The sequence below is a fragment of the Amblyomma maculatum genome, chromosome 7 (genome assembly GCF_055883805.1).
Source record: "Amblyomma maculatum isolate TAMU_Amacu chromosome 7, ASM5588380v1, whole genome shotgun sequence".
Classification (NCBI taxonomy): domain Eukaryota; kingdom Metazoa; phylum Arthropoda; class Arachnida; order Ixodida; family Ixodidae; genus Amblyomma; species Amblyomma maculatum.
In genome coordinates this window covers 137462961-137525866 of record NC_139350.1, presented here as the reverse complement: position 1 = coordinate 137525866, position 62906 = coordinate 137462961, and the positions used below count along the sequence as shown (strand labels likewise).

At 46.3% G+C, this 62906-nt stretch overlaps 1 pseudogene; it reads right to left on the bottom strand.

Annotated features, from left to right (window-relative positions):
* Nucleotides 1-24994: 24994 nt before the first annotated feature.
* On the bottom strand, nucleotides 24995-31475 carry LOC146184836 (uncharacterized; annotated as a pseudogene).
* Between the last annotated feature and the right edge of the window lie 31431 nt (nucleotides 31476-62906).

Sequence of the window (62906 nt, the reverse complement as noted above, 5' to 3'; positions counted from 1 at the left end):
ATGCATTTTTCGAAGTACGTGAAGCTAAGAAATTGGACAGTAAGCGATTGGCAGCTAAAGTATTTAAATACTGATACCTAGAAAGCGTTGGCTCACAATGGAGGAAAAGAACTAAGAACCTAACCTGCCAGTATGCTGGTCACAAGGACGAAGAATACAGAGCGTTAAGCAATAGGTGAAAAACAAAGAAGGTAAAATTTGGATAAATTCGATGGAAAAGAAACAGCGTGTGAAACTATACCGAAAGTGGAAAAGGCAGATAAGGAAGGAAGCTTTCTTTGATAACTCAAGACGCAGTGCCCAACACGCAGCTACAAAAACAAATTTAACAATGAAGATGACGCATGTGCAGTATATGGTAAATCCACAGAAATAATTAAACATATTATACTCGGATGTAATGGTATCCATCCGGAAGTCGATACGGGCGCAGTCACTCTTCCTGAAGCGCTGGGGTTTAGAGATACCAGTGGCCGGGTGAATGAACCTGCGGTGGAAGCTAGCAAAAAACGATTGGACGATTGGCAGCCTAAACGCAGAAAAGTCACATCATGTTAGTATTTTAGAAACAAATATTTAATAAATAGAAGGATGGTATAGTTAACCCATCTAAAACAATAATTGTGATATAGGGGGAAAAATGAGCATATAGCAACTACTACCACCCCGTTTCAAAGGGGACGCTCTTATATTCCATCCATCTATCCATCCACTCCGCCGCCTGAGGCCCTATTCTCGACAATTCGCCATTTTGGTCAAATTGTGACGTACGCGTGACGTGTGCAGTAGGACGGTGCCAGGTTACGTAAGCACACAGTCAGGTTACGCATCTGACGAAAAAGAGAAATAAAGTGACAGAAAAAGCGATTGTCGTCTCCTACTATATAATGACGTTAATTATGAAAAACGACGATGCATTCCGCGATTTGGAAGCCTCGGGTTGCAGTGAGGCGAGTGAAGTATGCTGTGGCGTTGCGGTATCAGTGTGTCAAGACATACTTGCGGTCGAACATTCGGCATCAGCTACGCACGGAAAGGCTGCGCGAGTTTCTGCTGAAGAGCAAGAACGGCAACGGAATATTCGCAGTAATGCAGAATGAGAGTGGAACGTAGCATTGCTGTTCGTAAGCGCCTATGACCTCTCTCGTTTACTTATCAGCGGCTTTTAAATGCAGGAACTAAAACGTTTAAGGACTTAGTCGTAAACAGAAGGAATCGACATATTTCCAGAGTAGCTCCAGCACTGACGAAGAGGCGCCGGCGCAGCAGGCATTGTCCATTCCTGTGGACAACGCTCGCAGTCTCAGGGTATCAATTACTGTTAGGTACTGGCTGTGCTATCCACCTTTTTTCTCTTCTTTTCTTTGTCTCTGTGTTAAAGAGAGCCCACGAAACCATCATGAACAACGGCGGCGCGGATCGACGGTTTCTCTATGAGGGCAAAGCATTCGCAACGGGAGTTGAGGTACGACCCTCGTGCGGCTGTAAATCTGCGTCTTCATTAATAGTCCTCTAAAAGATGACTCAGCTGAAAAGTTCTCTTGTAACGTCGTTTCAATGCTTTATGCAATTACAACAAGATGTGTCAGCTTACTTCACCACCCACAAAACTTTCTACCAAACTGCGGTGAGCTAACAGCCGCCTTCACTGCACGTCAAATTCGCCATGTTTTTCTCGTGGCCGCCGCAAGGTATTAGTATAGAGCCTAGCAGGTTTTCTTCCTAGCATAGAGTTTCTTGTATACTCTTACCTAGAGGAAAGCTGTGCTGCCGTCTATGGGCGTTTACATGGAGTTTCCAGACGGCCAGTTCAGCCACCATGGGCGCTCAAAGCATCATGGGCCGGTGAGCTACCGAGTGCAGAACTACAACTTTTGGCCAAAACTAATGCAAGGATAAACGTTGTTCTACCGTAAATAATGTCCTAAGATTGAATTTGTGACTATAAATTGCAAAAAGAGAGAGAAGCAGAATGCCAGTGTGAGATTTATCCAATATAAGCGATGGCCCTTTCTCCTATTGCCTTAGTTTTGAGCAGCACAAATACCAATATTTCGCACTTAATAGGCAAACTTTGAAATAAAAAAATGTTATGAAAATATTTATCTTTCTGCCATCACTTAAGGAAGTTTTTAGTGGCATTTCGGGAAACAGAAACCATTTATTGGCGACGTCTGCTTTTGCGCCTTCGCTACTATAGCTTTCGCGGTCTATGTACGTACCTTCAGATGATTATGATAACGAAAAAAAAACATTGCAGTAACGCCACTCCACGTACTCGAGAAAAACCGACTGTCCCGCAACAAGTAGCACACCGGCCCATGATTCTTAGCGCGCCCATGGTGGCTGAAGTGCAGCGCCCTCAGCTTTTCTTCTAGTTAGTGTAAGGAACTCTATGCTTCCTAGTGTGTCGTTCCCGAGCGCCCGAGAGGCTCACCACGCAATGAATGACGACGGCTGCCGCATGGGGCGCTGCCGTGCGAGAGGGTAGCCACTTTTTGATGCGAGCCTTCCGCGCTTTCTTCTTTCGCAGCGGTAATAACTACTGCGCTTTCTTATTTTGTTTCTGCCTGTGCTTTCGTCGTCCATCGGGAAGTGCCCTAAAGAACAGAAATTTGTTGCGGCATGCTACACTGTTTTCGGATAAAAAGAGCACCTCTAGCACTACTCGCGTGCTTTCTCTCACATACTTGGGGTGGTAGATCCCAGTTGTCAGCCGCGGAACTTACTGAATGGAATTTTTTTTCGACGAAGCAGTGTGAAGCTTGACCGGCAACAGCTTATCTAAAATCTGCAACAATAAAATTCCTTTCGAGTGATATCGGCGCCTTTAAGGCTTTATAGACATGACAATATTTGCGGCTTGCTTGCAAACGCAGTAATAATGCATTGTATAAAATGAAAAATCAACACAGATGGCAAAACAAGAAAGAAAAATTTATTTTTCACATACACAGATCCGGAATCGGACAAATTTCGAAAGCAGCAGTTCAACTCTGCGAAGCGGCTAGTCACTGGCAGGGGCATAATTTTAGCAATTTTTGCCTCTACCTCTGAGCATCCCTTTCTTTGTTTGTGCCTTTCACAAAAAACCGAAATCTAAGCAGTACATAAAACTTCACAACTCGGGATAATGTGGCTCTTTCATGCTCTGTGCAACCAAGCTGTGGTAGCGTCAATTAATGCTTCAAGGTGCTCTGCAAAGTCAGCCAAGCTTCCTGCATGTAATTTATGTTTACTGAAGAAGGAAGTAAAATCATTTTCCATGAGTTTCACAGGTAGGGGCAGCGCTTGGCTCGGATATATAAGGCCACCGTTGTCAAAGTAGGCTGTTAAGCACGAGTTAGCATCTGCCTCTGCTTCCCTCCTAGACACACACAGGCGCTTTGCACAATCTAGACAAGCACTTTTAGCAATAACTTTTCGTGCCACATATCCTGCTGTGTAATATATATATCAAAGTACTCTTGCTCTTTTTCTCGATGTAGCCGACATGATCCTCATTTCAGCAAGGAGCCTGAATAATTACTTCCAGCTCGCTAAGCTTCCCTTGGTCCAAGAAATCATCTACAGTGTCCAAAAGGCATTTTGGGGGTTTTTGAGACTGTGCTGGCCGGTTAAGCAATGCATTTATCACTTCTGGCGAGCAATTTCCTCCCTTTGGTGGCTTAGCAAGATTATACATAGTCAATAAGTTTACTGTGATTAAAAACTGAGTGACTGTAGGATGATCGTGGCAACCAGATGACTGTCTGATTATACCAAATAAATTCCCTAGTTTATCTTGGCACAGACGGGATGTTAAAAGGTATGAGAACCCTACAACTGAAGTCAAATATTGCATTAGATCTAGGGTGCTCTTGACAGTCACTCTAAAACCAGCAGCAGTGCTCTTCGACAAAAAACCACCGCCTGCTGGCTTTGCATGTACCTCCCACTTCTCCAGGTAGGCTATGAAGTCTTCTAGAAATTGTGCGTCTGCACTACCAGGCCTCAGTGCTTTCGCGCTTATTCTAGATGTCATCACACGAATGAATCTGCTGATTTTCTTTATGAAATCTTCCGTTGGTTGCACTACCTTATAACAACATTCAATGCGCTTCCTGTGAACAAAATGTCCCTTAATCACTTCATCACTGAAGAGTTTGAAGGCAATATTGACCTTCACCTTTTAAAAAAATTTGGTTTGAGGTGAACGTTTGTGATGCTAGGCATGGCTTTGAGCGTGACAGCGTCACGGTCCTCTTGAAATGCTGCTTCAATTATGTCACTGTGGACGTGCCCAGAAGGTGTTAGGAAGCCTTTAGCTATGAATCCATTCCTAAGGTTCTTAAGCAGGTATGGAAAGTCTGAAATGAAAAACAGTTGCCTCTTCCCATCGACTGGGTGCTTGGTACTGTTTCTGATGGCACTTGCTGAACCTGTAAGCGACAAAGTATAATCAAATTATCCATGAAAATAAGCTATAATTTGTGTACACAGCATGGTGTACAAATGCATTTGTATACCTTACCCTGCATTCCAAAAAGCCGCCACATGCTTTGGTTCCAAGTTGCTCCATCACAAGTGATCGAGTCCACATACAGTGCACTTTTCTCAGCGAGAACAGTAGTTGCCACTATTATTTTAGCTAATGTTAATGCTTTGACGTTACCCCTTGACGCGAATACGCCAAGGATCTGCGTCCAGTTGCCTAATAAAAGCAAAGCAGTACCAAATATTATCAGACGTGTGCATGCTCATTACATCTCGGATATAATCAAGTTGACAACTCATCACTGTATGGCTGAAACAAGACAATCATTCCGTGATCTGCCAGGACTCCCTTCTCCTCAGTGGATGTGTAGTCGCCAAGGTCTACACATCCTTCCACATCACCTGAGTTCAATAAACATAATGTGGATACGATCAACTTCATGCATTAGCTGCTTTCCGGTAATGCAAGAAGCACCAACACCACAATTAAGCCGACGGAGGATACAGCACAAAAGAAATGTTTCTGAGAACTTCAGCATTCCTCTCGTGACAGTTGTTGGCAGTTGCAACAACCAACTATTATGAGAACAATGTACACGGCATAGTGCATGCTTAAGGGGAAACTTCGACTCACCCGCCGTTTTCATGTTGAGATGTTCTGATAGCTTTATTTCATCCTAAACAAGGCCCCCATGGCGGCTGAAGACGTCCATAGTTTTTGTCTTCTCGCTCAAGGCAGAAAATATTTTTGGGCTCAGGCCGAAGCCACCCCTGAACCGTTGCAAATATTTCTGGAGGCATGTGCGGCCTGGCAGAACCATGATATTTTCGTTACGGAGGTGCTCATAGAGCTTAGGACTCCGCATTCGCATCATGATACATTCAATGATCCACTCATCGTCATAAGTTATGCCCTTCTGCGATTTTCGACGTGCAGCGAGAAAACTGTTCTTAACGGCCAGCTGCTGCTTTCTAGGCAGCGATTTAATGCTGGACTCAAAAGACTGCTGGTTAAGCGCCTCGTTCATCTATTTCATGTGTGCCACTTGTGCCCGAGCAGTCGCCAGCTTTTTCTGCGTCCTTAAGAGAGTGCGAGATAGGTTCTTGCGCTTCTCTTCGCTACAGGTCGCCCGTCTGTTCCTGCCTCTGCATATTTGATTTTGTGCCAGTATTCGCTGGTACTTGCACCGAGCACAAGATTCACCTGCAGACTCAGTGAATACTTGGCATTTCTCTGCAAAGTACTTGTCTCTATATTTCGTGTACTTTCCACCCGCAGGCTTTATACCACATCCATCGCAAAGAGCTTTTGAGGCGACTTCGTGAATCAACAACTCAGCCTCTTCACCACTTGTAAGCACGTGCTTCGCCTGCTCTCTTCCTCTCACGTAAACAGTGGATATCACTGATCCCCGCTCGGGCAGAGGCTTTCCAAATGCGATAATATTTTGCATAAAGAGGTTTAAAAAGTGTTCTCTTCCGCTTCGCACAGGCGTAGGCCAGCGTGTCAGAAGGATCATGAGGCGCCCGCATCCACGTCACTGGAACGAGTACACCGGAGAACGGATGATGACTCCCATTACAACTTTGACTGTGCTGCGCAGAGGCATTCCTTGGTGATTCAGCAGCACTCTGTCCTTCAGGGTTCCAACCCCTTCTCGCGGACGCATCTCCATTTTGAGAATCACAAGCGTGCTCGTCGTTCTCGGAGCCGACGCCTGTCACAACGAGGTCGAGCTCGGCGGCCACAGACTTGGTCCGCTTGCGCCATTTAACAACAGGCTGATGTTCGCAGATGTCCCTCGTCTTTCTCTTTATAGCCTGTGTGGGGAGAAGGTGCTTTGGATATCCATCAAATATTGTCGGAACAGCGTCGGGCTTCAAGCGCGGTTTGTCACGAGGGAGCTCGTTCACGTCTCCATTCACAGTGATCCTGAAGCAGCGCTCAATACAGTTTTCTTCAAAGTGCTTTTCGCACACTACACAGCCAGGTGTCAGCCTTCTATATTCTCTCTTGATATTCTTCTCCCACACTGCAAGCCGCGCAGTATCCGTTGGTGCAGTGAATAGAGAAACACGGTCCTTGTTTGAACGGTAGCCGCTCCTGCATAACGGCACAAAACATGTTTTTTTTTTTTTTTACATTGGCGCTTCGGCGTAGACATTTTCGATTGCTTCAGTCTTCGTTCAGAACTGTTGTCGAAGCTTCAAGCACATAACACTTCATACACACCACGAAAACACGAAAAGAGGCCCTTAACAACTTGTGCACCACGCATTCACCACCCGCCTCAGCCAGGCCAAGTGCGTTGGGCTGGCACCCTCCCATGCGCTTGCTCCGCCTGGCGCCAGCTACGCGTATTCATCGCCTGTGGTGCCACGCCCTGCCGTTGCGTGGAGCTGGCGCACGGCTCACTAGGAAGAAACCTTCTAGGCACTATAGTATTAGCTCTATGGCCTCAAGTGGTTCGAAATGCGGCCATTTGGTCATTTACAGCCATGGCAGAACATACTTTACGGAGTGAAACGTCATATTGACGTCATTATTATATGTTTATGCATGACGTATTTCCTGTCATAAAACGTCAGCCAATCAGATTTTAGGAGTCAGCTCTTGACAATGGGCAGTTCATTTCAGTCCATTCGTAATAGAACCGTGCTTCCTTTTCTATGATATATACCTCTGTTTTCCCTCCACAATTATATATAAATACCATCCAGACATCATGACTACCGCTACTAAAAATCTGTTTTCACCCTCACATCAGTTTTACGTCACCGCTAAAAGCCATTTCGACATTCCGAAATTTTGCGCCAAACATTTGAAACACGTGACTGTACTGAGAACCAATCAGAGAAACAAAATGGCGCCGAACGGCGAGAATAGGGCCCCTGGTCTGCGTTGCTGCCAGCCTCACTTGGCGTTCTTCAGTCGTGCTTTTATCGTTTCGTGCACCAGCATTGCTCCTTGCTGCACGGCATCAAAGCTTCGCGGTCTTACCGCTTCTCATACGCATTTGGATGTACATGGAATACGCCACAGCAATAACCTGAAAGTTTTTTTTTTATTTTTATCGTATTGCAGACATCTGAGCGACAACTGTGGTTTATCTTTGTCTTCGTTCCGTGTTTTTCAGTCAACTAAATGAAACATGAACTTGTACTCTGCTCCATTAAAAAGTAAAACAAAGGTTCATATCGTTCGGAAGGCTCGATAGCTTTGCATGCGAATTTCTGGCAAAGCACGTATATGCAGCGTGATACACATGTTTCTATACAAGCTGTCTTTGCAGCGCATTACTTTATCAGCTGTTTAAGCTACTATGTTGAACGGTGCATGCGTAAGCGTTACAAGCATGTGATACCATGCAGCGAACGAAATTGAATATTGTAATGCACATTTCAGTTTCTCTTATTTATCAAGTAGGAATATAGCATCTTAGTTTGCGCAGACGAATCGCATAAACATTGTTAGGAGTCGGAATATTCAATTTGCAGTGCCACTGTGCCGATCAACCGGGAAAAATAAGGACACTGACTTCTCCTTCCATGAAATTCCTGCCGAAGCTTCTCAACGTGAGCAGTGGCTAAAACGGATATGCAGAAATTACCTGGTCCCGAACTGCACCTCTAAATATTCTAGGGTGTGTAGTAAACATTTCGCAGACTCTTAGACATCTTAGAGGGAAAACGGCAGCATCTGAGAAAGAGTATTGTGCCCTCTGTGTTCTACAACAACCCGCCGTACATGCGACCCCATACCTTGAAAGAAAGAAATAGCGAAAGCATCAGAAAAGGCACTGCTTTGGAGAGCCAGCACAGCCAAGATGAGCCCACGAAAAAACGGAGGCGGAATGAAAAAGATGCCATTCCGAAAGAATCATTGCCTGATGTCAGTCACGGGTGCTCTCCGATGCCAAGTGAACACTTTTTTGATGTGGCACGAGAGCATACAAGCTGCATTAGTGCAAATCATAATGAAGCACTGAAACTTTATTCTGACAAAACAACTCAAGTTGGCCTCAGATCAGAAGAAACAAATAGAAAGGCTTCGCACCAAAGATAATCATTAAAAAACACAGTTCAAAGGACTTAAAGACGGCTCTGGGTTTGGTGATATTGCATATATTAGGGAACAGGCAAACCGGAAAGACATATTCTTACTAAACCAAATACAAACTAGAGGCGAAGCGTGCCGACGTGGTCAAAACATTTTATACGCCATTGCATTGCGCTTAGACACCTCTCTACCAAGGCTTATGAACCTGTCAGGAAAGAAAGACTTCTGATGCTGCCAAGCAGAAACACGCTTCAAAACTCCATCGGGAATACCTCCAGAGAGACAGGCTGTAATGACTTTGTACAAGGTCGACTAAAGGCTGAGCTAGAGAAGCTTAACTCTCCGCAGTCTAGAGTTTGTTCCCTCATTTCTGACAAAAATGAGGATCAAAGCAATCTTGCAGTACAGTAAGCAACAATGAAGATTGCTTCGTTGGACACGTAGACATGGGTGCAGCCAATAACACTGATAGCAAGCCTGTACTAGCGAATTCTTTGCTTTGTTTCATCATTGATATGCTGTACACTTTATGCAGGTTACCTTTACCATATTTTTTACAAAAGGACTGAACGGCAAGCAACTGTTAAAACTCACGCACTATGTCCTAGAAAAGGTTGAAGAGGCAGGATTCGATGTGGGGCGCCTTGTCTGCAACAATCAAAAGTAAATGTCAGCGCCATGAAAGAACTCTGTGGCGGATTCGTCACCTTCGGAAGACAGCATCCGTATGATCCAGAAAGGCTGCTTTTTTTAAGCTTCGACTACTTTCACATATTGGAGAACATTCGCTCGCAACTTCTTTCTCGGGACCTTGGAATGAACGGAAAATGTCATCTTCTCACTTGAAGAAGTTATAGTAAATGCAAAAGGAGGAAATAGTTAAGTAAGTAACGAGTTTAAGTAGGAAACATGTCCTTTCCCAATAGCATTGCAAAAGCGAATGTCAGGCTAACCATATAGAGGTGCTTTCCCCTGACATTATATCTGCCCTTGAGTTCTTAAAAGAACAAGCCGGACACATTTGCCATCAGTGTTCATGAAAAACATTTATCGTTAGTTCCTACAGCATGACACAAGCAAGCAGCAGCAGCAGCAGCAGCAGCATATTCAGCAAATGTGCTCTGTTGTCAGACTTTTCAATGATGTGCACGGAAGCAAGCTTGAATGGCTTCAAGTGGCGTTCCCATTCTATATCGATGATATGAAGAAAGATGACCCATATGCACGTGGATTTCTGACAGCTGAGACATATGAAGCCCTCATATGGACAACGCACTCGACTGCTGCCTGCATTCGCTACCTATTAGTTGAGCAGAACGTCTAATTTCTTTGGACAAGAAAGTCCAGACGTGCCCCTATTGAGTCTTATTCGGTACTTTGAGGCGTCTTGGGGCCACAGTGATCAAATGAACGTGCGCTCAGAGCAGGCGGGCTTGCAGAAAAATCTTGAAGATTGGTATCACAGCGGCCTCAGAAACAGCAATGTTCTGCATCGTGGAGATGAGGAGCACAGCAAAGCGCTTACGGCTGCAATGCCAAAGGCATCTCAGAATACCGATGAGCTGCCAGCAGCAGCTGTGTAATTATTGGGGCGCCTAGATGTGCAGAGTGCACCGGCAGCTCCCCGTATACCTTGTAGTTGGCTGCTACAGTATGTGTAGGCGGGTATATAGCTAGAGTAGTAAAAGAGCATATAGGCTGTGAGAGTGCTGTGCACTCACTGAAAAGCCACGCGCTAATAAGCAACTTCAACAGTTTACTCGGCTGCAGGACACAGGCGGACTAATATATCCATCGAATCAGCTGCTGCGTAATTTAGAAACACTGGACTGTTTGTGGAAGCAGTTTTGAAAGAGATGCCACACCTTCAGAAACCATTGAAGACCCTGGCAGAGGCAGCAGTGCCAGCTATCTCCAGATCAGACCTCCTGAAGTCTCCCGTAAATGATAGAGGACAACGCGAAACTGGCTGAACTTCTGACCAGCAGGTTCATCAGGCCACTGCTAATGAACCATGGCATTGCAGTAATGAACTGAAATTACGTTTACAAACCATTCAGCCAGAAGCGCCTCTTTCGCGGAAACGCATGAAACTGTAGAGCACCTACTTTTGATTTGAAACCTGCAAATAAATGCTGCTACCTGTGCTCCTTATTTTTTATTTACAGCGTATTATGAGTCTTCATTTATTCTCGACATTTCTGCAGGAACCACAGAACGTTGTTCACGAATCGTGTGGTGTTATATGCTGTATTCTGATTGCCTGAAAAATCGAAAATTTGATATGCCCCGGCAACCAAATGCGCTAACTGGCCGTTATGTGTAGAGGATAAGTTGGCCTTTCAAGCAGAATAGAACAGTATAATGCAGATTTAAAAGCAAATATTCCACATATGGCAAATAGCGGCTCCGCGGTAGCCAGTGCACTCCCGATAGTCGCTCCGGCCGCTGCGGCGAACCCCCATACGGGACAAAATTATTGCTAAGACGTATGAACGGGCTTGTTAGTCATTCATCGTGATAAAACAGCATAGCTATAAGACACGGACGAGTGCAGTGTTTCCTTCCTAGTCCGTGTCTTAGCTGCGCTGTTTTGTCACGATCAATTATTGCCCGTCCACTGGGGAGGATCACGTGACAACAATGGTGACGTATAACCGACGTCACGGCTACAGTGCTGGTTCTCATTACCCGGTAGTCCTTGCCTCACAGCAGGAATTTTATTTAACTTTTCCCCCGCCTGTCTGACGACCAGGTGGCGTGAATGAGGGGGTGCGCATCCTTGCTCTCTCTGTACACTTTTTCCTTAGAACTTTTTTCTCTTGTCTTTCTGAGACCCGGTGGTGTGAATGGGGAAGTGGTTGTCTGGCGTACAGGAGGACGCGCACGCGCACTCATTGTTAAAACGTGTTTTCTACGCTCCCCCTTCCTCTCCCCCCCCCCCCCCCCCTGTTTTTTCGTCGGAGGCGCTGTGCTAGCGCTGAAAAGCTCACTCCCAGTTGTTCGTTGATTGCACATCCATACTTCGCAAGAATCCGTGTTACCGCTAGAGGTCTCATATGCCTACCTGAAATTATGCTAACCATGCTCTACCCCCATTTTCCTCTCCGTGCTACCTTACATTGAATGTCCAAGGTTTTAACGTGCTTTATATATGTAGCGTTTTTTTATTTTTTCTATTCAATAGCACCACCTTTCTAACTAGAGTGCATATTTTGTCAGCGTAAAATTAAAGACAGGACTAAAGGAAAAGTTTGGAAGCATGCGCTCAAGTGATGGAGTTGTACAATTTTTGCATATATTGATGTTACGTCCATTAAACTATCAGCTGAAGTTCAGCGTTTGTCCCTTGTCTTTCTCCTTTAGTCCTGTCTTTAATTTTACGCTGACAAAATATGCACTCTACTTATCGTCTTTCTACATTAACCTTTCTAACTGTTTCCATTAAACGGACTGACCTCTTTGCTCATCCACGAGCTCATCTTGTTTTACATAGCGCAAATCTGAAAGAGTCAGCCTTAATTGTCTGAACAGGGTTGTCCAATATGAAAAGGAACAAAGTTATGGCATTCATACCTAAACAAGGGAATTGCGCTAAAACAGACACGGTCGAGAAGAGGACATGGACGGGCGCACACTCGCGACGGATTTTATTCAAAAATAATATGACTATTTATGATTATTTTGTGATTATAATTATTTATGATTTTTTTGTGCAGTTAGGTCGTGCATCGACGATAATGGTGTCGTAGATTTTCAGAACACCAGCGGCCTAACTCTGTACAATTTCAAGAAGCTACTAGAATTTTATCTTGAGTCCACTTTTGTAACTTTTGACAACCATTTTCATGTTCAACGTCAGGGCATTTGCATCGGGTCCTGTGCGGCACCTGCACTGGCTAACATTTTCTTGACCAGCATTGATCGTGATCTGATGTGCTATTTGGACGGCAAGGTAGTTCTTAAAGTTTTTAAACACGTGGACGATTATTTGATGATTCTTAAAAAGCAACCCGGTTTGACACACACGGTCACCGTGCAAGATACTTTATCTGTCTTCAAACGACACGGGAGGGGTCTAACCTTCACCCACGAGTTACATGAACAAGATAAATCGCAGTTTGTAGATATTACCATTACTTTAACATCAGAACACACGTGTTGGATGTACTCAACACGAGCCCGAAAAGACCTGTTGCCGTTTGAGTCTGCTCATTCTAAGACGGTAAAACGCCATTGTTATTCTGTGCCTGAAAGAAGCCTCGCAGAAATCATGTGTTCACCTGCTAAATGACAGCCTCAACAATCAGGTTGGCAGGTTACTGACAGCTGGTTTCCCTGTTTCAGTCGTGACTGCTGTGGCAGAGAAGCTTCTGCAAAATTTGAAAGCTAGCACACCTCAAGAAGGTGGCGATCAACCGAAGACCAGACCGGCGGCTGTCCCCTATATTCATAGCGTGTCCCACAACCTGAAGAATGTATCCAATCGCTACGGTGTGCCGGTCGTATTTTCTGCCCCGCGGAAGTTGGCCTCCTTGCGCCCCCGATTGTCTCCGGCGAGGAATGCGTGCGAGACTGCACGAAGCGTCACGCTACCCAGTTTGTTAACTGTTCTCTCGGGGCTGTGTATGAAATTCCCCTGACATGTGGAAAAGTTTACATCGGTCAGACGGGCCGTTGTATAAATGAACGACTAAGGGAACATCAGCTTTCCATGAATAACGGAAAATGATCAAATTTGCCCTTAAATTGCGGCGCATGCCCTTTGGCTACGCCTGATAAAGCATGCCAGCCTTAGCTAGAACCACAATCTTAAGGCGCAGTCGTAACCAGATAGCACGTGAACTCGCAGAGGCTTTTTTTCATTGATAAGTCAGGTGATGAATGCGTAAGCGATTCTACTATCAAATTGTATAAGAGAAAACTTTCCTGGCATGTGCGCTTAGGCAATGATTGGATAAGCATCAAGGTATATATATTTGTGTTCTTTCTGAATAAAATCAGTCGCGAGTTGCGCCCGTCCATGTCCTCTTCTTGTCCGTGTCTTTTTTTAGCGCAATTCCCTTGTTTAAGTATGTGCGACCGACTCGCCCAACAACATGCTCTCTTAATTTATGGCATTTACTCCGTCCTTCTATGTGGTAACCATACTTATTTTTCTCTTTTACTGATTAGAATTAATTTTGGCATATATATAAGGCCCAAAAGTAATTTTCGACTTTAAAAGTGAAAAAAAAAAACAATCTTTTTGCGCAAATTGATAGCTCACTTCCACACTGAGAGACCGTGCACAAAGTACCATGCGCGGAGTGCATCGCCAGAAATAGAACAGCGAGCGCAGCTCCAGGAGGTGGGATGCCTACGTGCTTACTTGCTTTTTGTGTTTCCTCTTTTAGTTTACAATGACAGGTCGTCAAGCCGAGTTTCTGAAACGACTGTTATGCACTTTCCTCTTGAGGGATACCGGTAAGCTGCTAACCATAATGTTTCAGTATCTTCCAAGTGAGCTCCATCCCAATCTTATTTTCCTTGTTATTTCCCTTTCGTGGTCCATATCCACGGTAGCTACCGGTCCTAAGTAGACATATTCACCTACCCCTTCCAACGCTTCGCTACCTATTTTCAGCTGCTGTTCCATTCCCAGGCTGTTCAGCATCACCTTAGTATTTTGCATATTAATCTTTAGGCCTACCTTTCTGATTCTCTTGTCTAGATCATTTATCATTAGCTGTAGTTGGTCCCCTGATTAACAAGGCAATGTCATCACCGAATCACAGATTACTGAGAAATTCTACATCCACCTTGGTGATTCCATGCCTTTGGATACAATCTCCAAGCAAGCTGTTAACAGCTCTGGGGAAATCCTGTCTCCTGCCTAACATCTTTTCTAATTGGTATTTTATCGCTTTCTTTGTGCAGAACTACGGTTACTGTGCAGCCACTAAAGATATCTTCTAGTATGACTCACCTACACCCGGATCTCGTAATGTCTGCATGACCGCTGAGGTTTCGACCGAGTCAAATGTTTTCTCGTATACTCAATGAATGCTATGTATAGCGGCTGTCTATATTGCGAGCACTTTTCTACCACCTGGTTTATAGTGTGGATATGATCGATGGTAGAGTACCCTTTCCGAAATTCTGTTTGATCTTTTGGTTGATTAAAGTCTAAGGTTCTCCAGACACTATTAGCGATTGCCTTGATAAATACCTTGTACGTAACAGATAGTAAGCTTATTTGTTTAATTTTTAAAGTTGTCACGTTCCCTTTCCCATGAATAAGGTAATGTTAGCGTTCTTTTATGATTCCGCTACTTTCGATGTCATCAGGAATTGCGAATACAGGGTGGCCTGTTTTTCTAGCACGATATTCCCTCTGTCGTTTATCAAATCTGTAGTTATCTAATCCTCCCCAGTTGCTTTTCTCCTTTTCATAGCTTCTGCGGCTTTCTTAACCTCGTCTTTCGTTACCGGTGGAACGTCTGATTGCTCTTCCTAATCACCAATTTCAATTTTGTCCCTGCCACTTTGGCTTCTGTTGAGGTCCGTATAGAACTCCTCGACTACCTTGATAGTCTTGTCCATATTAGTAATAACACTGCCTGCCTTATCCCTCAGTGCACATCTGATATTTGCCTATGCCTAATTTCCTCTTTACCGCTTTCAGGCTGTGACCGTTGTTTAGAGCATGCTCAATTTTTCCTATGTTATATTTCCTTATGTCGGCCACCTAGCGCCTATTGATTACATTTGATATCTCTGCCAGTTCAATTCAGTCTGTTTGGTTGGAGGCTTTCATATTTTGATTATTAATCAAATATTTCGTCTCCTTAAACAATTTACCGGTGTCCTCTCTAACTATTATACCGCCTCCTTCTACCACGCACTCAGTAGTGATATCTCTGAAATTATTGTTCATTGCTTCTTGGGTGAGGTCGGCTTCCTCGGTTAGCTCTCAGCATCTATTCTGCAGCGAGAGCCTGAACTCTTCTGCCCTCTCCCTCGCCGCTAATTCGTTGATGGACTTCTTTCTTACTAAACTGTTTTGTTCTCTCTTCAGATTTGAACTAAATCGAGACCTTACCATCCTGTGATCTAGGCATCACACCATTCCGAATACCTCTATATCCTGCCTAATGCCGGGGTTAGAACACAGTATGGAATCAATTTCATTTTTTGTCTCCCCGTTAAGGATCTTTTATGCCCACTTCCGATTCTTCCGTTTGCTTAAGAAGGTAGTCACGATTCGTAAGTTATTGTGTTCAGCTAACTCAACTAGTAACTCCCCTCTGCTATTTCGTAATCCAGTGCCATAGTTGCGCATTCCGTGGTCGCCAGCTCGCTTTCTACCTGCGTTGGCATTGAAGTCACCTATCAGTACAGTATAATATGTTCTTACTTTGCCCATTGCCAATTCTACATCTTCATAGAAGATTTATACTGCCTGGTCATCATGACTGGATGTTAGTGCGTATGCTTGTAGAACCTTCATCTTATACCGTTCATTTAGCTTAACTACGATGACGGCTACCCTCTCATTAATGCTATAGAATTCATCTGTATTTCCAGCTATATCGTTATTGACAAGGAAACATACTCCTAGTTGTTGGAGGTGTTTAAGGGCCCTTTAAAGTCTCCACGGTTATTTTTTTTTTTTAATTTCGATGATTTGTAATGCGACACAATGTGGGACTGCATATATCGAATATCGGGCATGGAAGCTATTTTCGCCCAGAAAACTGAGTAATTCGACTTCTTATGGTCGTCCCTCTGCCCCAATCTGAACACTTTCTCTTTGGCAGCCATTAGTATAACTTCGTGTTGTCTTGTTCTTGGGCATCTCTCTTAGCCTGAGTCGCTTTGGGACGTTAAACCCCACGAAGCAAACCTTGTTTTTGAAGGTTTTGTTCCAATACGCGGTCACAAGAGGTGACGAATATTGACGTTTGCAGTGGGTATAGAACATTCAAGGCATGGCGTATAGAGCATTGCTTCTACGTTAGAGTTGTATCGGGAAGCCACCGACGGGAGAAGAGTTCCCAGGAAAGCATTATCTGAAAAAATAAACGGGACAACTTTCATTCCCGACGGGCGAAATGTTGCGAACGAAGAGGGTACGAGCGATTCCAGGGAAGGATTTTCTCTACAGGACAACAGGAAGTTACTTGCACTACACTTTGTATCACGCGTTGTAAGCGGTCGCTGTTCCTTTCGAATCAATTCCATATGCAGCACGTATTTCGGATAGCTGTTTCATTATCAGTATACATCCTCATATTTGTTTATATTTAGCATGCGTGCTGCACTTTGAAGCATTGTGTCTTGAGCGAAAGTCTTCGAACACGGATTTGAAGAAGGACCAGTTCTTGAAGTTTCTTTTAAAATACCAAACATTCTCCAACGACCAGTGGCCACCATTTTTTTTCGAGATGCCCATCAAAGTTGTCCCAACAAGGCGCCCCCCCCCCCCCCCCCCCCTTCAGGCTGTCGCAAGACGATGAAGAGAAGAGCTGAGAAGCATCCGACATCGCTGTTGCGATTTCCTGATACACGCCTTGTTAACGGTATGAAAGAAGTCAGTGTAGCGGTATTTTAAGATGACAGCGTCAAATGCCCCATTTACCAAAAACCCGGGGTCAGCGGCCGTCCGCCGGCGGTGGCGCTATGAGTGAAAAATCACTAGCGTAGAGATTTTTCACTAGCGTAGCAGGCGGTAGCTGGTTGCTAACATGGCCGCGCACTAACTGGACATAACTGGCTCACCTGACATTACGTAGGAACTAACACTTGGGGTCTCCCCTTGCCCATGGGAGGGTGATATCAGAACCAGCTTGCCAGGGTTCGTGCATATACATGTTGCATCTTAGCCACGCAGCCACGTTCGTGCGGTTTAACGGTTTAAGTGGGGCTTTAGCGTATACGCTATCGGGTCACACCCTTAAGGCGGAGATAGTTCTTTTCATAACTTTTTTTAGTGACAGCATTAAAAGAACCTTTACATGCGTCGGAATCGTGGACCCTTAATCATCGGCCCTACTGTACACTTTTTGTAAAATTGCGAGAGGGACACACCTGTTTTGCACTATCTGCTACCGTTCTCTTTCACATCTAGGCAAGCGCGTGTTTTCGCGGTCGGTGCTTAATTGATTCAGAAAATAACTGAACCAGCTGTGGTCAAATATGTCAGTATCCTCATCGATCTTTTGAAACGGATGCAATACAGTATGAGCGACCGATAGTAAATTCCCTCACTTACAGCTGAACCTTAATATACCGAATAAAACGAGGCCGTAGTTTCTGGGAAAACCTTCATTATACTGTGAACTTCGTTTTATCAAGTTTTGTTTATTCCGCTAGCGCAAATGATATCGCATATCTGTGAAACCTTCTGTGCCGCTTTATTTTTTTTTTTTTGCCTTCATGCATTTGTAGGCTAATACAGGTGGTTTTAAAGAAACACAAAGATAAAGAAGCGGCGAAAGTGGCACAATAAAGTAACTTAAAACTGCGTATGTCTACATTTTGCTCCAGTCCAGGTTTTCTCCAGATTGACGGCATGCATTTATTATAACCCTGAAATTTTTTCTGACCATATTGTTACGGGGATGTACTCAATGTAACGGCACTGCGATGGGATGAACTCGACGCTAAGACTTCAGTAGCCGTGCAGTATTCGCTCTGTCAGCGTCGTCCTCTTTCTCAACGCTTCGTCGTGCCCGCGTTCCTCGGTCGTCGTCTTTGTCAGTGAGCACATCACTTTGGCCCCCGTTTCCCGGTAACACTACCCCCCTCGGCAAAAGGCAACGTCCCGGTGCGTATTAGGCGTGCGGTGTGGAGGGGGAGTAGTATGGCTTGAGGCGGGCGACATGTACGATTTCGGAAGTGGTTGTAGCAGTCGGTGACTTTGGGTGGAGCGGTGCAATCTCATAGGTCACGTCGGCCACTGGGCGTAGCACACGGTAAGGACCTGTGTAGTGGGGCAGAAGGTTTTGACACAACCCCACACGATGGCACGGAATCCAGAGCAACACCAGAGATCCGGGAGGATAGTGCACATCGCCGTGGTGAGCGTGGTAGCGGCGTTTTTGAGCTTCTTGAGAGATGGTGAGATTGTGACGAGCAATCTGGCGAGCAGCGTCGGCTCGGGCGATGGTATCGCGGGCATAGGTTGTGACGGGGCCAGCGGCGGGAAGCACAGTGTCGAAGGGCAGTAAGGGGTCTCTTCCAAAGAGAAGATAGAATGGAGAGTAAACAGCAGTGTCATGACGCGAAGAGTTATATGCAAAGGTGACAAATGGCAGACTAATATCCCAGTCGCGATGACTGTCGGATACGTACATTGCGAGCATGTCGGTGAGTGTGCGGTTAATACGCTCCGTAAGGCCGTTCGTCTGAGGGTGATAAGCAGTGGTGAATTTGTGCCGAACGGAGCAAGAACGAAGTATTTCCTCAACAACTCGGGAAAGGAAACAGCGGCCACGGTCGGTAAGTAGTTGACGGGGAGCACCATGGTGAAGTATGACGTCGTGCAAAAGGAAGTCAGCAACTTCTGTGGCGCAGCTGGTTGGAATGGCGCGAGTGATCACGTACCGCGTGGCATAATCGGTGGCGACAGCGATCCATTTGTTTCCTGACAAGGACTCGGGGAAGGGCTCTAGGAGGTCAAGGCCAACACGAGAAAATGGCTGAGTCGGGATAGCAATCGGCTGCAGGTGTCCAGGTGGTAGCACAGGGGGTTTCTTCCGGCGTTGACAGAGGTCGCAAGCGGCTACATAACGTTGGACAGAGCGGTAAAGTCCAGGCCAGAAGAAACGCCGGCGCACGCGGTCGTATGTGTGTGAGAGGCCAAGATGACCAGCTGTAGGGGCGTCGTGCATTTGTTCGAGAACTGCAGAGCGTAGGTGTTGGGGAACGACCAGCAAGTGCTCAGCGCCATCAGGTCGCATGTTGCGGCGGTATAGCGTATTCCTATGAAGGAAGAACAGGGCGAGGGAAGAGTCACGGCTGTGTGTGCGGAGGCGGTCGATAAGAGAATTGAGGGTTGGGTCCAAGCGCTGTTCCTCGGCTATGTGGGAAAAGTTCGATATAGAGAAGACACAGGGGTCCGACTCATGGTCAGTAGAGGAAGGGGGATCGACGGGATAACGGGACAGACAGTCTGCATCCTGGTGGAGCCGACCGGATTTGTATACAACGGAAAAGGTATACTCCTGCAAGCGCAGTGCCCAGCGGCCGAGGCGGCCAGCAGGATCCTTGAGGGAAGAGAGCCAACATAAGGCGTGGTGATCGGTAATTACAGTGAAGGGTCGGCCAAACAAGTAGGGTCTGAATTTTCCAATGGCCCAAACGAGAGCCAGGCACTCCCGTTCCGTAACAGAATAGTGCTGTTCCGCTGATGACAGGAGAGGACTGGCGTAGGCAATCACACAGTGTTGGCCGCGTTGTCGCTGTGCAAGAATGGCACCAATCCCGTAGCCACTGGCGTCGGTGCGAAGTTCCGTCGGGGCAGACGGGTTGAATGGGCCAACACAGGAGGATTGGTGAGAACAGCGATGAGGGTGGAGAATGCGTTAGCCTGCTCTGGTCCCCATGAGAAAGGAACGCCTTTCTTCAGCAGATTGGTGAGAGGACGAGCAAAAGCGGCAAAGTTTGGAACGAACCGGCGAAAATAAGAGCAGAGTCCTAGAAAGCTGCGGACATCACGGGGTGAACGGGGAGATGGAAAAGCACTGGCAGCGCGAACTTTGTCGGGATCGGGTTGCACGCCGGTGGCATTCACCAAATGGCCAAGCACTTTAAGTTCGCGGCGACCAAAACTGCACTTCTTTGACTTCAGCTGAAGTCCGGCACGGCGGAAAAGTGCCAAGATGGAAGAAAGGCGACGAAGATGGCTTTCGAACGAGGGCGAGAAGACAATCACGTCATCCAAGTAACATAGACAAGTCGTCCATTTGAAGCCGCGGAGTAAGGAGTCCATCATTCGTTCAAACGCAGCAGGGGCGTTGCAAAGTCCAAAAGGCATAACCTTAAATTGGTAAAGTCCGTCGGATGTGACAAAAGCTGTCTTCTCGCGGTCTTGTTCGTCGACAGAGATCTGCCAGTAGCCACTACGAAGGTCGATGGAGGAAAAGTAGCGGGCTCCGTGTAAACAGAACAAGGCATCGTCTATACGCGGCAGCGGGTAAACATCTTTCATTGTAATCTTGTTCAGATGTCGATAGTCGACGCAAAAGCGCCAACTGTTGTCTTTCTTTCTAACGAGCACGACAGGAGATGCCCAGGGGCTGTTCGAAGGTTCGATGATATCATTGCCCAACATCTTGTCGACCTCCTGCTGGATGACTTGGCGCTCAGAAAGGGACACACGATAAGGCCTCCGATGTACAGGTTTTGCATCGCCGGTGTCAATGCGGTGAGTCACAACTGATGTTTGGCCCAGAGAACCGGCAGCAAAGTAAAAAATGTCGGAGAAGGATAACAAAAGGTTGTGCAGGTCCTGAGCGTGTTCGGGGCTGAGGTCAGAGGCAATCATTGCGGAAATAGGGTCGGTAATTGTGGTGGGGAGTACGGGTGTTGGAAGGACGCTTGAATGTGGGCCAGGAGTGAGTGCACAAATGGTGCAGTCTGTGAGAGGGGACAAGGTAGCAAGGGATATTCCTTCGGGGAGGACTTGGGGTGACAGACTGAAGTTCAGGATAGGAAGGTAGGCGCTGTTCTGTGTAACGTGTACGATGAGATGAGGAAGAACGACGTTGGAGTCAAGAAAGACCTCGGTGATAGGGAAAGCAACATAGTCACCGTCAGGCACAGGTGGGAAAGGTGACAGAGGTAGGTAAACAGCAGAGTCAGGGGCAGGCGAGCGAACTCGGTGGAGCGAAGGCGGGGTGTAGATGGAGGATGTTCTGAGCAGACAGGCAAGTCCAAACGAAGAAGGCCGCTGGAGCAGTCGATAAGGGCAGAGTGGGCCGTTAAAAAGTCAAGGCCGAGGATCACATTGTGAGGGCACTGGTTGAGGACGGTGAACAAAATAGGGATGTGATGACCGGCAAGGGTGACTCGGGCAGTGCACAGCCCAGTGACGGCAGCAGTACTGCCATCGGCAACACGAACGGTGGGCGATGCGGCGGGGGTCTGTACTTTCTATGGATATCTGATTGATGGCTGCAGATATACGCTGTCACCGAAAATGGCCAACAACTTCACAGGTAAATGCCGCGACTGCCACAGTGCGACGGAGCGGGCACTTTCAACTTCATTTTGAAGGTAGCGCGAAAAACGAGGACCAAGAGTAGGAGGACACAACACGAGCGCTTTTTCACAACTAAACTTTTTATTGAAAAACACGGGATAAATACCCATCTCGCGCTACCTTCAAAATGAACCAGCTTCAACTCGCCCAACTTTCAACCTTACTACTTTCAACTTGTTTGGATAACTTTCAACAAATACGAAACCAAGCGGTGCAGCGGGAGTCCATTAATAATAGCAGCAAGCAACTCTGCGACACAGCACCTGCTCTGGTGCTGGGTACGCGATGTAATAGCAGAAAGCCGGCTCAAAATAGTGCAGCTGGCTTGGTTTGCTTCGCGTAGCTTTGCAAACCGTAAGCTACATATTTAGAAATGCCGTCGGTGGGCACTCTGGACGTGACATAACGGCCGTTGACTGCGTCAACACTTAACAGGGCAAATAGCGTGATGATGAGATGGGCGTGATGGTTTAGATTTATTATGATATTTAACGTCCCAAACTGGCATCAGTTGTGAAGGATGCGCAAGGGAGTCCCGAAGGCTTCGACTAACCGGGTTTTAAGAGTGTTAGCTCTCACTACATTTGTCGATTTCTCATCCGTTTCTTCGTAGCTCTCAGACAGCACCTTTCCTTTCCTCGGCCAGCCTTATATGCTCCACCTGTGAATGGGTCTGTGTCGCCACTTACAATCACCATTAGTGGCAACATTGCGGTCCATCCGTTTAAGAAACCAGGTTCAACGTGGTGTTAAACAAATCGCCAACATATCGCACAGAGAATTATTTCCGGCCTGAATCCTAACATGTGCAAGGGATTCTCACAGATGACCTTTGGTCCTCGAAACCGTAATTGGATGCGACCGTCGGAGTGCCGTGGCGGGCGATCCAGTAGTCGAAGAGAGGTGCGGGTGGTAGAAAAGGAATCGCTGTTTCGTAACGTGCACGGTATTACCAGAATTGAGGACCTTGGCTTAAATTACGTAAAACTCAAGCTAACGCACTTAATCATGCGCCTGCTGCAGTCGAGCTCTTTTTAAGGCCAAAGCCTTTTACAGTTCATGACTCGCCGGACTCTGCGTTCGCGAGAAGTGCCGCATTTCGCGAGATTCCGCTGGATACTACGAGATTGTGGCGTCATCACCCGGTGACATCTTCGGCCATGAGCGGACGTGACGTTGTGACCGGTTGCGACGTCATGATGACGTCGCACCCTGTCATGTTTAATAACCAACAGTGACGTCATCGTCGATGACATCACCAGGTGATTTACTCATATACGAAGCTGACCTCGCCGGGAGCCCGACCTAGGCATCCGTACTGGGCTTCTAATTTGGCCCTTCCTCGAACGCCACATCGTTTAACCTTTAATAAAAAATGTGCTTCACAGGGAATCGAACTCCTACCCCTCCGATCATCAGTAGAGCGCGTTAATAGACTCGGCCAGGTTTCTTAGTTCTCCTTGTCTAGCATCATGCCAACGCGGTGGCCATGGAGACCGCCGGCGCTGACATCATGGTGCATCCTGGCAACAACGTGACGCCATGGGAGAAGGCGGCGGCACGATGTGTCGGGGGGAGAGTACGATGGCGCGATGATAAAAAAAAAAAAAAAAAAAAAAAAAAAAACCTAGAACGGTCTTGTGCACCGAATCCACTTTATGTGCTTCTGGCTTTTGTCAGAATGTCACCTGGCTATTTTCCTGGTTGTTTTAACGGTGTTACCTTATAAACAAGCTTCATGCTTTTGGGATAAGTAACAAAATATGTAATTTGGTTTCCAGGTGGTAGAGTTTGTCGAAATTTGTTTCCAATACTCGCAAAAGCTACGTTGTATCGATACTCCGGTGAAAAACTATTTCGTTAAAATGAGGGAAAAATTGTGTTTTTGATTGAAAACAAGACACAAAAACGAAAAACTTGGTTGCATCGGTAGCTTCATTATATTGAGTTTCGTTATATCGCGGTTAAACTGCACCTACATAATCCAAAGAATCGACCAACCTAAGCTGCCTTTGTTCTGACGGTAGGCTAATTATACATCCAGATGTTTTTCTTTTTACAATCGGAGAATTAGTAATGAAGCGGCGACAGACAATGTGGTCGCCAAGTCCACACATTTGTGTGTTGCAAAGCCTGCTATTTCCTTTTGAGGATCTTCTGCGCATTGTGCCGGTGCGAGTGCTGAATGACGAGAGCCTGCACGAGAAGTGGAACAGGCTTAAAAGTGCTTGCTGCTGCTTCCGAAAAGAATTCGATTTCCGCAAAGTCGTTTAGCATGCTCCTCCCGAAATACGAATTGCTTATCCGAACAAAGGAAACTGCCCGTGTCCTTAGTACTTTTTTTATTCTTTATGTTTGTCATTAAGCATAGTGAAAAGGGGAGCGGGAAGTAGGAGATAGGAGTATAAACTGGTCTCTCTCAAATATTCAAAGAGGTTACCGATAAACTGATTTTCTAGCGTCCACTTGCGGCAGTCACATTCAAGGTAGCACTCTCACGGATGCCATAGCTGGGCAGGTCCGCAGCAGGCATTTCATGTCGCACAGTTTATCCTTGCTTCAGCAACAATGCCGATGAGCAAGAAAAAAATTGATGGTGTGTATCAGCTTGCCCCAATCCCAAATATACTGCTGTCACTGGAGACAGTGGTCTATAAAATGCAAAAGAAAGAAATTATACGCAGCCATGCTTTACTAGCAGAGATAATGGGTGTCCACACAAAGCATAGGGGCTACTGGATCTCGTGTAACTGCCTCATCATTATGAATAAGGACGGGAATAAAATGTGGGCTGCCTCGACCGGATATTGTTTGTGTTTTGAGTTCAGGACACCACCTAAAGGCATTACAGAAGTCTCAATGTTTTTTTTTTTTTGTTTGATATGAATGGATAACTTATTCTGCATGATTTGAGCTCACTTGAAGCCCATGCATATTTTAAGAAATGCATAACCATAAATACCTTTAGATACACTATATGCTTCACTCATTCAGTTCGGCATTTACTGATGACAAAAATAAGTTGTCCAACTTCCAGAGGGTTGGTCTATCTTTTCCATTAGAGGATGATCGAGTAGTTGGCAGTAATTAAAATCTAATCACTGCATGACCTTGTCTGGCCTTACAGATAGGCATACTGTGCTGTAAGGTGCAAATTGTGAAGGATGGATTTAGAAATGATTTCATGGAATTTCGAAACATGACTGAATTTATTCTGCAAATTCTTTCAAAACTTGAAGCACTTTCAACTGCATGTCGATTTTCGTTCTGTTCTCACTGCCCTGATGTAACACAGGGCATAGACATGGCAAAGCATTCGTCCCTCTCAAGCGGTTTATAGTTGTTAATTTGCAGATACATTTCCCAGCTGTTGAATGAAAGGGTCATTTTTTTTTCTTTTTTAGTGGTCTTGTTTCAGGTCTCAGTGGTGCTAGTGGCAGCTGCTTGATCCAGCAGGCTGGAATAATCAGAGAGGACGATTGTCTCGGAGTGTCCATGAGTGTCCTGGCTATTCTCGCTTTGTAACAGCGATACAGGCTCCACATCACTGTAACCACTGGCAGTATTCTTGAGCAGAAGCTGTGCTGTCATATTTCCAGATGTTCTTCAAATATGCACGATAAATAAAACAGTGGAAGATAGATATCCCGTATTCCAATATGATATACCTCGCCAGCTATATTTTTGTTACTTACCAATATATTGTTACGGTGCGCAATATCTAGATGACGACGACGCACTGGTGTGGTGTGGTGAAGAAGACGACGCTCAAGCTAAGCTGGGTTTGTGCTGGTGGTGTGAGCTTCTGAGAGTTATCTGGCTTTTACCGCTTTGTAAGTTTCCCTTAACATTTGGTGGAGGATTGCTGGAAGTGCACCTGTAGGAAACCTGGATCTCCGTAGTGGCCGCCAGATTGGTACCATCACTATGCCATCCGACGCGACATCAGCTTCAGCTGCACCACCGGCTTCCACAGTCGTCATGACGCAGCCTCGTGATCCGGGCACCTTTTGCGGCACCGACCATGTCGACGTAGAAGACTGGATCGGTATGTACGAGCGAGTAAGCAAGCACAATCATTGGGACGCCACCCTCATGCTCGCAAACGTCATCTTCTATCTGGCGGGTACGGCGCGCGTCTGGTTTGAGACACATGAAGATGATATCACATCCTGGGATATGTGCAAAGAGAAACTTCGCGATCTATTCGGCAAGCCGATCGGACACAAACTCGGCGCACAAAAAGACCTCGCATCCCGTGCCCAGTCTTCCACGGAATCATATTTGTCGTATATTCAAGATATTCTAGCCTTATGCCGAAAAGTGGACAGCGCCATGTCCGAGTCAGACAAAGTTGGTCACATATTAAAGGGCATTGCAAACGATGTTTACAATCTGCTGCTTTGCAAAGACTGTCCGACGGTCGATTCAGTCATCCAAGTTTGCCGGCAGTTTGAGCAAGCAAAACACCGTCGCATTACTCCCCGCTTCGACCGCTTGCCAAATACAGCTGCTACGTCTTCGTGCGAAGACAGTCCAACACTGCAGCAGCCATCGCTGCCTTCAAACTTGACCAGAATTGTTCGCCGAGAGATAGAAGCTATGGCGCCCGTTGCGTTCGCTCCTCAACCGGCAGATGCTATAGCTTTAATACAATCTGTCGTTCGCCAGGAGTTCGCAAATGTGGGCCTCAACGCGAACGTGGGCTTCAACTCTGGCCAGTCTTCTGCACAGCCCTCGTTCCAACCTAATGCACAGCCATCTGTCCAACCCACCGTTCCGGTGGTAGCAGCTGCGGCTCCAACTGCGCCCTTGCCGACGCGATACCGCTACCGCTACCGCAATCCGGACGAATGGCGAACCTCGGATGACCGACCGATCTGCTTCACCTGTTCACGTGTCGGCCATATTTCTCGTCATTGCCGCAGCCGTTGGATTCCGCCACCTCGACCCCGATACTTTCCAAATCGCAGCGCCGAATATCCATACCCAAACCATTTCCGGGATACTCGCTCTCGTGACTTTAACTCGCCAGCTCCGCGCATGTCCAGCCGCTCACCGTCGCCTCAGACCCGGAGGTCCCGCTCGCCCTTACCTCACCGTCCACCATCTCCTCACTTCTCGGGCTCTCTTCCGGAAAACTAACCAATGCAGCTCCCGGAGGTGATGCTGCATTGAAGACCCGGCCCGAAAATCCTCTGCTGACCCTCGCTAATCGCCGCAACCTTCTAGACATCTGTGTGGATGGTGCCCCTGTTACTGCCCTCATTGACACTGGTGCCCAAATTTCAGTCCTCAGCTCATCCTTTCGCCGCCGTCTCAAAAAGGTTGTCACACCCGCCGCTTCATCCGCCGTTCGTGTCGCCGATGGAAGCGTCGCTGCCGTCGTGGGACTGTGCACTGCGCGCGTCAGTATTTCCGGTCGCACTATCCCTGTCCTCTTCACTGTTATCGACCGCTGCCCTCATGACGTGATCCTCGGCATCGACTTTTTAACGGCCCATTCTGCCCTGATTGATTGCTCAACTGGCCTTCTTCGCTTAGACCTGCCCTACTGCCCCGAAACCAGCGATGTCAAGCCCCGCCTCCGATCCGCCGAATTTGTTCGTCTACCACCCGAAGCTGCTATTTATGTTCCGCTGGCCCCGTTCCCCGCAGTTCCTGACGGCACATACGTCACTTGCCCAATTACCAAATTACCGATGTTGTTCTACGTCGCAACATCATACTCCCTCATACCGTTGTGACTGTCACTGCTAACCGCACCTATCTTCCCGTCCTTAACTTCAGCCGCTCGACCCAAGTTTTACCCCATGGCATCGCACTTGCTGATCTGGTTCCTTTGGCGGACTGCGAAGTTGCTGCTCTAACGCCTCAGCATCTGTCGGAGCAGCATATATCAGCTTCTTCACATTCGAACCTCTTTTCAAGCATGATATCTGTGGATCTGCCAGATGACCAAGCCAGAGCTCTCTCCGACCTTTTGCTGTCGTACGCTGATATATTTGATTTCGGGGACCGACCATTGGGCCAAACATCCGTTGTGACCCATCGAATCAATACGGGTGATGCCAGCCCCATCCACAGAAGGCCTTATCGTGTTTCCCTTACTGAGCGGCATGCTATACAGAAAGAAGTTGACAAGATGCTGACGCAAAACATTATTGAGCCTTCCTGCAGACCCTGGGCGTCCCCTGTCGTATTGGTCAAAAAGAAAGACCAAAGTTGGAGGTTTTGTGTGGACTATCGCCACCTTAAATAACAAAGAAAGATGTTTACCCTCTTCCACGAATTGACGACGCGCTTGACTGCTTGCATGGTGCCAGCTATTTTTCTTCTATCGACATGCGTTCAGGCTACTGGCAAATTGCTGTCGACGAACGGGATCGCGAGAAAACCGCATTTGTCACCCCCGACGGACTCTATCAATTCAAGGTGATGCCATTTGGACTCTGTAACGCTCCTGCGACATTCGAGCGCATGATGGACTCGCTCCTCCGTGGCTTCAAGTGGACAACATGTTTATGCTACTTAGATGACGTCGTAGTTTTCTCTTCCACGTTCGCAACCCACCTTGATCGACTTTCTACAGTCCTGGCCGTTTTTCGCCGCGCCGGTCTTCAACTGAACGCCAAAAAATGCAGCTTCGGTAGGCGCCAAATCAAAGTCCTGGGTCATTTGGTTGATGCAAATGGTGTACAGCCCGACCCTGACAAGGTTCGAGCCGTGCGCGAGTTCCCCACCCCACGTAGCTCAAGTGACGTGCGAAGCTTCCTTGGCATTTGCCCCTACTTCCGCCGCTTCATTCGGAACTTCGCAGACATCGCTCGTCCGCTTACCTCTCTTCTGAAGAAAAACGTACCTTTCACATGGGGTTCTGACCAAGCATATGCCTTCACGACGCTTATTTCCGCCCTCACTACACCACCTGTTTTGGCGCACTTCGATCCTTCTGCGCCTACCGAACTGCGCACCGACGCTAGCGGCCATGGTATTGGTGCTGTCCTTGCCCAATCCCAGCATGGGTCCTCCCGCGTCATTGCTTATGCCAGCCGCCTGCTTTCGTCCTCTGAGCGCAATTATTCAATTACAGAGCGGGAATGCCTTGCACTCGTTTGGGCGCTGACCAAATTTCGCCCTTATTTGTTTGGGCGGTCCTTCTGTGTAGTCACAGACCATCATGTTTTGTGTTGGCTGTCCTCACTTAAGGACCCCACTGGCCGTTTAGGTTGCTGGGCCTTGCGAATACAAGAGTACGAGTTTACTGTGGTTCAAGTCCGGCCACTTACACCAAGACGCTGACTGCTTGTCCCGCCATCCCGTAGATCCTCCCGATTTGTCCGACCATACTGCTGACGACTACATTTTGTCCATCTCGGACTTTATAAATATCGCCTCAGAACAGCGTCGGGATCCTGCCCTGCAACCAATTATAGACCAGCTGCGCAACAACCCCGACTCTTCCACCAGCATGTTTGTGCTCCATAACGAGACATTATACAGACGCAACATGCGTCCAGATGGCGCGGACCTTTTACTGGTTGTTCCGGCTCATCTGCGCTCTACTGTCCTCGCCCAACTTCACGACGCCCCTACAGCAGGACACTTGGGAGTATCGCGCACGTACGACCGTGTGCGACGGCGATTTTTCTGGCCTGGTCTTTACCGCTCTGTCCGTCGCTACGTCGCCGCTTGTGAGCTATGTCAGCGCCGTAAGACACCATCGCTTCAACCTAGTGGGCCCCTGCAACCAATCTCAGTGCCGACTGAACCGTTTTCTCGTATGGGCCTCGATCTTCTTGGGCCTTTTCCGACGTCGACGTCTGGAAACAATGGATTGCTGTGGCGACTGATTATGCTACCCGATATGCTATAACCAGGGCCATCCCCACCAGCTGCGCCACCGACGTTGCTGACTTTCTTTTGCATGACGTAATCTTGATTCATGGCACTCCGCGTCAACTGCTCACAGATCGTGGCCGCCGTTTCCTTTCTAAAGTTGTTCATGACCTTCTCCGCTCATGCGCTACTCGTCACCAATTCACCACGGCCTACCATCCGCAAACGAACGGTTTTACTGAGCGCCTTAATCGCACACTGACCGACATGCTATCTATGTATGTGTCCGATCACCATCGTGACTGGGACATCTCCTTACCTTTCGTCACGTTCGCCTATAACTCCTCACGCCATGATACCGCCGGATACTCTCCCTTTTATCTACTTTTCGGCCGCAACCCTTTACTCCCCTTCGACACCTTGCTGCCTCTCGACAACTCTTCCTGTAGTTACGCTTCGGACGCCATCGCCCGCGCTGATGCCGCCCGCCACATTGCTCGAGACCGGCTTGGCGCGTCTCAGTGCTCACAAAAGCGTCGTTATGACCTACATCACCGAGACGTCCACTACCCTCCTGGTTCCCTCGTGCTTCTTTGGCTCCCGGCCCGTCGTGTGGGGATGTGCGAGAAACTTCTGCATCGTTACGTAGGTCCTTACTGCGTCCTGCGACAAGTCACCGATGTGACTTATGAGATCGCCCCTCTACAGCCCAGGTATCCTTCCACAACCCCTCATCCAGAAGTTGTGCACGTCGCCCGTCTGAAACCGTACTATTCAAGTTCTCCTGTGTAGGGTGCTGGGTGCTTCTCCCGCGCGGGGAATACTGTTACGGTGCGCAATATCTAGATGACGACGACGCACTGGTGTGGTGTGGTGAAGAAGACGACGCTCAAGCTAAGCTGGGTTTGTGCTGGTGGTGTGAGCTTCTGAGAGTTATCTGGCTTTTACCGCTTTGTAAGTTTCCCTTAACAATATAAAGTCACCCAACTATTAGTCTGCTTTTACAAATAAGGATACATTTTTAAATACGGTTAGTTGTCAAGAATGCTCTGAAAATTCTCCTTCAAATATAATCCGGCCATGATGCGCAAAATTTAAAAGCATTTCCGGTACTAGCAAATGCTATATCTTGCACTGGCACAACAAGGCTAGCTTATGTCATGGCATGAAAAGAAATGCAAAAGAAGTATTTCAGCAGGCAAACATTTTAAAAATGTGACAATGACTTTTTTTACATACGCTGACATTCCAAAATTTTACAATGCCATTGTCTCTACGTCTAATAGTGAAAGTTCCTCATTATTATTAAAGTTGTAAGAAGGATCGACTGAACCTTCTAATTTTTGCAAGTTCTGCAGTGGTGATAGTACAGAGCTATGAAAAAAGAAAAACTGCGGAAGCACAACCCCTGCTTTTCTGAGTAGGACGAGATTAATTTGCGACTTTATAAAAAAATCTGGCTACTCGCACACTTGTGCCTCACACATACACATTAACTTGCACTCGTAAGTTACTTTATCATCTGAAAAAACTAGTCGACGTAGATATAAAACCCGGCTACGGCAGGCTGTTCAAATGTGCCTACGACCTGTTTTCAACTTTAATCGGAGCCACTCTGCCGCGAAGTTCCCTCTACACGGAGTCACAAACCGAGCAACAAGAAGGTACCATTCGGATGACAACTTTTACGCGCGGGCAGTTCATAATCTATAGGTTGGATACTTACGGCCTTCCTTCAACGCTATCCTTCAAGAATAGCGTCTGTTCATAGTTGAGCCATGAAACATCGTCCTGCACATCTTCGACTTCCTCGGTCCTTGCACTGTTCCTCCGTGGATCCTCCCTCGCCATTAAAATTTGGCGAAACTTATCCCGCAAGGCTTTCCACCTCTTCAGCAGCGACTCTGAAAGAAACTCATCTGTGAGCTTCATCAAGGCCTCACAGCACTCGGTCCACTGAAGGCGATGCAGCACGACAGGCTTACCTGAACTGGGTACATTCGGCAACAGGGCAGCAGCAACTTCTGCCTACAACACATTCTTCTTTTGCCGGTCTTTGTGGTTCTTGTGTCTGACATCCAACAAAACGGGCCTACACTCAATATTCCTTATCAAACATTCATTATCAATGATTGAAAACGACGTGTTCGTGCGCTAGAAGCGATATCCACAGTGCGCAGATGACTCGGAGTACAAACACTGCACGCGGATTTAATTTCGGAAGTCGAAGGAGTTCCTCGTTACGGATAAACGAATCCTCCATCCACGGGGCTGGGACTGGTAGGTCACTGCCGCTTGCGGCGAGGGCTAGCCTGCTACCGAATTTTTATCTGTTGTTGTCTCTGTTTCCACGATATAGGACCCCGGAAACGCAGTGGGCGACACGACGGAGCCAGTCTTCTTTTGATCTCTTATCCACATGGTTTCGCCTGGTTCTAAATCTCGAAGCGGGCGAGCTCCATGTCTGCTGTCGTGATTTTTCTTTTGTTCAGCTGCTTTCTTTCATTTCCACTCTCGGAGAACCTCTTTGTCGATTATAGTTGGTTCCAGTTTGCTGCTTGTCATGGGCAAGGACGTTCGTAGCCTTCGTATCATGAGCAGTTCCGCAGGACTGAAGCAGTAAGCCAGTGGTGTAGCTCTGTAAACCTGCAGAGCTGAGTAACTGTCGCCACTTTTCAATAGGCTCTTCTTGATGCGTACGGCAGCTTCGACGAGACCGTTGCTCTGCGCGGATATCGTGTACTACAGTTAATATTCTCAAAACACCATTTTCGCGCAAACTGGTAGAAAGCTGAACCACTGACCCTTTTGAATTGGGGTCCGTTATCAGTCTACACTTGTACAGGTGTCCCATGCCTTGCGAAAATAGACTTGACATGCATGATGACTTCTGCCACAGTCATTTTTGATAGCAGAGCAATATCCGGGTAGCCAGAATAGTAGTCAGTCACCAAAAGAAAATTTCTTCCTCCACTGTGGAACAAATACATGGCTACTTTCTCCCAGGGTCTCCCTGGAAATTCAGACGGCATGAGTGGCTGTTGCCTGTCTGCTCCTTAATGCACTGTGCACATCTGTGGACGAGTTCTATTTGTTTCGAAATACCCGGCCACCCGACACTTTCACTAGCTCTTGCTCGGCACTTAGCAATTTCTTCATGTCTTTGGTGAATTCTGTCAAGAATTTCTTTGCGCATTGCAGCCGGGACAAGGATCTTTGATCCTTTCATTAGCAACCCGCCTTCAAGTGCGATGTCAGATTTATACTGCCAGTATTCTCTGCATAGAAATGAAATCTCATTTCGATTTGGCCATCCTTTCGTGCTCTACTGGATCAACATTTTACAAACCGGATCCTTTGACTGCTCCGTTTTGATTTCTACAAGTCTCTTGACTCTCACTGGAAGATAAGCAATTATTCATCGAACGTAGCATGCAACTTCTTCCTCAAGATCACTGTTGCCCTTTTCAGGAAGTGGCTGTCGAGACAGTGTGTCAACAGCAACTAGATCTTATCCAGGGACATGCACTATGTCATATGAAAACCGCACCATACGCATTATCATTCTCTGTAAACGAGGCGTTATATCTGCCAAATTCTTTGTTTTTAAAATGGGCGCCAAAGGTTTGTGGTCGGTTTCAATTACGAAGAGAAGTTCGGTGACGTATTTCCGAAACCTCTCACAGGCCCAGGTTACTGCGACACCTTTTTTTTTTTTTCAATTTGAGCGTGCCTAATTGTTTCTGTCTCCGACAAAGTACGGGAAGCGTACTCAACGGGTTGATACCCTCGCGCGTTTCATAGACGCTCACGCTGACTAGCTTCGTAAAGTCAAGCACGCGCTCGAACGCCGGGGCACAGAGCTCACAGTAATTGAGATCACCGAACATTCAATCACAATAACGCGCACTGCACGCCAGTAAAACTACTTATTTCACTTAGCACTCATAAACGCATAAACGCTATAAAAATTTTTTGAGGGAGACATGGGACAAACGGGCGTTACAAATAGCGTTTCCTGCTTCTTTTTAATGAATTATGTTTTTGGATGGCAACACTGTAAATGACAGCTGACGAGCTTGCAGACAATACAGTGCTGAGAAGAGCTGCGCATTGCTGGCGTTGTTTTTGTGCTCAATGCTCTTTTAACGCAAAACGGTACCGCGGATTATTTAAGAAGAAAAGGAACTCCTGGCCTCTCTCGTATGTAGGTTTCTCCATGTGATAAAAATAAAAAACGATGCCGCCTCTTGTCAAAGAAGAAAAAGAAATAGATGGGGAGGAATCGCAAGAAAATATCATTCGAACCATGGGTAACGCCACGCGATCAAGCCCAGCTCAAACTGCTGGATGAACTTAAAACGAAAGTCAATGGGGGGGGGGGGGGGCTAATTAAAAGCGGGAGCGCCACAAGGCCGGTAAGTGGACGTTGAAACTTTGCAAAACTGCCGATTTGTCTGCTCGTCTCCATGTTCTGTACGAGTGCACGACAACTGGGTGCGTAATAAGCGTAAATTGGTGGTAAGCGCTAGGTTCTGCAGTGCATGGTTATGTGAATAGTAGAGCAAGTAGGCTCTGAATGTGCAGTCGGAACTGAACATGCGAGCAACACATATTTCTCTTGTGTACGCCACACAGAATGGCCTCAGAGTGAGCGACACTTATGGCACTCCCAGGCATGCATTTGAACGCTAGAATTGTTTGCGGTCGGTGGTACATATTCGTTTTATATTGAAAAGTTAAGAAATTAGCATTCGTGTCTACTTTCCATCTCCGATCTGACTACACATGCAAGCTGCGCTATTTGGCCAAACCGTTCTCGCGCAGTGTCATACGCAGAGAGCAACTATCCTTGACTGGCTGATGCTGCTAATTACATATACGTACTAGCAGCACATTTACGAAAGCAACAGCATCACGGGGTGCTTTATTGTGTTTCGTGCGTGTGTGAGAGACTAGTTCGGGAAAATGAGTTTTTACCCAATGTAAGGGAGTGCTAGCGGCGTAGCGCGATGTTTGTTTCATTTAATGCTAAAGGCACTTCATTGCTGTTTATGAAGAGGATCAGCACCTGCCACCGTGGCCCCCACAATTTGCCTGTCGCGAGGTTATTGCAACCAAGGATCAATGAGCCAAATGACATGGATTTCGACTACGCAGGTAAGATGCTTTGCATCTGTAATGTGCTTGGTTAATAAGGAAGCATTTCCTTGGGCGTCTTCCCAGATTGCTTACAGCATGCAGTTTCACATTGAACTGCATTTTCTCATGCCTGTTTGCAACGCCTAAACTTTTCACCATGTACCCACTGATGTAGCAAGTATTAAGTTGTATGCAAATGTTGTCAAGCGTAGCCACTTTTCCGTGATTTTCAGATTTCGGTGCTCCTTGATGGCTTTGCTCTTTTGTGTGCTACTGTAGTAGCCAGCTGCTTTGCACCCCTCTCATCAGCTTAGAAAAAAATTGGAGTTTCCGTGTTGGCATCTTTGGGAGACACTCAGAAAAGCTGCCCAATAACAGCATGAGCACAAAAGAGAGGAGAGTAGTGAGGACAGTTAAGTGATAGCTTTGTCGAAGACTTTATTGCATCGTTCATTTTGTTGTCGTGTAACTATTCCACAATTCTCGTTGGGTTTGCAGGCTTTATTTGTTTACAACACAATTTTCGTAAAGGGCATATTCCGCAGGCAAATACATGCCCAGTGCGGCCAATATTTACTGCCGTGTAGTGCAGGACTCCCACCAAGTGAAGCAGCAAGAAACTCGAACATTGCAGTCAATAAGCAAAAAGGTAGTACTAGCTTGAATTTACCTTTCCGCACACATGATGCCTTTTGTTTATTACGGACTTGAAATCTGCCAGCACTGCTGATGAGTTGCAACCACCAGCAACTATCGCTAGTGAAATTTGGCAACCTGCAGCAGCTGCAGAAGCAATTGAGAGTACTTATATCATGCTGTGCAGCGAAATTCGATGTCAAGCACAGCTGCGACAGCCTGCACCAGTACTCCACTTTATTCCGGAGCAGCAGCAGAAGAATAGAGCCGCCGGTCGCTAAGTGCACCACACATGCGAAGAAGACGCGGACGGCGAGCACGCCGCGTGCTACGAGGCACGCTGCTGAATGTCGGCTGAAGGTCAAACTGCGACGTACGCGAAACACGCCGCCGCTAGCCCAGTCAAGCTAAACGTCAAAAAAAAAAAAAAAATAAGAAAACGTCATCTACGCAATACGTAATTTGTCGCCATTTACTTAACTACGCGTGCTGTCTAGTAGGTTTTCCCAGCGCTGACATGAGATACGAGGTCGGGGTACATCTTCCCTCTCAGATTGTACGTATCTCTCCCTTATCCTTATCTCACCCCTTTGCCGTTCCTCACCTAGTTCGCCGAACTTTCCGATGCACCATTCGGTCTCCCGCACAGAATGTGCGACCCGAGTTACCTGCTTCGAGATGTCAGCGGGCGCCTGTGAGCTCCAGTCAGGGGGATTACCAAATTGGTGGAATCACTTAGCCCTAAAGGGGCGCCCGAGGGAGGCCCGGCGGTTGCTGCATTGTTGTCGACGGCGCCGTCTCCAATACGCCCACACCGTCCCCGTCTTCCATTCCTGCCGCAAACGTTTTTTTCCGACGCGCAGCTCCGTGCAGTGCCCACAATGTTTGAATGCATGCGGTTGTAACTGATTTTTGTTGCCAATAGGCGCTTTACGTGCCCTCTCATTTTCCTCTTTGCGCTTCCTTCGCGCTGTTCATGTGCACAGGTAATTTTGAAGAAGCAGGTATACGGTGGTTGACCTTCACGCGGCCCCAAATGATTGTCTGGGCTTCAGGTTTTCAGTAGGCGCCTGGTTAGTCTGCAGTAGCCATTGTTCTTTGTAGAGAACCGATGAATCGTTCCTGCGGATTCGTTTGGCTCGTATGCATATGCGTGGAAGAAAACGCAGAGGTAAATGCATGTGTTAACAATGCAGTGGCTTCGATGCTGCTTATATGTTTGCTTGGAGACCCTCCTTTTCCAAGTATATGATTTGTCGAGGGAATAGTAGAGTTATTGGTGTTCCTTTCCTCGACCAGTGATAATTCGATATCCTTACCACCAATCTTCGTAGATGGCGGAAATCTTATTTTCATTTCCCTAACCATCGAGTGGTGAGAAATGTCGCCTATTTTCTTATTCGTTGCTATCCTCAAAAAGGCCGGAGACAGAGGACATACAGGTAAGCGGTCTGGGTTAAATAGGGCTGATCTCGCCCGATAAACTGTTCAGTCATGTTGCATATAGTCTTCTATCCTTGCTGTTTTCTTCTTTTCTCATTTAATTTGTAAATATATAGTTAACCTTACCCGTCCTCGACTAATGTGGATGTTTGCGAGTTGGAACCATTAATACACCAAGAACACCGATTATATCATCAACAAGGCGTCTCCTCTTATCGCCACCTGAAGGAAAAACTCAACTCTCACTCTCGGGCTCACAAAATATTTGAGCCAATCCCTCAGGCATTTTCTAAGGGAAGGAGAGCAGACCAAACAAAACAGCGGCAGCAGGTTAATGCTGTCACAGCATTATTGTGGAGGCCTCCCAACCCCTTCCCCCCTTTATTCCGAGTGCTTCAATGAAATAAGACATCCCCCCCCCCCCCCTTTTTTTTTTTCTGCCCTTGTGGCGAAATAAACATTCCGAGAAGTTACTTGTCACAAATGTCAGCGGGAAAATAAGGAAGCACGAGTGGAGGAGGCGGCTTGAAAGGAGCGGTGGACATGAATAACTTGAGGTAAATGTAAAGAAATGTGTTTCGCAGCACGGCGATGCACAATAACAGGTTAAACATATACTAAAAGGTGCTAAATGAGGGCTTATAAGTACCGTATTCCATAATTAAAGAGGAAACAAAATTGCTCGCCGGCAAGTAAAACAAGCAGAGACCGTCTAGGGAAATAACATATAGTCTGCGTCTCGTCTGCGTGAGTGGTCGAACAATGCACACCATGGGAAGACTTTAACCGGACGCCAGCCAAGGTATTTCAGATTAAGTGCTACTGGTTCCACATTGTTAGTACGTTCATGCGTCTGTACGCGTGGCCTACTTCAAGAAACATATCAGCTGCGCCGTTGCGTGGCTTTATTTCGGGCCGGATGAGCTATTCGAGTGCTTTACACAAAGGTGACGCTGACTGTATGTGGTTCTTCTATGCAGGCTCTCTCGTTATTCTTCTCCCCAGCAAACGCTTTTGTTCTCGGCCACATGGTATGGCACTGAAGCGTCTATGTTATATTGTTCCATGTCGTAATGGCAAGAGCGTTCCCTTAATTTTTCCGGATCGTCTTTATGCATTTCTTCCTTCTGATGCCGTAAAGTATTATTGCGGCACATTAATGCGCCCACAACTTCGATCCCCACCCGGAACCAAGCACCGCGCTCGGAGCTCCGCGAGAGAAGTCTTGCGAAGTGAGCGCCTCTTTGCGGTAAAGCGCCTGATCACGGCTAGTACCCTTCGGGCGCTCCTCGCGGAGCGGCGCTCGCATCCCAAAGAGGTAGCTAGCAATCTCGAGCGGCCGTGAATCAGCAATTGAACGGTCATAGATCATTTAGAATGACATGGTTTAGTAGGATAGTTCATAAACCCTGTGCGAACGCCTCCTAATTTAGAGGGCACATCAACCATTCATCATTACAGCAGCACCGGGTTGAAGACCGCTAATTGCCACTACTAATAAGCACTGTCAGGTAGAATCGCCACTTAGCTCTATTTCTAAGCTCTGCTATCTCGCGCTGCTAAGCACAAACACTACGTATAACTAATATTTAACGTTGGTAAAAAGCGCTACTAGTACCACTGCCATTGAAATCATTGCACAGAAGTAGCTGATAATGTCTGTATACGGCCTTCCTATCGTTTATACGACCCTTTTGCTGCAAAATTTAACACTCGGGAGAAATGAATATATTCGCGTGTAGTGATCGGCTAAAGCCCTGTAGCTGTGGCTGAGTGGTTACGGCGCTCGACAATGGCACCCAAGATCAAATCCCTGAAGCTGCCAGTGCACTGTGCGATGTCAGGGCACGTTAAAGAACATCAGGTGGTCGAAATTTGCGGAGCCCTCCACAGCCGCCTTCCTTATAGCCTGAGTCGCTTCGGGGCATTAAAACCCACAAACCAAACCAGAGAATATTTGGCTCGATGACTGTCATGTCCTTGTTGCAACCTAGGTTAGCCGGTTGCAATTACATTCAGATGGAGTGGAATTAATGCAGAAAAATAAAGCTGCGATATCCTACTCACCCTTGCCACACATATGTGGCCACCAAGGCCCTTTCAACACAGTTATAAGCCTACTCGTAGAAGATAAATAGTTGAAAGCTTTCCAAGTAAACGAATCCTAAATAACTTCTTTTGGAGTACCACGGACAGTTACGATGTTTTCTGCTGCAGGAATGTCGATCGGCGCGTAAAAGGGTTCAACAAGAGATTCGCGGACCCTCTGCTTAAGTATGTAGTTACAGACTAAATAATATTGAATATGTTTCCGCATTTAAGCTCATCTACAGCGTTGCGTGAGGGAAATGCGCGCGTCTACTGCCTTTATGCGCAAAGGAAACAGTAGATATTATTGGCACGTGCTTCAAACATGCATTACGCTTTCGGTGGGTAACACGCCAGTAGACTATGGCCGTCGCACCGCATTCCGTTCTCTTTGTGAGATGTCATCCTACAGTTTTTCGCCTATAACACCGCCTTTCAGGAGGAACATGGATGACGGAATTGAAGTCCATGGACAGCAGAAAGCTGAGATGACCCTCAACGCCATGCTACCAAATGTCCTTGACGAAGCCAGTCCCGACGATGGGCCAGAAAAGGCCGTCAGCGATCCCAGCTGATAATTCAACTGCGGACGGATTGTGGGTGATACAAAACCTGTACCGACACGGCATAAAATGAAGCCCTGGGATCGTGTATGGATGCGCACGACAATTCGGCACTCTTATTCGGAGTAAAAAATATAGGTCACTTTCGCCGCTACTTCGTCCCGTACAAAGACGTTTGAAGATTGGAACTAGACTAGAAAGCCGCTGGTGACAATGCGACAGCACTCCAGGAGAGCTAACGGATGCCACTTTTTGCGCGCTTTGATTTTTTACTGTGATGCAGTTCTAGTGACGCAATTCTAAAACAGCATCTGTCCACTTGTTACCTGGGGGAGCAGAGCCGCCATCTTCAACAAGAATATAGGAGCCCACTGGAACAAATGAAGCGCCATCTGGCTATTGTAAGCTGCTGTTCAAAACGTTAAGAACTGAATCTGCTTCAGAAGTTGAATTGATGGACAGGAAAATGTACTTAGTGCAGCAGCACTCATATGCTCGCCACCACTACCCAAAAATCTTGACCGATCTTGTTTGAGTCGTCCCTCTGATTGGCTATGCTATTTGGTGAGGTCACGACCACGTCACATCGTGCGTGGTATAGCGGCTCCAACGCGCCAGTCTCCCCGGCGAGCCTTTCAAATTCACCATGCAATAAATAGAGCGATGGAGACTACGACTGACCAGTGACTGACCATGAATTCTAGTGCTTTCACACTAAAAAAAAAACAACCATCGGAGTGAATTGCAACTGCTCGGGTTTGAACCCTGCAACTTGGGTTCAGTATCCGAGTGTTGCAACACTGAGCCACTGCTGCGGGTGCTTTCGCTCGTTACAAAGGATTGTCGCAAGTAGAATTAAACCCATGTCGTCCGAGATCAACCTCGCCGTTGCATAGAAGCTGATCGCGTAGACCACTGTTAAAACTCCGCCATTTGTCGCGGTTGCTCTCATATGGCGCCATATGTACAGCTGGAACTGAATCGCAACAGACCCGTAGAAACAGAAAGTTTGTGTCATGAAAGTATCGTACAAATAGCAATTACACAGAGTAAGAGCGTATAAACAAACACCCCTGCTTTCGCGTTGTAATCGGTTGACTAGAGATGACCCCGGTAATGTGTTTTTTTTTTTCGCCAAAAATAAAGGGGCTGTTCACTACGGGCCAGCTTCCAGAACATCCATAGAATTGAATTCGGCTATGAACAGCAAATGGTTGGAGACTCAGTACCCCTTTAAAAGTCGGATGTAGTTCGCCTATAGAAATAAATCTGCATAGATATCAAAAAGACACTTTAAAACACAATTATTTTGTAGGTGTCAACCGTCACTGACCTAAAATGAGGGATAAATGGTCTGTTACTGGTTAGTCATGAGAAGGACAAGCAGCCATAAAGGAGGCTTACAGTGCTGGATAAAAGAATTTGCCGTTCGGCGGTAGATCCCAAGGCAGCCGGTTCATGCCAGGCCACGGCGGTGTCATGTCGACCGAATCTAAACGCAAAAAAGAGCGCCCGTGAGTCATGAAGCGTTCCTTATAGCACATGCGTCATTTCCGAACGATGAATGCCACTTATAAAATTCGAATTTATAAAAGTCATTATGGAAATGTAGGATGCAGCAAGAGTTGAGTGTCAAAGGGGATATGGACAGAGATTTCTTCAGAATTTCTGAATGCTACCGGCGTCTGAGGAGCAAAAGCAAGTACAAATGTATGATTTCGTTTCACGAAACTCATATGCTTGTCATCTACAACCTTTCGATGCTATATTATATATATACATCTTCGAGGTTGTAGATCAAACTCGGAAGAAGGTATTTGAAATTGAGATTGGAACTGTCAATGAGAGCTAAATATAAAATTAAATATCAAACATCTTCTAATTTTGCGAGAAGCAGTGTTTTAGCAAGACATGCATTGCAGCAGGTGAATACACCTTACAAGTAAGGCATCGAAACGCCTTTGATAACTTGCGGTAGAATACAGGGATTCTTGAAGAAAAAAGTAAGGTTCGAATGGCATGATCAATGATGTTTCTCAGCTAGCGTGAAAAGCACGGATGCACTGAGCATGCCACATGTTGCAAAGGTTACGTGCGTGATGGAATGTTAGTTTTCTGAAAAAAAGATAATAATAAGTGCGGAAAAGATTCTGCGACTTTCAATTGAAGGCTTTACATAACAATTCTCAGAAACATCAATTTCTAGATATTTCAATGCTGCAATAAATGCAGTCATAAACTCTGAGTGATAAAGGTCCTGCTGAAATCATATTTGCCACATTTAGATTTCATGAACGCCAATTTCTGCATCTCGTGAGAACATCTGTCTTTCCTCAGCCGGACGCTCGAGAAGCTGGTAAAAAGCCAGGTAGGTAAGTTTATGACTAATTACTGTAAAATTCAGTGTATAGATACTAGACCTGCAGAGTGTTGTAAGATGCGACGAAATGACATTTTTACAGTTGTTTTTCAAGAATTCGGAGTTTTATAAAAGATACATGTAAGAACCTTCGGCAGAAATCACTCTAGAGACTGCACAGAGACGTCTCGGTGCAGCAGGTCAACCATAAGGTCGCGCACTGCTTTCTTCTCAGTAGTTGTGGCAATAGTTTACCACCCGCTGGCAAACACATGCCATACAAATGTTGATGATTTGGGTGTTTTGTTTCCATATGGAAGCAAAGTGAATCGCATTTCTTCTTGAATTCATTTCAGTGTTTTCATTTAGAGACGTTGGTCACAAGTGATTTTTTTTATTGTGGCTTTTTTGTAAGACTTATTTTTGGCGATTTAGAACATATTTCGATTTAAGACCGTGCAGGCTCCGTTTCGTCATCATGGCGCACTTTGGAAGTGGCCTGAGAAAGAGAAATGCCGGAGGACCTGAGCAGGTGCAGAGCAACGAATTCTGGAGGACAGAGGTCCACGGTGCCTTTCTTTTTGTTATGCAGAAACAGTACACCGACACGAGATGGCCGGCGCTCGTGTCCACTCGGAAGAAAGGAGCGTGAATTTGGTCGCACTCTTATCACAGCCGCTGCGCGCGTATACGATCGAGTGCCTCTTCTACCCGTGTAGGAGTTCGAATAAGCGATTAGCGTTAAACGAGGCATTGCTCCGCACACAATAGGCAGTGGCCATAGATTGAAGGAAGCGACTGAGGTTTTAATAATCTGCATCAAATTACCGGTAATTGTTGGCCGCGGTGCTAAGACACATGCAAAAGGGTTTCGCAGTAGCTAACTCGCGAGAAAAGGTTCGCGCCGGCAGCGCTGACATTATCGCTCTCGCTTGAGGACGCCAGGGAATCATGCAAGCGTCCATATTGTACATAGGCTGATCCGCATTCATTACCGACCTTATGGTTTTTTACTGCAAGTGTGAAACGCGGACAAAACAGCAACATTAGATCTCCAACGTTAGGCGCGAAGAAAGGTCATCAACCTGTCCTGATCTGAAGTCATAGCACTGTCTATAGGAACAAGCCTGTCATGGATTTTTTTTCTTTATTGCATGAATTGGTACAAATACACCAGTAAAAGATCGTGGTTGCCATGACCCTTGGCTGCCAACCGTGTCTAATGGACTTTCATTACCACAAGTTCGCCCATCAGACTCAAAGACCTCCTCCGCAGAGTCTTGCTGCTTCAAAATTTCTTTTAGTCTATGCCCTTGTTCAAAAAAATAATCACATACAGATCGTGCATCGACATCACAGTGTCTATAAGCCATCCTACTCCTCCAAATACTGTGAAGGCCCAATAGCATGATGAGGTCATGCTGAAAATCATCATTAACAGTTGTCAACTACCGAATTCCACGTGGCGTCAATGGCAGGTCTCTTTATAGTGTTATGCCAGTGACATTTGTTCTTTCATGTAATTTTCGGCAGACGCTATTTACTCTTGACGGTAGATATGTGTACTGCACCACTGTTTATTTCGTATGCAGCAGTAATTTCAGATTTGGGGGAGGGCGCATTTTATAGTCTTTATTTATCGCTCGTTAACTCATTTGAATACATTGCTCGCGAAAGTCGGCACTTCGCACATAAGTTTTCCAGCGAATTACATGGATGGCTGGAAATGTTGGCATCGATATATTTATGCAGCAGCACAAGATGAACGGAAACCTTTACGCGCTTTGGATCGTTTACTTGAGCTCTTGCGCCGTAAGGCGGGGCTGTAAAGGCGCAAACTGAATATTGTCCACTACCTGCAGTAATGGCTTCTGCTATCACCTCCAGGAGCGGTACAGTTACTCGTCCATACAGTGGCGCCACCGCGGAGCGGCATCTCGTCGCTCGCCGGCGGAAATGGCTGACGCTAGTCGCGCGAGGTCTCCTCACCATCCGGCGCCTGGAAACACGAGAACTCTGTTATCCTAGCCTGGCGGCGTTCTCCGGCGGTCACCTCAGCGAAGTCACGTCCGCGCTGCGCAGGTACCCGCGCAAGGTGCGCCGCAAAGTGATCTCCCATATCCCGCCGGTTCTTTCGTCGCTGTCTGCCGCGTGTACACCGGATGTCCTCGTCCAGCCCACGGTGTCTCTGCCATCCGGTCGCGGAGTGTCTTCTAGCGCCTGAAGCTTCTCCCTTGCTGTGGGTGCATGAAGAGTCCCACGTGTTCTCCTAGCGTGACAATGATGCAGGTCACTTCGTCCGAAGAATTTTGAACCGGGGTTGCGCATTGACAGCTTTGTGAAAAATAGCGTTGCCAGGATAGCATTGCGATAAAATCCGAACTTTAGAAGCGAGCCTACGATTCCATGTTCAGGTTGTGCTCACGGCCGACATCGAGCAGTAGGCCGTGATTTGATGAAGGCGAAACCCGAGGCACAGTTAAGCTCTCCTTTTAATGGCATAAGACGACGTCATTTACTAATTACTCCTTTCTGCCGGCACAACTTGCAAACCCTCATTAACGTATGTGCACTTTACTACTAATCTTTTAGTTTGTGCCCCTTTTATAGCAGATACCAACTAACCACAATAGGGAGCTAAAATAATACATGAAATACACCTGACGTAGATATAAATATGCTCGCTTTAACCCGGTCATATGGATATGAACGTGCGGTTTAGAAAATGCAATTCTATTTCAGAATCCAAGAACCCTGAAAGTTACAAATATCAGCATCCGATCTGAATGTTTGAAGCCCGAGTTAGCAGGAGCTTAAAAGTTCAAGCTTCACACCCCACCCGGATCTTGCACCTTTGGCCTTGAAGTAGAGCTTTAGATCTAAAACAAATGTGTTGTTGTGACTGCGACAAACGATGGTATACATCGTTTGTCGCAGTCGAAAAGGGGCCACCTCAGTCTAAGAAATTTTTCATGGTACTGCCGCCCCTATTCTTGAATAAAATGACGATACACGCGGCACCACTCCCTTACAGTTAATGTCCGTGCCAGATGCCCACAGCTCTTCTGCTGTGCATATGCTTCACCAATGCTTAATACCAGTGCAATGCATAATGCCAATAATAATGTCAGTCACCAGTCAGTGGTTTCATTCGCCAGTCGAAGCTACTTTTTCACAAATAATTTGACGTTATATACACCAGTAAAATTCTCTGCTTGGACTCTTGCGAGTGAATGGCAGTTTTCAGCTGCCATTAGAAAATCTGTACTTCCTAGACGGTACTGGACCTCCTGAGCGGCCAGGGATTAAATAATCTGATGAATACCCAAATGGAAGAATATACGTCCCGCAAAGCGTTCCATGTTTTCACTTACCTACTCTAGGCTGTGAGGCTCACTCACTGCGATTTTTTTTTTTCCCTTCCGCTTCATGTCACAGCCGTTTGCCTATAGCAGTTAAGAGAGCTGAGTGTTTTGGTATGACGGCAGAAGTCACATTGAATCACACCACGCACAAGCTGCTCGCACAGGTCGTCAAAGTTAACGCACCTTATATTTTTGAGAAGGCAGGGACATCAAACTCTCGTCATGGCATACATTTGAAGTAAGCCAACAGTCAATTAAACTACAGAAAACACAGCAGATTTTCTTTAATAATTTCCCATGCAATGGCGCCTGTGAACAGTCTCTTAGTTGTTTTGCACGCAGCCCACTTGCACTCCAAAGTGGAAGACTTGCCAGTCGTCGCAATAGATGAGTTTGTAGAGCATTGTACGGACAAACAGAGGTCATAGTTGATGTACGCACCAAAAATGACTGAAACGTATCCTTTTCCATCTGTTTTCGTTGAGCCTTGGCTTCCTTATTATTAAGCTCTGCAAGGGCGCCCACTAGCGTACCGAGGATACAACGGTAAAACGTGCGAAATAAGGGAGTTCTACTTTCGGCTGGCAAAATTGGGTAAGTTACAGGTGTCCATGAAGTATGGTTGTTAAGTCAGCCTTCGGTATACCGGGCTTATTCACTCTATAGTACACTTGAAGGAATCCCTTGCTGACGTTTCCCCATTCATGCTGTGAATGCATTACTTTCACATTTCCCGATATGCTTCGGTCAGTGTGCATGCCAAGGTCAGCACTCGATATGTCAACATACGTATATGCCATAGGCGCAGAAAACTGGCTGCGATGCTTGCCTGAGAGAGCGTTGATATACCTGAGGGCCATATTTGGTAGGCAACGGGGAAGGCGTAGGATGGTTTTTCGCAGCCTCAGACCTCAGAGGAGTCTTTCTTACAGAAGCGCACGAAGTGCCGGAAAGTATAGAAAGGTTATTATTTGGAGGCGCGCGTTCGATCGGATCCTCATGATAAGAAAAAAAAAAAAAGGCAGTGGTGCCTGCGCACGGCGCCGTAAGCCCAATGGGCGCAAGCCAAAACGGCAGGGGGCTCGGTGGATGCCTGGAAGTGTTCCGAGTGGACAGGTATGGGCGTGTACGGAGATGGCCAGCGTTAGCCGCGGTGCTCTTCAACTTCTACTTCGCCACGGAAAAATTTAGTTCGTTCAGTTATGATTTTTAATATGCACGCACCCATGCAATGTAGATGACAAATTTCACTCTAGTGTTCGCAGCAATTTTGTTTCGCTATCTACGGATTGGTATTGCGTGCTTTAACATTCCTTATTTCAATGGGAGGCACGTCATTTATGCGTACACTTACATCCTTAAAGCCTTGGTAGTATTCACATTTAGGAACTCTAGTTCTGCATAACTCATATAGTGCGACTGCGGTTCTAGTGCTTAACATAAATGCGCTTAACCTTGCTGTACAGTCGCGCATAGGTTTCGCTATAAAGCACGCCCGCACTTAGAGCCCACCCTCCGATTCTTCCTAAGGCGCACTCGACTGAATGCCCTCATCTCGTGTTTCCCCCTTTCTCCTGCTTCTCCTGTCTATGATGTGGTGCTGGAACCGCTATTAAGGCTGCAATTCTTAAACGTATAGGCAATAATAGCACCATTACGCAAATTATAGCTTTCTTATGCCCCGGGAGATGAAGAGCAAGTGCTTGTTTGGCAGAGATATATAGCTTCATAGACTTGACAGGTCCCTGCGCTCCGAGGGTGCTGTTTGGGAATTACTATGTTTGGAACCACATTTGAATTTAGGAAATTAATATGCGGATATCATCAATATAGCGAATGTTTTAAACCGAACATGCTGCCTATCCGGAGACGCCGCGTAAGATGAACTGAGTTCTGCGATCGCCTTAGTTTTACGCATGTTTGAGCGACAGCATGGATAGAGCAGAGAGAAGGACAAAAGAAGTAGACAATAAAATTCCAAAATAAAGCCACGCATGTCAACAGAGCACCCTACGCGTCTCGCCTCCTCGTTTCAAACATAGCAGATTGAATAATGCAGCATGCCAGCACCGCTCATTCTGATCGATTTTATCAACACATCATCATAAATCGTAATGTTATGACTTACCCATTGTTAGTCTGTATATTTAATATATGCCGCTCGCCGTACCTGTTTCTAACGCTTCAAGGGCGCGTCGCCATTTTCGGATATTATCCACCCACACTGAAAGGCGAATAGCGCATAGTGTACATTCTAACGCCACCTCTTTCTTTCAAATACGTTAAAGTATAAATCATATATTGCCAATATCTTATCTTGGTAATTTGCCGTTTCCAGTTTGAATGCAAGAGCACGCATAGATGGAGAGGAAAAAGTAAGGTGAATGCCAGAAATAACGTATCTTTTGCAGCCGGCGATGACAGTGCGGCCGACGTGCAGGCGGCCAAGGTAAATATGTGATGCAGAATCCAATGAAAAGGCTGAAGAACGCGCCAAGCACACGAGGAACCTTATTGTATAATTAGATGTTTCCAGAGGCGAGGCTATGCCATTCCCTTTGGCTGCGCCACCGTTCGAGAGATTTTAAGTGATCGCTGGAGGCTCCCTCTCTTCGCTTCGTTTGTTTATTACGATGCGACAAACGATCGCTCAGTATAACAGTCTCCTTCGCGAGACAATGGCCTTCTACAGCTATCGGTACGAAACCAGGGAGGAACTGGTGAGGACAAAAAATAACATCCAATCGAAAAAAAAAAAACACACTGCTTCATTAAACCACGAGCTCGATCGTGCTGAAACTGCAGATGCGCACGGAATTGGAATTCAGCTGCCACGATTATTTGTAAACGCATTCACAAGTAGTACGTACTTACTAAAGGTGACAGAGCTTCGCTTTGCTGCTTCATCAGATTAAGGGTCAACAGCTGCTGACAGCGCTACTTTTCAGCGTGTCGGCTGCTGGTGCTGCCTTGCTATCTGTGAGTACAAGGCTCCGTTGTGGACAGCTCGAAAGTGCGAATTTGGCAGCGTTTACCGATTTGACGATGAGAGCGCATCTCGGCCGCACGGAGCGCGCGCCTTCGCGAGGGAGTTTTTAAACTTCTTGTACTTCCCTTGCTGTCCAATAAAAGGGCTGCGCTAACGCTGTATTGGAAGAACCATGCAAGAATGCAAACATTATCCTCATTTATAAGAAAGGGGACGCTAAGGACCTTAAAATTACAGACCAATCAGCTCACTGTCGGTTACGTATAAGGTATTTACTAAGGTAATCGCTAATAGAATCAGGACAACCTTAGCCTGCAATCAAGCAAAGGATCAAGCAGGTTTTCGGAAACAGTACTCTACTATTGATCATATTCATACCATCAACCAGGTGATAGAAAACTGCTCGGAATATAACCAGCCCCTACAACTAGCATACACTGACTGTGAGAAAGCATTTAACACAATAGAAACCTCGGCGGTGATGCAGGCATTGCGAAATCACGGGGCACGTGAAAATGCTGGAAGATCTAGGTATATAGTGGCTGCACAGCAACCATACTTCTGCATAAAGAAAGCAACAAAAATCCCATAAAGAAAGGTGTTACGCAAGGCGACACGATCTCCCCAGTACTATCCACAGCTTGCTTAGAGGCAGTATTCAGAGACTTGGAATGGGAGCAGTTAGGGATAAGGGTAAATGAAGAATGCCTTAGTAATCTGCGATTTGCCTGCGTTACATTGCCTTGCTAAGTAACGCAGGAGATCAACTGCAATGAATGATTGGTGACCTAGATACGAAAAGTAGAAAAGTATAGGCTTGAAACTCAATATGCAGAAGGCTAACGTAATGTTGAACAGCCTCGGGAAGGAACAGCAGTTTACGTTAGGTAGCGAAGCACTGGAAGTAGCAGCCGAGTATGTCTACTTAGGACAAGTAGTAACCGCAGATCCGGACCATGAAAAAGAAATAACAAGAAGAATAAGACTGGGATGGAGCGCATTTGGCAAGCACTTGCAGATTATGACTAGCAGCTTACCGGTATCGCTCAAGAGGAAAGTATACAACAGTTGCATCTTACCTGTCCTCACCTATGGGGCTGAAACGTGGAGGCTAACCAAGAGAGTTCTACTTAAGTTGAGGACAACGCAGAGGGATATGGAACGAAAAATGGTAGGGGTAACATTAAGAGATAAGAAGCGTGCAGAGTGGGTCAGAGAAATAACTCAAGTTACTGACATTATAGTAGAAATCAAGAAGAAGAAATGGGCATGGGCGGGACAAGTAGTGCGAAGAGAGGATAACCGATGGTCGCTTAAGGTATGAAACTGGATTCCAAAAGAAGGAAAGCGTAGGGGGCGGCAGAAAGTTAGGTGGGTGGATGAGGTTAAGAAATTCGCAGGGGTCAGTTTGATGAAGCTAGCACGGAACGAGCTTAATTGGAGAAATATGGGAGAGGCCTTCGCCCTGCAGTGGGTATAGTCAGGCTGATGATGATGATTATGAACGCTGTCTTGGCTGAAACAACATGGTTTGGTCCATTTTTTTTTTGCATACTTGCTGAATAACAAAACATTTGATGAGATTTTAATGCTGCCTTCCTTTCATTGCCAGTCTGAACACCGTAGTGAAAAAAAAGGCGATATTAGCGAGTAATATAATAGGGCGGACCGTATCGGTTAGGGAGACGGGGGAAATTGTGGGGCGCCATTGCTTATGTGCTGAATGCTGATATGTAAGGGCGGGGACTGCGGCTAGGTGAGTAAGCATGCGCACTGACACCCTAATGCTTCCCTATCCCCCTAACCGACAGGGTCACCCTATTCTAAACTCGCCTCTGAAAGAGCGTGATATTTGCTCGATAGTTGAAGTATCCCATGTCGCAGAAAAGGTTTATGTTTAGGTTTGGGGGGTTTAACGTGCCAAAGTGACTCAGGCTAAGAAAGACGCCGCAGGGGAGGGCTCCGAAAAGTTCGATGACCTAGTGCTCTTTAACGTCCACTGACATTGTACAGAACACGGGCACCTTGATTTTTTTCCTTCATCAAAAAGCGGCCGCCAACATGTCGCACAAAAGCAGGCATCTTCCTTGCGTCAGCGCGGCCCTTTCAGAAAATACCCCATACGCTATGATGTACGGAACATGAAAGGAATTGAAATACGGTCTCGTATTGATTATTAAAGCTCGGTGCCTGTGTCAAACGACTTTTGCTTCAAAAAATTCCCGACCTGCACTTAAGCCTACTTAGTCGCTGTAATGAGCAAGCATTTCTCTTACTGCATTTCTCTTACGTTACTGCCTGTTCGTTTCTTTATGCCTTTGCCGTTTGCATACGCCATATTTGCTACAAATAAAGGGTAATTTCAGGTTAGAGGCAAAGTTGCTGCTTCCTGCTGCACGAGGCTGTTGTGCTATAGTGTTTACCTCGCAAGATCGCACGACGCGTCTGTCTAATGGTAGATTGTTTTGTTTTGAATTTTGCACGCGTAGATTTTGAATCGCTTTCTTTGCTCGCCATAACCTATACTCTGGGAAAGGGTTTCTGAATTTTGCTTAGTTTTTATTTTTTGTTTTCCTACTGTCACTTAATTTGCTCCTTTCCGTCAGCGCCCTTCGGCGCCCTCGCACTAGACGAGGGAAATTACAGACGCGTTCTCAGTCAAAGAACCTGCCAGCGAAACGATATGAAACTCTCTTTCTGCCAATTGAATATGATAGTGAAATTCTTTTTTTTTTCATTTCATCCTGGCTTTGGGACTCCACGGCATATGGAGAAAAGGATGGCTGTTAGGCATGTCGATGTAAACGTCCGCCCAGTCAAGGGAATTTCATTGGAAGTGTTGTGTACTTACGGGATGTTCACCGTACTTTGCCAGAACCTGCCGACTTGAATGGCCGCCTTGATGAACTTATTAATTTTAAGACATTATTAAGCATGCGCGTCGACCACGGAATTATGAAAATTTTTCATCTTCTGCACTTGCATTGTACTTGTCCAAGCAGGCCACAAAGGAATAAAAGTCAACGTTGCGCAGCAGCTCATTCACAGCAAACGAGCTTCACGGAGGATGGCGCTCTTACTAGCAAAAAAAAAAAAAAAAATAGTGTAATAATTATGCACAGTGTATGCCGAACTCTCGCTTTTAATTTTTCCTCCGCTGCATCGTGTGTCTCTGTCAGGCAGAATTTGATGTATACACCGGTGTGCAACTACGGTGTTTCATACGTTAGCTGACAATTTGCACAATGTATTGTGATGATCAGCACCCGTGTTAGCTCCCACAGGCGGGCCAATTCAAACTTCGTGATTCCCGCTTATGACAGCCTCTTGCATAAATAAATTGCCCTCCTGCCACCCACCCACACACAAGCACGTTCTTTTTTAGGCTCTTTACAGCGCCCTGCATTCGGTTCGCACACCACGCTTGACCCAACGCTGCGAGAAAAATAAGCCAGGCTGCCGCAAATTTATGGGTGCTGATTGCGGCAGCCTGTGATTTTTAGCCACCTGTGTTCGCGGCTCCCGCAAATAAGTGGCATGCTCAACTCATGCCCGGCGCTGCAGGGAAGGAGAAAAACAAACAGCTTGACAACAAAGTCTAACCCCAATGCACGTGATCAGCAAAAGTAAAAAAATAAAAAATAAAACGAGAAGCCACCTTTCCCTGGAGCTTCCGCCCCAGAAGAAAAAGAAAGCAACTTCTTTTTCTTCGGGCTTTCGCTTTTCAAAATCATGTGCAAGCTCTAAGTTCACTGGCTGTTCTTAAGAAGAAAGGAGGGGTGGGGGGGTCGTTTACTGGCCAAGCAGGGCGTCGCTCACTACTTGTGTAATAAGGCTCCATTGTTTGTTGTTTCAGTCTGCATCATTAGACCTTCTTGAAAGAGATAAAAATACCCAACAGAGGAATGCAAACAACGAATGCTCCCCGACGCATATGTAGATTTTGCAACGAGGCTACGGCTTTCCAGTAAACGATCCTTTTTCTAGGTTCTCGTGGCTGCTCTAACAAGCGTTGATTGTGATGATTCGGCGCTGCACGTCGGAAACATTTGGCGTGGTATAAAACGCCTTTTCCATGCACCCCATTAAGGTTGATGGTCGGATAATCACACCAGTACGTAATTCTCCAGCTCATATAATTTGGTTAAGTGCGGTCCAGTAAGATATGTAATGATGCAGCGCTGAACGCGTATGTCTAACCTTTGAGAAAAGTACTTCGGAAACCCAAGTGCGGAGAAGAGAAACTTACAAAAAGGCGTGTTAATGGCGATATCGTGGAAAGCGTTGAGGCTAAACGCAATCAATGTATTGGAAGAACATTTAGAGAAATCCCCCAAGTAGAGTAGAAATTTTAATAAGGGAGAAGTTTATCCCTGATGCACATGCAAGCACAGCCAATACTGCTACAGAGGAAAACTGGGCAACCTTCACAGAAAGTTTGTAGGTGAAGAAACATTTGCCCTGGACAAGATGTGCACCAACGCTAACGAAGAAGTACAAACAAAAATAAAATCACTACCAGCTAAAAGTGAAGGCTTATGTCAAACTGTTTCGATCACTAAGGACACAGGGAAGCATGTCTTTGCCTCCCTTTATTTGCCTAATGTGAAAGGTCAATGGCTTCTTTAGACTTCATATTTCATGGCAAGATATTCAGAGAAGCAAATGTGTTATGTTTTCAAGCGGAGCCCCCCTTGGGCGATGAGGAAGCGGATGGCTTAGTTAAGCCGTTGGCAAACAATGAACGCACGAAGCGAACAGCGCGAGCCCAGAATACACGCATATAAAGTAAGGAAACAGATACACACAGCGTTGTGCTACTCTTTCCTCCATCCTGGTTTCTGTCGCAGTCAACTCTGTTCGCATTATTACATTTAACCCTGCAGCTGGCCCACCGAAAGTTCTTTACGATGAAAATATTTTCTTTCCAACAGGGGCATAGGCTTCCAACTTGATATGAAGATGGGCAGCCCCATTTCCATGGAGGGGAAAATTTCTGAGGCATTAAAAAGACGGAGGACTGGGTTTAATTGTCGCTGCATGTGGTCGCGTAGCCAGGAGAGAGAAAAGGCTGCAAATGGTCCAGAGGACCGAAACTTCAATATTAGCTGTCAGAGATTTGGCAGGTATATGTGAACACAGCCACAGCGCCACGCACGCCAACACGAACGATAGCACCCGACTGCTGCAGTCACCATTTCTAGTCTTCATCAGTATTTCGAAGGGATTTTACAACAAGGCGAGAAGCCTCCTTCCATGCGGCTGAACAATGTCCTGAAGTGTAGCGTCTGCCACACCTGCCCTCTTGAGGAAAGAAAGCAGGACGATGCGCCTTGCAATCTGGGCAACACACACGGAATTGATAAAGATCTCCACGCACACCACCTGATGAACAGAACAGTGACGTTGACAGGTACGTCTTCTGCATCCACGCTGGGTTGCAAAGCCAACCTTGCGAAGCCGAAAGGCTTGAGTTTCAGAACACAACCCAAAGGAGCATGAACGTAGCCGAAGTGTAAGTACATTCAGGAAATCATAGATATATATCACTAGCAGTCCTATAAAGGGTGATCATATGCTCAGTGTTGCCCGTAATTTTTGCCAAGTAATAAAATAAAACCCTACAAGGCGGCTGGGTGAAACCAACGATACATTGTCCCGCCGTGGTGACAATGCCGTTGGCGACAAATGAGAAGGCTTGAAATTCACTGGAATAAACTCTTTATTTGGACTGACTTGCACCTTAAAGGCAACTTCACAGCTCGGCGGCGGTGATAACTACAAACATGCTCTCTGGTCGTCCAATTACGAATGCACCTTGCACCCGTCAAGGTTCAATTTAAAGGCGGCGAGTAAACAATTCGATAAAGCAGCGAACGGTGACTAGCACAACCTGGAACATTGCAGAAACACATGCGAATGGCCGGAATCTTCGAGACACATCTCGGCGCATCGTGCGCGTCAAGAAACTGATCAAGCGGCGTCTCGCGACATCGAGCATTAACAAATAAAGAATACTAAGGGTGGTTTGGTTTGGTTTGTGGGGTTTAACGTCCCAAAGCAACTCAGGCTATGAGAGACGCCGTAATTTTCTGGAAATTTCGACCACCTGGGGTTTTTTAACGTGCACCGACATCGCACAGCACACGGGCGCCTTGCCTTTCGCCTCCACCGAAAAGCAGCCGCCGAGGCCGGGATTCGATCCCGCGTCCTTGGGAACAGTAGTCAAGCGCCATAACCTTGTGCGCCACCCCAGCGGGGAAAATCCGCACGTTAGAGTCGCAGTGATAAGGCCGCATGCCAGCGGCTGTTGAAAAAGAAGAAATAAAAGATTTCAATGGTTAGCGGCAATATTGTTCTAAACTCTGCGGCGCTTCTCGTCAATTTTTTTTTCTTTCAGCCTAATTAGTTATTGAGCACGCAAATCTTTTTCGATAATTATGATAACTTTTAACATTCTGTTTAGGATAAAGAGCGCTCCACTGAGTAGAGGAAGCGGTTAATACATGCTATCTAGCTGTTTTCTAGCAACCTATCTGTCACGTAATACTTCTTTGAGAATTTTTTCAAAGAGACCTCAAGCTACATGCATTAAAATTTTCAGCCGATTTCGCAAGTCGGACAAATGCGAAGTGTGTGTGCTGGCACGCCGCGTTTTATATCGCTCTCGGTCCGAGGCTGTCGGATTCCAAGGTCAGGCTTGAGGCAAGCATAGGCGAAATCGTTGATTGGGTGCCTTGGTTGTAGCTCGCTATAGCTATATCTATAGGAGCACTAAACGCACCTCAAGAAAGTCATAAGCTAGCGTATGGTGGACACATTGCGCACGGATGGCAAATGGTGTTTTCGAACGACATGAAATGCAGATCACGAGGGCATGGTAGTAGTTAAACACGTGGGATGATTGACTGCGGTGGTAGTTATGAGGAAATTCTTCGTATACTTTCTTTTATTAAGTGTACTCTGAGACTCTGTCCGTTAAAGCATGGTTAAGAAAATTGACATTTCTGTGTCTACGGTAAATTGCCGCCTTTGTGGTTCTCCATAAATATTCAGCATTGTTTCACGATTGCAAAGGTACAGTACTGTTCTGCAATATTATTCAACGGACAATGAAAAAAAAATAAACACTTGACACTGTATTCTATACGATACCTAATGAGCTAGCATTTGTTGTTGAGCCCTTCCCTTACGAAAATGGGTTTTGAGTTTCTGGTTTGGTCTTATTGTTTTCTTAATGAGTACAAAGGAACTCAACAGACATTCCATCTTTCTGCGTTTTAGCAACAACCTTAAACCATATTTTCAGCTGACATTTGACATTATTTTTTCTTGTTTTGGAAATCAAAGTTTTTTTTGTGAACTGCTAATGTGTAAGCACAGAATGTGAAAAGTCAACGGAAAGTATGATGTGTATTTTCTCGGTCATTGCGACCACTCATTGAGAGGACACGGTGTGTTTCAACTTGAAACACAGTGCAATCTGAGAAGTTCAGTATAGAAAGAAATTATTATCAACGATCACTACATGTGCGTTACTTTACTGCTTGATGATTTTGGAGGACGTATACATAATTAATGACCAACAACATATTTTTAAAAGAGTTTAATGAATGCTGCATGCCCTTGCATTACTACCAGACAGGAAAGGTGGCCTGAAATGAATAAAAACTAAGCAATAAATTGATCATTTGGCAGGAATGTGCGTTGAATTTCCTTTCACATATGCTATGTTTACAAAGTAATCACTCAAAAGGAGATAAGGAAGAGAGTAGTTTACCGAGCGATGGGCCCATGAGAGAAAAAAAAACATACATAGCTTGTAATGCATGATATTTTGCGTGTTTCTTAAGCTTTCGAACTCCTTCTTGCTCTGCGTATAGATTAGCCGAGCCTTCAGTCATCGCATCGCTTCACGAAATGTTTAGATACAAATAAGATTTAGTTACCAATAAAATAGTGTTGTCGCTGCTGCGCTTGCCGGTATTGAAGCTTGGTCGCACTTTTTTTCCTTGAAGGTTCGTGCTACAGCTCCGTGTTCAGCGAAAATTACGCCCAAGGTAGCAACCACCGAAGAGCCAGCGCTGATAAATTTGCCAGCGATGCCAAACTCGACATGTTAAAATGACTCCAGTGGACAAAATAGTGCGCATAGGCATCCAGAACATTAGATGCAAGTTCTAATGGTCAAGAAGTTGTAATTGTTAGAGCAGCCGCAATGGCCTGTACACTTCGAAACATGCTTCGAAACATTAAGTCCCAATCTTATGAATGCAGTCCAGACATTAGAAACAAATACGTTACCAACGGTACCAGTTCGCCGAGTCATTCTACTTCCGGCTACCGTTCGGTGCGGACGCAGAAGCATGAGCTCCGGCGGAGCGGCGATTGCGGCCAAGGCTGGCCGCGGTAACAGGCTTGAGGAAAACGACGATAAGGATTATCAGATCATTTTGCCGCATCTGCCCACCGGACGTGTTGTTTTCAACACAGTTTTTTTTGTACGGCGACGTACGAGTGCGACCCTTTAGGGTTGAAGATTTCCGGGATGCCCTGGCCAAGACTGGTACGCTCCCAGACGTGGTGGCCTTGGGGGCTTACCAAATAAACCATGTCTGGGCGGTGACTTTGAGCAGCACGGAAGCAACCAAGCGGCTGCTAGCCTTCAAGGAGCTTCAAGTGAAAGGTCGACAATGTATCGTCATTGACACGGAGGACCAACAGGTGAAGCTACGGCTCCACTGGATGTTGCACGGCGTGGCGGATGAGAATATCCGAACTACTTTTGCGGCTTTCGGTGAGGTGACCGAAGTGACCCGTGAGCGGTGGCGAGTCCAGGGCGTTCACGAAAAGGGCTCAACAACGAGAACCGTGCTTCTGAAGTTGAAGCCCGGGATGAAGATAGAAGACCTGCCTCACCAGATAAGAGTAGCAGGGGAGTTGGCCCTTGTTGTGGTGCCTGGGCGGCCAATGCAGTGCCTGCGCTGCCACGGGACCGGTCATGTGCGCCGGGAATGTAAGATTCCGCGGTGTTCGACATGTAAGCGTTTCGGCCACTCCGAGGAAGATTGCGTACGAACGTATGCAGTGGCTGCTGCACCAACAGCGAGGGCGGACATGACGGAGCACCGAATGGATGTCGCAGAGACGGAGGAGGCCGCAAAAGGGGTCGGAGAGGCTGAGAGGATGGCAGCAGTGGCAGGCATGTTGGTGCCCCCGGGGGGTGGTGACGAGATGCTCGGTGGACCAGACAGGGAAGTGGCACTGCCAAGCAACGGACCGTCGGAGGAAGAAAGGGTGAGCGATGCCGAGAGCTCAAAAATTGAACTTCCGGAGTCTGCGGGCAGACGGGGGACCCTCGAAGGGAGCAGCGGCCGAGCGACCAACGTCCAGGGCCCTTCGAAGCGTACCCACGACGGGAGCGCCAGTGAGACGAACGAGGCAGAGGCAGCTAGCAACGACGAGCCGCCGATAAAAACGTCAATAGGGAGGAGGGCGACCTTCAAATCAAGACCGAATGTCTCGACAGACAGGAGAGCTGCCGAAAAGCCGCCCCTGTCACAAGGTCTGCCAGTCCAACCTCATGGCTCTGGCGTCAACGAAAGCGTCTAGCGCCATGCTAGACGTGAAGGGTAAGCACCAAGCTCTTGGCCTCTTTTCACTCTAAGAAAATGGCTGATGTACTGTCACTAAAGGTTGCGACCCTTAACGTGAGAGGTCTAGCAGCGAAAAGGAAGCAGAGCCAAGTCCTGCGCCTTTTAAATGAAAATGACATCAATATACTTGGAGTTCAAGAGACAAAAGTCGAGGGTGAACAAGAGACCGAGAGCATGGTGCAACGTTTCACGTCGCGGTTTTACGCAGTTGTCAGCCATGCAGTCGGTACTTCTGCTGGATGCGTCCTGTTTGTGAAGAAGTTGCCGGGTCTTGTAGTGCAGTCGCATGCTTCTTTTCCGTCGGGTCGGGGCGTGGTCCTCGATTTTAGTTTTTGCTCGGCTGAGTGGCGTGCTGTTTGTATATATGCACCTACGATAGTTGATGAGAGGGCTGCTTTGTTTGATTTTGTTGAGTATTTAAACACGGATAAGCAACTTGTCTTTCTGGGAGATTTCAATTGTGTACTGAGCTCCGGTGACAAAACTAGCCTTCGTACATTTAGGGATCGTAGCACAGAGGTACTTTCGCGCTTGATTGACGAGTATGCACTGGAAGACGTTGCAGAGTGTCTCACGAGCGAGCGACGGGTTCAGTATACGCATTTTCAGGGTGCTACGCCCGCCTTGACAGAATTTATGTGTCCGCAGAACTGGCTCCAAAATGTCAGGATTATTATGTTTTGGCGGTAACGTACTCAGATCACTGCATGGTTCAGTGTACAATTGGAACAAGAAAGGGAGGTAGCGGTTTTAATTGGGAATTGTGGAAGTTAAATAAACTGCTGAATGACGAGCAATTCACCAGACTAGTAGAAGAAGAAATTGGTAAGATTCGTTAGGAGGACACCCACGAACTGGGTCAAGAATGGGAACTGTGTAAGCAACAAATTAAAATCAAAGCTATAGAAAAGGCCAGCTGCATACGGTTTCAAGAAAAACAAAATGAAATGCATTTAAGATCTTTGCTAGATAAATTGTTAGCCCTGGAGTGTAACACGCCAGGGTTATACATGGACGACGTTAGAAAAATAAAACAAAGACTTCAACTGAATGACGAAGACCGTTATCGCGGAGCACTGGTGCGTGCGAGAGCGGAAAAATTGGCCATGGATGAGACGCCGACAAAAAGATCGTTGGGAATAGAAAAAGCAAATGCAAGGTGAAATCACGTGGCAGAGGTAGATTGGGCAGGACGCACAGAAACCGATAACGAAGGAATCGCGAAAGCTTTCCGGGAGTATTATGAAGAGCTATTTTCGTCCCGAGAGGTTTATTTGGACCGTTTTAAAGAATCCTTTCTCGACGCGATGCCAAAAACTGATGACGAACAAAAAGAAAGACTGGAGCGGCCAATAAGCGTAAAAGAAGTGCAGCAGGCAATAGAAAATTTAAATCCAGGGAAATCACCCGGGCCTGGTGGCCTGAGTGCGGCTTTTTATAATGTGTTCAAGGAACAGCTATCTCCTTTGTTGTGTGCCTTATTTAATGAAGCGTATGAACTGAAGGCACTGCCTGCGTCTTTCGGATCGTCGCACACAGTACTTATTCCGAAAACTGACCAACCAGATAAGCTTCGGCAGTTGTCGTCTTACAGGCCCATTGCTCTGACAAACGTTGATTACAAGATTTATATGAAGGTGCTTGCTGGCAGACTACAAACGGTTATATGCGAACTAGTGGGCCCTCACCAAACGTGCGAGGGCGATCTATCTTTCAGAACATTCACAAAACGAGAAGTCTGCTCGAATGCTGCGATGCAACTCATGCATGTGTTGCGTTACTGCAGTTGGACTTGGAGAAAGCTTTTGATTGTGTGGCACATACTATTCTGTTCAGTATATTAGGCTATGTTAATGTCGGCTCTGTTATTAGAGAGGGAGTGACCTTGGCGTACCGTAACTGCACTACGAGATTAATTGTCAATAAGTCACTGGGGGCCCCCATCAACGTACGACGTTCGGTGCGCCAAGGTTGCCCCCTCAGCCCTCTTTTGTTCGGCATTTATATTGAAACATTGTGTTTAAGCATCCTACAAAACAATGACATTGTTGGTTTTCGACTGCAGGAGTCAGAAGTCAAATTACTGGCTTACGCAGACGACGGTGCGGTTTTTTGTGTGAATAAGGAGAGTATATAGAGGACCGTGGATGTGGTAAAACATTTTAGCAAAGTCACAGGGAGTAAAGTTAACTGGGGTAAGTGCCTGGGATTTTGGCACGGAGAATGGCAGCTGACCCCCGACACTTTCGCTAACGTGTCGTGGGTTACAACGCCTGCAAAGTACTTGGGTGTGCCCTTGGAATTTTACAAGGAAAGGGAGCCATACTGGCTAGAGCAGGTCAAAGAAACCCGTGAAAAAGCGGAGAAATGGAAAAGCGCTCAATTATCAATATTTGTAAGAGCTGCAGTTTGCAACCTGTTTTTAATTAGTAAGTTATGGTATGTAATGCAAGTGTTGCATTGCTCCCGTGTAAATGTGCAAAAATTGCATCGAGTTTTTGCGGTGTTTGTTTGGGCCTCGAGTTGGGAGAGGTGCAGTCGGACAAATTTGTTCCGGCAGGTGAAGCACGGGGGCTTGGTCTGGGTCATTTGTTTGTGCGACAGATTGTCAACCGGTTTATGTTTTTTAGGGATGCCAGTGATCCATTCCTGCGCACAGTGTGTCAACAAAGACTCGGTCGAGCGTTGCCTTATTTCGTAGTTTATACTCAATGTATGCCGGGTTCTCTTTTTGGATTCTTTAGGGAAATTGTTGTGAGCGTGAAATTCTTAAGCGCACGTTTTTCGAAAGAGTATTTAAGTAATGTTAACAGGAGAACATTATACAAGGATGTTTGTGAAGCGGTGTTCCCGGTGCCCTTGTACAGAGCTTTATACTATGGAGGCACAGGAAGCAATGTATTAAAACGCGTAAAGAAAATGCAAGTTGCTACGGGAGCTAAAACGTTTTTCTTTATGCTACATACCGGTACTTTGTGTGTAAAATCATTTATGGAGGAAAAGGGTATGTTCCTACCGTGGGGGGCCCAATGTCTCATCTGCAAACAGCCAGAGACAATAGATCACGTGTTTCTGCATTGCTGGGAGGGGGTATATTTGTGGGATGTACTGCAAAGGACAATAAAAAAACAGTTGCCACTTGATTCACATGGCATTAGGTATTTGCCATTGGATAACCACGATGATATGCCGTTAGACCAGGTTATGTTAATGTGCCTCCACAGTATATGGCGCGCACGAATGGCTGGTTATCACTGCAATCCAGATGCACGGCCAGCCCGCATGTATTTCCGTGAAAGTGTGCAGCGATGGCTCGACGTGCTTAAATTGCAACCATGTACTCCTGAGTGGCTGTCAAAGCTGGAACCTTTGACGGTGCTCAAGGAATTTTAACATGACAATGCCTGCCCCTCAGTGGGTGTTAGGCAACGCGAACTAGCTTTGTGTACATACATTATTCCTTTGTTCCTGTTGTTTTGAGTTCCAGTGCGGTGTATTTGTGCCAAAGTCAGGCAATAAAGAAAAAAAAAAACCAGTTCGCCGAGTGGTTAGCGTAGAAAGCTACGGAGTAAGAGGTACCTAGTTCGAATCGCACCAGAGATGCAGAGTTTTTTTTCGCTAAGTTTTATTTTTTTTATTTTTCAGCTTTCTTTAATGTAGTTGAGGTGCTTCGCTACGTTTCAGCTTTTACTTTTTATCCAAAAGTGCTCATTGGTCAACACTCATGAACAACACACAAGAAATGCACACATTAGGTACCAACCAGAAACACGGTGGCCAACTTTCTTGTGAAACTCATCAAAAGTGCATTAAGAAAATGTATAGAAATGTTAATGTGCATGATGAGGAATGTAATTACCATTTAATCAAACTCATTAAGCTTTTTTGTACGGGTTAGACGTGTTCTTTCTAATTGGAATATAGCCCCCGACATTGTCATCGGTTGTTTATGTAAAATACTAATTTTGCTGAATGGCTTCATTTAAAGAACTTGTATGCACAGGCCAAGTCCTCACTTTTATTGATGTGCTCAGCATTGCCACTTGTTTCAAGCTCTGTTGACTTGGTATATCGAATTAGGAATTGTATCATAATGCTGTTTTCCTAATAACTTCTACATTGTTGATTTACATAGAACATTGTATCAGTGTAATAAATACCATGCTAAAAAAAGCAGCGGTGATAGCTATGAGGTATTCTTACTGGCTTTTCACGAGAAATTCCTCGGCTCGCAACCACTCCAAAGGAATATTTTGTGTTTTCTGGGATCTTTTTCCGCTTCTTCATCGCATGAGGACCACAGGCACGAAGCTCACATCGCTCAACACGACCAGTAATGATGGTCCAGTAAACACGTGATTGCGGTATTGCACTGACGTATCCTTGCGCTGCCAAACGTGCCAAAGGTTAAAACATAGGCTGTGGTCAAGCGCACTCACCGTCTCGAAGTGGTGGCCGATGCCGCCGTCAGCAGACTATACTGGAAGAGTGTCAGCACACCCAACCAGAACGTGGAAAACGGCGGGGGCATTGTGTTTTGCAATAAGGGACGGTCAGGCCGCCGACTGTCATTGAGCTTTCGTTAAGTCCTCACAAAGACAAGCTGGAAATATTGTATCAGGGTTAACCCTGCTCGGCCTCGTTAGGTGAAGCGAACGCGTCTATCTGCTTCACTTTGCTTTGGTTAGGCGTAGGTTTAGTTATGGGGGGACTGCAGAGATTAAATTATGAATACTATGGAATCAAGGACGTCGTCAACTACAATGATGATGATGATGATGATGATGATGATGGATTTTAATGGCGCAAGGGCGACTCAGGCCAAAGAGCGCCAGACTCAAGGTTAAAGGTGTACTCAAGTTTATATAATGGAATAGTTGTGATTTTTCATGAAGGAATAAAAAACAGTGGTGTATAGGGCCTAAAAATGTATTCGCTCTGTAAAATTGCTAAAAACAATGGTATATAGGGCCTAAAATTCATTTGCGATATATAATGGATGTGCAATGTATAAGTAGATGTATTAAAAGATCTCATCCGT